General features: G+C 36.7%; 1 protein-coding gene and 1 long non-coding RNA gene across 2 annotated transcripts; one reads left to right on the forward strand and one right to left on the reverse strand.

Moving 5' to 3' along the window:
• Nucleotides 1-28,647: 28,647 nt before the first annotated feature.
• LOC131503725 (dead end protein homolog 1) lies at nucleotides 28,648-30,194 on the reverse strand. The gene has a single exon (XM_058715370.1). It carries the CDS (start codon nucleotides 30,192-30,194, stop codon nucleotides 29,133-29,135), a length of 1,062 nt encoding a protein of 353 aa, XP_058571353.1. The 3' UTR covers nucleotides 28,648-29,132.
• A 16,496-nt stretch (nucleotides 30,195-46,690) lies between these two features.
• On the forward strand, nucleotides 46,691-49,304 carry LOC131493042 (uncharacterized). The gene is made up of 2 exons (XR_009252424.1): nucleotides 46,691-46,751; nucleotides 49,072-49,304. It is a non-coding gene; the product is annotated as an uncharacterized LOC131493042 (long non-coding RNA).
• The last annotated feature ends 22,785 nt before the right edge of the window (nucleotides 49,305-72,089 follow it).

Raw genomic sequence — 72,089 nt, forward strand, 5'->3', positions numbered from 1 at the left:
TCATCTGAGGTTAAGTATTTCTGACTCTTTGAATGAGGTACGTAAAGGGATATGACTTTCTAATCATGCTCCTCTGAGCATGCTGTTATCATTCTCAGCTTATTCTCCAGTGTTGTTTTTCTGCTGTCTTGGCACCCACAGGAAAAGGACGGAATTTTTAAAATTTACTTAGCACAGCATCAAACATAGGGCTACTTTATTGTCTTTTGTCTTTCATGAAAAGATCAGAACCCTAATTCAGGAGAAGCTGAATTGATTCCTATACAGTCTTTTAAAAAATTTATTATTGAAGCACAGTTGACATACAATGTTATAATAGTTTTGGGTATACAACATAGTAATTCAACAATTCTATACATTGCTCATTCTCATCATGGCAATGTAGTCATCATCTGTCACCCTACAACATTATTGAAGTATTATTGACTATATTTCTTATTCTGCACTTTGTATCTTTGTGACTTATTTATTTTATAACTGGGAAGTTTGTACCTCTTAATGCCCTCTACCTATTTTCACCCATCCCTCTACCCATCTCCCCTCTGACAACTAACTCTTTGTTCTCTGTATTTAAGATTCTGAGCTTTTTGTTTGTTTGTTATAGAGAACTGGTGACAAAGTTGGAATTAGAATTTAGGGATGTTTTTAAAGCTCTAACCATGTTAAACCATGTCCTGAATAGTCTCAAAAAGAGTTCAAAACAAGTACATTATGAATATAAATGCTATGAACATAAATGCTTTAGAAAGCAATGTCCACAGCCAAACCAAAAAGACCGTATATGTATGTATGTATGTATATATATATATATATATATATATATATATATATATAATTTTATATATGTTTTATGAGTATGGAGAAAGTTGTAGATGATCATTCTATATTGTTTGCTTTGCAGAGAGAATGATGGGATTAGAATAAATTTAAATTAGAGATTACTGACTTTTTTATTCCAATTTCTGTATTTTCCCACAAAAATTAATTTAAAAATTCTGAATCTTCATGGAATGAATTTTATCTTTGAACACATTGTTTGCATTATGTGGGGCCATATATTCTGATCCTTTGTTATAAGGAACAGAAATGACTCAGTCTAGCACACGTAAAGGAGATTTGCTATATTAATAAGTGAGCCATGACTGCGTGGGACCCGGGGACAGGGGCACAAGTACAGCTTGGCTTCCCAGCAACTTAACCCAGAGGGTGAACTCTGTATTCAAGAAGACTTTCAGAACTTCAGAAGAACTGCATGAGCCTTACTCTTGTGCTCATTTTTAACACTAGAGCTACTCTCCCTGAAGTATCTTTGATAACTGTCTCACTATGAAGTGACAAATTCTTTCTAATTTTCTCAGTTAAAATTCCTGAAACAGAGAGAGAATTGGATTCACCGAAATAATCTCTTGGTGTGACACCTTATAAAACATTATTCTTTCTAGTGTATGTGGACTACAAAGATGTCTATCAGATGCCCACTCTCCTGATACAACCTGCTGCTTGGGAGGTAGATTTCTGTGTTAGAAAAGTAATGTGGATGTGGGAAGGATAGGGAAGCCGTTGTCTAGCTCTTGCTTTTGGTAAACCCATTCAGTATTTATTTTACTTGTCTGTTTTAGCCCCTGCAGAAGGAATATTTTTATGCATGTGCCTGACTTGTTATTTCTAGTCCTGTAGTTATTTCTTGGCTCTACTTCTTGCTTAACTATCATTACATTCTACTGAGACTGCTTCTGTAAAGAGTGTAACCATCATCAGACTGCAAGTTCTCTAAGGAATGGGATTATGATTGCTTAATGTGGTATCCCAGGCATCTATCTAGCCAGCTTATAGGAGATAAACAGCAAATATTATTTAAATGAAGAGATGGCCTCCAGGATAACCAGAGAATTCTTTGAATTTGTTAAAATGGTTTCCAGGAGCCTGAGTTTATTCCTCTGTTAATCTGTAACAGATAATTGTATTAGTGGTTCTGCAACACGACCTGTAGCCCAGCAGGTCTTCAGGGTGTTGACATGATTCTGAGTACCTTGGAAATGGTTACGAAAAAAATGGCAGTGACTAGCAAGGTGGGGCTGGGGAAGCATGAATGAGGTAGGATCCTGGGTAACTTGTTGGGATTGGTTGCGTAACATGAAAGGCAACCTACTCATCTGGAAATGTAATGCAAAAAGAAGTCTATGCAGATCATATCTGTTTCTGTCTCTGATCTGGAACGCTCAGAAACAGCTGTCAAACCCTGCTTAGGACTCATTCATATTCTGCTTGTGATATGAATCCTAAGGGGGCGATGCCTACACAATCACGGCATTGTTCCAAGCAACACAATAAGCTTGCCATAGCCTTGGGCTCTCACGCACATACTGATGGCTACATACAGAGACACCAGAGCTGTCTGAAGGGCCATTTTCTTTCTGTAATAGTTTTCAGGATACTTTTAAATGTCACCTATCAGAGTTTAGTTTCTTCCCACGGTACCTAGCCTGGGAAAGTATTATTCAGGGTTCATTTGGGTGGGAGGCATGACGTCAGTGTAAAGTCACAGACTGCCTAGGGGTCAAGACTCCCCTTTGTCCCTAAGCCCTGGTTATGCTAGATCAGTCAATCTTCCTGTTTTCTAGCCTATTAGGAAACATGTCAATGGCATGAAAGAACACAGAGGCTACATCTGTTTTAGCTAAAGTCATATAAAGGCAATTCATAGTAGCTTAAGTCAATGACATTTTAGGAAGTATTTCAGTTCTACAAATCCTTTTCAGGATGCATCTAACATACACAGCTTATACTACAGAGAGGAAAGTAAAGGGACTCGGGTAGAGGTAAAAAGATGTGTTTATTTGTAAAGAGTGTACACAATTATTGGTAAGTGGTAGTGAATGGTGACAACGATATGGATTTTTTTAATGTTTATTTTTATAGAGTCTGCACATGCACATGTGCATGCATGTGGGAGAGGAGCAGAGAGAGTCCCAAATAGGCTCCACACTGTTAGCACAGAGCCTGGTGCAGGGTTCAGTCTCACAAATGGTAAGATAATAAGACCTTAGCTGAAATCAAGAGTCAGACGCTTAACTAACTGAGCCACCCAGGTGCCACGATACAGATATTTTAAAGAGAAATTTTGACTCTTCTGTCTCAGCATTCTGGACAAATAAGGCAAAAGAATTATGCTTAATATCAACTTTTATTTCTCAATAGCTTTATGTTAAAGAGCATAAGTTTTGGTGTTGTAAAAAACTGTGTTTGAATCCAAACTTGCTTATCAGCTGTGAGATTGTGGCTTAAGGGTAAGAGCCTGAGTTTCCTCACATGTAACAGGGATAATCAAATCTCCCTTGGATGTTTCATGTGAGGATTGAGTACATTGAAGTGAAGTATCGAGGATAGCCCATGCTATGGTGATTGCTCAATAAATAGTAGTTGGTAATAAAATTCCATTTGGAGAATATTGTTCTACCTAGGTCCCACCTGCCTGCCTTCTTAGTCTTATCTAGGCTTTTATAGAGATTTTGATTGATGGGAATCTGCAAAGAAACATCGAACCAGGGCTTGCTTCCTAACAAATACTAGACACCAGCACTGACAAATGATCTGGGGAAACAAGGCCTTATTGAAGCATTGACTCTGAACCTCATCATGGCTGGTGCCAGTGCCTCATTGTAAAATGTGGAGTTAGTACCCACTCTCTTTGTCTCAATTTGGTTTGAATGACTTAACAGATACACCCACAGATGTCTGTCAGGCTTGGAAATACGTGTTACCACATGCCCTGTGTACCACTATAAAGAACCTTTTTCCTTGCCATCTGAATTTGTCTTAAGTTGCTTTAAGTGTTTACTGACATTGGTGTTATGACTTTATTCATCAGCTTTGTGAAGTTCTGGCTACTGTTTCTTAGTTTCCCAACTGTGAAACTTAATTGTTAAATTTTAAGCACTAACTTCAGTCATTTCCAACTGTGAATTAATTAATTGGCTCCCATTCTCTAAATTTCTTAATATATAAACCAAGGACTTTAATTGTGAGGTGATGTATTTTATATATCCTCTTATTCTTATGAGGATATATATGGCACAGTATAGTGGTGAAAAGCACAAACACAGGGGCAGATTGTTCAGGTTCTAATCCCAGAACTATCACTTACTATGAATGAAACCTAAGTCAAGTTACTTAACCCCTTTGAAATTCAAGCTCTTCACAGAATGCTTATATGGATCAAATGAGTTTCTATGAATACTAAAAACAGTTCCTGAAACATAGTAAGTGCTACAGAAGTGTTACTTATTATAGTTATTGTTGTGCATATAAAATAGGCTTCCTTTTCTAGGAAAGAGCACTAATCAAACTGTACTCACAATTACAATTCAGTTCTAAAACCTCAAAGGTAATTGACTGGATCTCCCTGATCTTGAGCAGAACTGGAGGTTAGGCTGTCATCTGTAGAGCTAAGGATGGTGGGATCTTCTTATATCAAGAGCTGTGGGTTTGCTGGATACAGGACAGCATGACACGTTGAAAATAATTGGAATGTTGAAGAATGGGATTCACACAAGTCACAAAAACAAGTTCGGCATGGGAACTGTTGTGAGAAAGGTTTTGGAGGAGAGAAAAGAGTCATATGCATCATAACAGAGAATTATGGAATGTCAGCAGGATCTAGTCCCATGAAATTTTAAATGTGGCATGTGGGTGGGTTAACTACATTAAAGGGAGAAGGGATAGAGCAGCCCTGATGAACCACCAGTTCTTTTCCCTATTTGCTTAATTCGACACTTCCCTTAGTTCACCTACTGGAAAAGTCTCGACACATTCCAATATATTTCTGAGACAGGAAACACTTCCCCTTGGCTATTCCTATGGCCCACTAAATCAAGTTCTAAGTTGGTCACGGTGTTTATAGGGGTCCAGGACTTCTTCAAACAGTAGTTTAGCAGTTGTAGATGAGGAGAATTTTGAATCATATTCTGCAATATTTGGAAAATAATAAATAATAATTTGTGAAGATAAAAGATTTCAGAAATTACATAAAAATTAATCTCCTCTGCTACTATAATTTGACACATACTATGTGCTGAGTATTATAGTAGTTTGTGCCTATCATCTTGATCCTTAGATCAACCCAATAAAAGGTAGATATTATTAGATTCTTTTTTTCATATGATCAGCGTACTACTCAGAGAGATTATATTATTTGCTACAAGACACCACGAACTGACTCAGTTGAAAAGGACCATTCTGAAATAGGTAGGGGACAATAATGAAGTCAGTGGGACCAGTTAAAAGGCTACAGCAGCTCTACATAAGACATTATTATAACTTAAAGTAAGGTGGGAGCAGTGGAGATGGTGAGAAATTGTCAGATCCTGGATACATTTTGAAGGTAGATACATTTTGAAGGAATTCCTGGCAGAATGGATGAGGATAAGGGAGAAGGTAAGGAATCAATAAGGAATCTAAGTATGTTGGCTTGAGTAAGTAGACAGTTGAAACGGCACATCTGAGATGGGAAAGGCTGCAGGGGACACGGGTTTGAGAGAAAGAACAGTTCTGTTTGGGACCTGTTAAGTTTGAGATGTATATTAAAAATCCAAATGGAGATGGCAAGTAAATCATCTGAAACTCAGAAGTGAAGTCTTTGGTGGAGATAGAAATTTAGGACTCTATCACATAGAAATTTTTAGAGACACAAGCCTTGAAGCAACTACCACAGGTGGCTGAACAGAGAATAGGACCAAAGATGGAGACTTGGGCCACACTTCTTAGAAATTGGGGGGAAGAGGAGGAGTCCACACCGTTGAATGAGAAATAATGGCCAATGGATGGGAGGGAGAAAAAAAGATTGTGGCAGCCTGGAAGCTAAGTGCAAAAAGTATGTTAAAGAGAAGGGAGGTATTTAAGTGTGTCAAAATACTGCTGTAGATCAAGATGAAGGGTGAAAGTTGACCATTTTGACATAATAGCATAGGGTTCATTGGTAATCTTGAAGGAAACTGTTTGATACGTGGGACTCTGGGAAACAAAGGTCTGATTGGATTAGATTTAAGAGAGAGTGGGTGGGAATATTTGGAGGCCCTGAGTTAAGGATGAAGAGATAAGCTATTGGAATTACAAGGTTGTACATTTCCACAGAGTTGGGGGAGGTGTGTGTGAAAGTGGGACTTTGACCTTGATCCCTTGATCAGTTCATTATGACACATCATCCTGACACTTGTACAGATTAGACTTGTATGTTCATTTTTTCCTCTCTTTTAACTACCATTGAAGAAGTCACAGTGTAGTTGTAAACTATGTCATTATTCCATCCTAAATCGAGATGTGTTCTGAGTTTATCATATTATGGTAGACTGTAGAACCCCCTCTGACAGAAAGACAGCAATCACTCCACTGTCAAGGTTCCTCTGATTGGGGAATGAAAATAATTTTTCCAGAAAATGGAGCCTAACTGATCATCTAAATAAGGTTGAGGACTGCCCTATAGCCTGTAGGGCTAATATCAGGATCTGGACTTCGCTATCAGGGCATTAAAGGATCAGGAGAATAGTGTTGAGTCTATTAGTGGAAGAGAAACATGAGGAAAAAATAAAGATCTAAGACTATTGCTTATGACTGTGCTCCCTAAAATAATGAATAAAGATCTAGAAGAGTGGGAAACAGCAATACATATAATCTAATAGATGAGTAGATGCTGTTTAGGAAGGCAGTTTTTAGGTGAGGATTTGATTATGTCTTCATCATTGTGGTCAGTGACTTTCATGGGCCAGTGATAGGCTACTTTACTAATGTCAGGATTAAAGCCACTCTTTTTTCTCATTAAGTGGATTTAAATTTAGATAAGTGTTGCCCTGTATAAGATCTCCACTAGATTACAAACTCTTTGGGAGAAAGAAAGTTTTTTTTTTTTTTTCTTTCTTTCATGAGTTCCCAATTTACCTATTCAGAAGTTCTGAAGTTCCTGTTCTTTCAGTCAGCATTTCTGATCAGTCCTCTCAACATGTGATGAGCAGTTAGAGGTGGCAACTGGGATGGTAATCTGATCACTGGGAATGGTTGGGCAGAAATTATCAGTTGTTTTCTCGTCAGTTATCAGGGAGTGCCACGGGTGATTTTTAAGATTTTATTTTTCTTGGGGATTTCTTCTTGGAATTAATTTCCTCTTGGGGATTAATCATTGCTTGTCATGTTTTCTACCAGAAGAGATTTATTTCTCACCAAGACTGAAAAAAAAAAAAAGAGCTCATACATTATGCCTTTTACTTTGTGGTCAAGATCATGTTTTTGGGTTGCTTGCATAGCAAGACAGACTACCATTGATGAGCCCACCAGGTTCATGATATTTACTTATTCTAATGGCTGTAACTATTATATGAAGTTATAAATTAATAGACTTCTATTTTATTTAGAAGCTACTATTTTCTACCTCCATCTCCAGGATTTCATTGATTCAATCAACAAATATTAAAATATTGAAAGAAAACCCCTAAATCCATAAGGGTTATCTACATTTTTAAAAAAAATTTTTTTAACGTTTATTTATTTTTGAGACAGGGAGAGACAACATGAACGTGGGGGGGGGTGGGGTGTCAGAGAGAGACGGAGACACAGAATCCGAAACAGGCTCCAGGCTCTGAGCTGTCAGCACAGAGCCTGACGCGGGGCTTGAACTCACGGACCGCAAGATCATGACCTGAGCTGAAGTCGGTTGCTTAACCGACTGAGCCACCCAGGCGTCCCTGGGGTTATCTACATTTTACGTAGTATGAATGTGCCATTCTTTGTGTTTCTTAAAACCTATTTTCTATTGATAAATATTTGGATTGTTTCCAGTTTTTACTACGATAAACAATGGTGTAATGAATAACATTGGAAATATATCGATTTGGGCTTTATTTTAGGAATTCTTTGTTTTACTTTTATTGATTCTTTGTTGTGTTCCTTTTAAATAGCTTCTTCCACAAATATTTTCCCTCTTGACTGCTTATCTTTATTAGATCTTATTGGTAGCATAGACTATTCTCTGGTACAAACAATATTAACACTATCAAAGCTGTGATTACCACTAAGACTTCCATAACAGCCAGCTAAATAATACACATTCAGAACAAATGATCTACTACTGCATAGCTCTCTTTGTCTCAATACCAGTTGCTGTGTCTAACATTCTTCATTGTGTTAGTGGCATAATTTGGGGTTGTCTTTCATTTGTCTAAAAGAACTTTAGGAAAAGCCCAGAGTCTATTAATCTTAGGAGGGCATGTCTATCTCTCAGAGATGGTGTGAAAAATTACTTCTAAAGTTTGAAGCTCTTAGAGAATGATGTGTTTTTAGAAAAAAAAAATGGTGTTACGCATTCAAACATTAATATGGGTATTCTTTTAATATGTTAATAATATAATATTTTAAGGTTCAATTTATAATTTCTCATGTTGCTACCCTATTTAGCCTTCTATTTATTTTTTAATATTATACACTCAAATATCTGGACTGAAAACTGGTAAGGGATGGGTATTACTAAGCTGAACCCTCATCTTCCCATCATTGTGCAACTGTTTCATTTCTTAATGAAGAAGTATATGGACTTTAACATGATCAAATATTTATCATATTCTATCAGAAGCCATTAAGTGTGTCACTAATTTGTTCTGCGCTTCTCAAACAGTGAATCCTAGGATTGGTGGAATGATGGGTTAGTAGTAGAAGCAGAACCCTTATAGGAATTATACCCAATACCCTATCTTCCCATTTTACTTAGTTCAGAGGCCATTAAAGCTAGGAGTAGTGTTTGTATTATTTGTTGTTGGTATGCTTTCTAACATGAAGGGAACTGGAGGCTGAAAAACCTCAGGGACAATGAGATGATGACTTTTCCTCCCCCTTGCTCTCATAAGGTTGTGATACCCAAGCACCGTAAGTTTGGTTCAACTACCAAAAGAATGGCATACCTATAATCCTTCTTAAATGGAAGCGTCCAGGGCATAGATTATATAAATTCTTTCTAAATAGTAATATAAGCCCCAGGTCTAAAGGGATTGTGGCAAAGCACAAAATTAAGTCTTGTCACACTCTGCATAGTCAGTCACATTGCTTACCATGTTCCTTCTGTTGGGTTAAGTGGGGTCCACCCAAGAATGCAGCACTGATACACTTTATCTCCTATTGGATTTGTGGCCTCCTCACTTGCACTGAATTTCAGAATATTTTCTAAACAAATCAAGAATCTACTATGTAAGCAGTCCTGTGTTTGTTTGTTTGTTTGTTTGTTTGTTGTTTGTTGTTGTTTTCCAAGCTCAAGTTCACCTGAAATGCTGAATTGATATTTGAGGAAGTTGTGTTGTTCCACTCAGGTCAATTTTGAGCCTGGTTTTAAGTTTTTGAATCAGATACTGTAGCAGTGACTTTCATCTCCTTTTCATCTTTAGTAACAAATCTGTGATATAATTTGGAGTGCCATTGAAGCCGTTTAAACTGTGATTTCCAGGGGCGCCTGGGTGGCTCGGTGGGTTAAGCGTCTGACTTCGGCTCAGGTCATGATCTCACGGTCCGTGAGTTCGAGCCCCGCATCGGGCTCTGTGCTGACAGCTCAGAGCCTGGAGCCTGTTTCAGATTCTGTGTCTCCCTCTCTCTCTGCTCCTCCCCTGTTCATGCTCTGTCTCTCTCTGTCTCAAAAAAAAAAATTAAACTGTGATTTCCAGTCTTACAGGAAATGGTAGCTATATAACAGTCTGACAATTGAAAATAGAAGTAAAATTATTGGGGCGCCTGGGTGGCTCAGTTGGTTAAGTGTCCGGCTTCAGCTCAGGTCATGATCTCACAGTCTGTGAGTTCGAGCCCTGCGTCGGGCTCTGTGCTGACAGCTCAGAGCCTGGAGCCTGCTGTGGATTCTGTGTCTCCCTCTCTCTCTGCCCCTCCCCTGCTCATGCTCTGTCTCTTTCTGTCTCAAAAATGAATAAAAAACATTAAAAAAAAAAAGAAAAGAAAATAGAAGTAAAATTATTAAGTGAGACTTCCAGGAAGGTTAAGGGGAAAAAAATGCAAGGTTTTACACACATAGCCTTTGTAATTCATTCCTATGGCCTGGAATGTAGATGCGATAGATGGAGCTCCAGCAACTATTTCAGAGTGTCAATGAGATGGAAAGTCACATACTGAGGATGGTTTGAATAAAACCCAAACCTATGTCTTTGAGAACCACAGAGCTGATAATTAACTCTGGACTGACTAGCTGTAGAGTTCTCTTATGTGAGGCAGAAAAAAGCCTATACCTTGTGTAAGCTATTTTTAGGTTTTCTTTTATATGTAACTTTCTCGTTTTTTATGTTTTTTGGTTTTTTTGTTTTTGTTTTTGTTTTTTGTTTTGTTTTGTTTTGCTTTTGAGAGAGATACGGCATGAGCAGGGGAGAGGGGCAGAGGGAGAGAGAGAGAATCTTAAGCAGGCTCCATGCTCAGCATGGAGCCCGACATGGGGCTCAGTGCCTCAACCCTATGATCATGACCTGAGCCAAAATCAAGTCAGACACTCAACCAACCGAGCCCACCAGGTACCTTGTAAGTTTCCTGGGGTTTTTTTGTTTGTTTTTTTGTTTGTTTGTTTGTTTTGTTTTTTTTTATGGCAAACCAGAAACACAGTAGCCAAAATAACAGAAATTTCTTTAGCTCAGGAGATGCTGGATTTTTACTGTTCATATATGACATAAATACTCCTGAATATATGTTGTATTGCCTAACCAAGAAAATGGATTTGATGTCCTGTCCTAGCACCAAATATGGAAGGAAGGTTGCTTTTGTAATTGAAATTTTAACTTGTGGCCGTACTTTCTGGGTACCTGGGTGTATTCTGATTATCATTGGAATATCTAGCACCATCAACAATAACATCTACTTTTTAAATTAATCTTTTCCCATTTTTCCTAATTTCCATGTGCAGTACTGTCAAAAAATATATCTGTAGCCAATAATTGATTTGTTATTCACATTTGACACTGGCCAAATAACCAGCCATTGATGAACATAGTAATCCCCTACCTCCTAGAAAGTATAAAAACTGAGCCATACAAAAACACTGGGGTTGTACATGTGTAGTGCTTAGAACAGTGACATATAACGTTTTGAGAACAGTGGAACATAGTTTTGCATAATTTTGTATAATCATTGGGTCTTAACATGTGGAATTTTAAAAATCAGCAGGGTTGGCACTGGGAGAGCCAGGAGAGCAAGAGGAAACTGAGTCCCACGTTTAAAGAGATAGTACAACAAACATCCTTATTGTATAGAAGCAATGGTTTGGAGGGGCACCTGGGTAGCTCAGTTGGCCAAGCATCCCACTCCTGATTTCAGCTCAGGTCATGATCTCACAGTTTATGGGATCAAGCCCCATGACAGGCTCTGTGCTAACGCAAGGACCTTGCTTGGGATTCTCTCTCTCCCTTTCTCTCTGCCCCTTCTTCATTTGTGTGCATGCTCCCTCTCTCAAAATGAATAAATAAATAAATAAAAATTTATAAAGAGCAGCAGTTTGGAAAATCACTTGGAGTATACAGGAGGGAGATTTGTTTACTAATCACAGAGCATGTGCTGGAGGGGAAAGGATCATTGGAAGACTTCTTCAGGAACAAAGGAGCTAGAAGGTACTTTTTCCCTCCCTTCCCCCAGACTAGACACGTGGACACCTTTGGGAACCAATACGGTACCAACACTCTCTACTTAAGTTGCTCCCAGTACACCCTGCCTCTAAGCTCTCTTGACCTTCCAACTCACCAACCTCACAGGAATTTGGGGTGGCTGCAGGTTCCCTATGGAAGCTACCAGTGCAAATCTTACTGGTATCATTATACTGCAGACCTGCCACCTGTAATACATCCTTGGCCCAGAGCCCATCCAAAGTGATGCCATAAGCCTGTCAGTCTGCAAGCAGCCCTGATGGGTCAGTACCATTCCAAAGTGACTCCTGTCCTGGGGAGAGTGGAAGATAACCATTCACACCAGTCCAGCTGTGACCCTGGCAGTGGACTGTGGACCAATAGCTGGACTGAATACAGGCCCTACACACCAATGAAAGCTTCTCATGAAACAATACAAGGAAAGTGCCCTAAAGGTTACTGTTACTGCTTCTTTGGCAAACACCTTGTCTGTTTGAACTCAAGCCCAAGAAAGTCCTGAGTGGCTCACTAACAAAAAAAGACCAAATCATGCCCATAACTGGCTAAGAGAGCCATTGCAGATTACTGGACCGAAGGCAAATATAGCTCAGCCACAATAGTAGGGTGCATAGAACACACATAGGATATACTGCTGAAGGGACAGATTCTGGTGAACAGGGGACCCTGTAGTGCAGGGCACTAAAGGACCTCTTCTTCATAAGGCAACCAATTTTCATAACAGAAGATAGAACATATAGAAACAGACACAGAGAGTTAGACAAAATGAAGAGACAGAGAAAAATGTCCCAAATAAAAAATAGGACAAAATCACAGAAAGAGACCCTAACAAAACAGAGATAAGTAATATGCCTAATAGAAAATTTAAACTAATGATCATTTAAAGTACTCTTAGAACTTGAGAAAAGAGTAGAGGACCTCAGTGGGAACCTCAAAAAATAAATAGAAAATATAAAAAAGAACCAATCAGAGATGAAGAACTCAGTAACTGAAATTTAAAATACACTGGAGTGAATAAACAGTAGACTAGAGGAAACAGAAGAATGCACCAGTGACCCTGGAAGACAGGGTAATGGAGAGCAATTAAGCAGAACAAGAAAGAGAGAAAAAAGAAAAAAAAAATGAAAATAGACTTAGAAAACTAGCACCATTAAGTGTAATAATATTCATGTTATAGGGATCCCAGAAGGCAAAGAGAGAGAAAAGTAGACAAAAATTAACTTGAAGAAATAATAGCTGAAAACTTCCATAATTCAGGGAAGGAAAAAGAAGTCCAGATTCGGGAGGTACACATAGCCCCCAACATCAACACAACGAGCTCCACACCAAAACACATAGTAATTACAATGGAAAAAAGTAGTGATAAAGAAAAAATTTTTATTTAAAAAATTAAAAAATTTTTTTTTTCATTTTTGAGAGACAGAGCATGAGTGGGGGAGGGGAAGAGAGAGAGAGGGAGACCCAGAATCTGAAGCAGGCTCTAGGCTCTGAGCTGTCAGCACAGAGCCTGACATGGGGCTCAAACCCATGAACTGTGAGATCCTGACTTGAGCCAAAGTCTGATGCTTAACTGACTGAGCCACCCAGGCACCCTAAGAAAAAAATTTTAATTGTCAAAAGAAAAGACAATTACATACAAGGGAAAGCCCATAATGCTATCAGCTCATTTTTCAGCAGAGACTACAGGCCACTAAGGGCATAGCATGATAAACTCAAAGTGCTGAAAGAAAAAAAAAAATTCAGCCAAGAATGCTCTTGGTAAGGCTTACTCTTTAGTAAGGCTATCATTCAGAATAGGAGAGAGAGATTTCCCAAACAAAAGTTAAAGGAATTCATGACCACTAAACCAGCCCTACAAAAAATATTAAAGGGGACTCTTTGAGTGGAAAGGAAAGACCACAAAGAGGAGTAAGAAAAGTAGGAAGTAAAAAAGCAGTAAGAGTAAGATTAAGTATACCTGTAAAATCAGTCAAGGGATTCACAAAATAAAAGGATGTAAAATATGAAACCATATAACTAAAACATGAGGGGAAGAAGAGTAAAGAATGAGTTAAACTTAAGCAACCACAAATTTAATATAAACTTCAATATGTATAAAATGTTATATGTAAATCTTTTGGTAACCACATACCAAAATCTTGTAATAGATAAGCAAAAAACAAAGGAAAAGGAATCCAAGTATATCACTACAGAAAGCCAACAAATCGCAGGAAGAAAGCAAAAGAAAGGAACAGAGAAGAACCATAATACAAGCAACCATAATACAAGTAAAAAAAAAATGATGTAAGTACATACTTATCAATAGTTACTTTGAATGCCAATGGACTAAATGCTCAAAAGACATAGGGTGGCAGAATGGATGAAAAAGCAAGACCCATCTATACTCTGCCTACAAGAAACCCACTTCAGTCCTAAAGACACATACAGATTGAAAGTGAGGGGATGGAAAACCATTTATCATGCAAATGGAAGTGAAAAGAAAGACAGGGTAGCAATACTTATATTGGACAAAATAGACTTTAAAACAAAGACTAGCAAGAGACAAAGAAGGACACTGTATAATAATTAAAGGGGACAACCCAACAAGAAGATATAACAATTGTAAATATCTTTGCATCCAACATGGGAGTACCCTACTATATAAAGCAGCTAATAACAAATATAAAGTCACTGGTGATAGGAATACAATAATAGTAGGAGACTTTAACAGACACTTGGATCGATGGAGAGATCATCCAAACAGAAAATCGACAAAAAAAGGCAGTGGCTTTGAATGACACCTTGGACCAGATAGACCTACCAGATATGTTCAGAACATTCCATCCTAAAACAGCAGAACACACATTCTTCACAAGTGTACATGGAGCTTTCTCCAGAATAGATCACATATTAGGCCACAAAACAAGTCTCAAAATGATCAAAGTCATGCTATGTCTCTTTTCTGACCATAATGCTATGTAACTAGAAATCAAACACAAGAAAAAATCTGGAAAGAGCACAAATATATGGAGGTCAAATAACATGCTATTAAACAATGAATGGGTAAACCAAGGAATGAAAGAAGCAATTAAAAAACCCATGTAACCAAATGAAAATGAAAACAGAATGGTCTAAAATCCTTGGAATGAAGCAAAAAACTGTTCTAAAAGGGAAGTTTATAGCATTACAGGCCTATCTCAAAAAGCAAGAAAAATCCTCAAACATCTTAACCTTACACCTAAATGATTTAGAAAAAGAAGAATGAACAACACACAAAACCAAAAAAGGAAGAGAATAATAATAAAAAAAAAAGATTAGAGCAGAAATAAATGAAATTTAAAAACAAAACAAATAAAAAGACAATAAAACACATCAGTGAAATGAGGAGCTGGTTGCTTAAAAACATCAAAAAAATTGATAAACCTATAGCCAGATTCTTTAAAAAAAAATCAGGACAGGACTCAAACAAATAAGAAATGAAGCAAGAGAAACAGCAACGAATACCACAGAAATACAAAGGCTCATAGGAGAATATTATGAAAAACTATATGCCAACAAGTTGGTAAACCTAGAAGGAATGGATAAATTCTAAGAAATATATAACCTTTCAAAACTGAGTAAGAAAGAAATAGAAATTTAAACCGTGTGATCTCACAGTTTGTAAGTTTAAGCCCTGTGTTGGGCTCCATGCTGAGAGTGCATATCCTGCTTGGGATTCTCTCTCTCCCTCTCTCTCTGCCCCTCCCCCACTCACACATGTGTGTGCACTCTCTCTCTCAAAATAAACATTTTTTAAAAATTAAAGATGTCTTTTTCAGTTTTCTTCTCTTTGTATGCCTTGCTTTTTTTCTGTTTTTCCTTCTAGTTATCTTTCTCCTTGTGAAGTTCGGATTATATTTATATTTCTGAATTACTTAAAGTCCTTTCCTCTAAATTTCTTTTTCTAAATTTCTCTTATATTAACAATAACTCTCTAATTTTGTACTCTCTTTGCCTATCTTCTTCATATCATCTTTTTGTTCTGTCTACTGACCACACAGTAGTTTATGAACAAGGTCATAAAACTGAAGTACAATATGACTTTTCTTTTTGCAAAAACAAACAAATGATGGTTTTTCAGTTCAAAATAGTTGTCTTAAAATATTGTACCTTTTGTCCCTCTCCAAGTTTTAAGAAAATAACATGCAGCAATATAAAAATAATATGTCATTGGTGTCACAGAAAAGCTAGATGAGCTATTATTCTCAGACCAAAACAATTAAGTGATCTCTGTAAGATAATAAGCAGATGTAATCAGTTCCAAAATTTGTTACTACAATTTTAAAATAGATCTCTAAAATTATCCAGGGTCAAGAAAGTGTAGGCTGGTAAAAGGAGATGGTTCTAAAGAGTGGGCCACTTAATGGCTTTCTCAGTACCTCTTGCTAAGATGAGCTGGTTCCATTATTTGTCAAGTATAAACTGGAGAACACCTCACTTGCCAAGTACATCTGGTAGTCCTAGACCGAGTGATTCCAAGAATGAGTACTTAAGGCTATCAAAACTGTCCAGTTCTCTATCCCACCCAGAGCTGCTAAGAGGAAAGAGAAACTGATAACCAGAAGAATAATTGCCAACACTTGTTAAAGAAACACCAGTAAATTTATGTGCTCCCTTTCACCTCCTGTAGAAGCACACCATGGCTCAAGTTCTTGCAGTCAGAATCTTCATTCTCTGCTATTGGAAGAACTATTTTCACTTGGAGTTAGGGCGTATATATGATTTCCTAATATATAAATAAGCCAGGAAAGCTAAGTGCATGAAGAAGGCCACACCACATGCAATAAAAGATATCAGAATAATAAGGGAAACATTTGGTGATGAGAAAAAAATGGTTAAATTAATACACATGTAATTATTACCCCCAAATAAATTTTGGAGACCTAAGAAAGTGCATTAAATCTACTGAAAAATATCAGATTGCTGTACAAAGGAAGTTCTCCAAAATCATGAAACTTCGACACAATCATTGATTTAAGAGAAGATGTAATAAATAAACCGAATACCAGAATATACACATCCAGTGTATGAATTAGTGAAAATAAAAAACACCAAGAAGTTATTTTAGGAAAAAAAAAGGTAAAAGAAAAGATATGAAAGAAACATAAGGAGACATAGAAAATATAGTAACTTTGGGGTGCCTGGGTGGCTCAGTCCATTAAGCATCTGACTTTGGCTTAGGTCATGATTTCACATCTTGTGAGTTTGAGCCCTGTGTCAAGCTCTGCCAGAGCCTGGAGCCTGCTTTGGATTCTGTGTCTCCCTCTCTCTCTGCTCCTCTTCTGCTTTCAATTTTTCTCTCTCTCTCTCAAAAATAAATAATAAAACATTTTTAAAAATTAAAAAAAAAAAAGAAAATACAGTAACTTCATTATGAGTGAAAGAAAGGGCTTAGAAGAGATAGAGGGAAAGCAATAGTTGAAAACATAGTAGGAGAAACCATTCCTGAACTGAAGACAGATTTGCCTTAAGATTTAAAGAATTTTTGGGATATCAATAAGAATAAAACAAAAAAGGAATATCCAAATTCTCCCTGGTGAAATTTCAGAATACCAAGATAGAAAATCCTATCCCTCCAAAAAACAAAATTTTACTTTACTATAAAGAACAATCCTCCATACTGACATCAGACTTTTCATCTATGGTATAGGTGGTAAAGGACAAGGAAGGAAATTATTCAAAGTATTGAAAGAATGTAATTTAGAACATAGCTTTCTTTTTATATTAAGTTAAACTAACTTTTGAGAGCAGAGGCCAAGGAAAACATGCTCATAATAAAAGGATTAAGAGAATTTATTACCAACAAAACAACTGGAAACAAATAACTGAGGTTATACTCCAGAAAATGTGGAAAATAAAGTTCTAAAATGCTTTCTAAAAAAGTGCATAGAAAAGATTGATGAAAATTAGAAATTAGTTATGTTGAAAATTTTGTTTGGAATGAAGATTAAGTATTGAACAATTTTTAACTTTAATGTGAAGTATATTAAAATATTTAACTAAATAATGATGGTACTTGATGAAAAGAATGAGTTCTATAACTCATGGATATCAAAGATAAAAATCATAAAAACCACCCAATTATGGTAAGGCATTCCAAAATCAAGTCAGTAATAAGACAGTAATACCTATCATTATTACTGTTCAAATTAATTGGTAGAACTTGACCAATATAAGTTTATACAACACAAATAGAAAAAGCAAAAACTGTTATATTTGTGAAGTTGACAATTGCCTACTTAGAAAATCCTGAAAAAATAATTGAAACACATTAAGACTCTAATTAGCATTCACACATTTTATATCCATTTATAAAATCAATAGCTTGAGTAATTACCAATTAGGAACTAATAGGAATATATAATTTATATTGTATTGATAAAATTATAAAATATATAAGAAGGAATTTTTGAATTAAAAAGTACAAAGGATAATAATAGATTACTATGAAGAAAATGTAACTTTATTTTTAGTTAACATACAATGTTATATTAGTTTCAAGTTTACTAATTAGTTATATTAGTTTTAAGTTTATTTAGTGATTCAACAATTCCAAGTATTACTTAGTGCTCTTCATGAAAAGTATACTCTTTAATCCCAATCAATTATTTCACACATCCACCCACTCACCTCCCCTCTGGTAGCCATCAGTTTGTTCTCTATATTTAAGTCTGTTTTTTGTTTGTCTCCTTTTTTCCTTGATTTTTTTTTGTTTGTTTCTTAAATTCCACATAAGAGTGCAATGCTAAGTGGAATAAATTTCACTATCTGGATCCACCCATGTTATTGAAAATGACGAGATTTCATTCTTTTTTATGACTGAATAATATTCCATCATGTATATATATACCACCTGTTCATTACCCGTTCATCTACCCATGGACACTTGGGCCTCTTCCACAGTTTGGCTATTGTAAATAGTGTTGTAGTAAACATAGGGTATTTATAAACACTGTCATAGGGTAGTTCTATTTTTAACTCTTAGAGTAACTTCCATAATGTTTTCCACAATGGCTGTACCAGTTTGCATTCCTACCAACAGTGCACAGAGTTCCTTTTACTCCACATTCTCACCAACCCTTGTTCCTTCTTGTGCTATTGATTTTGTCCATTCTGATAGGTGTGAGGTGCTATCTCCTTGTAGTTTTGATTTGCCTTTCTGTGATGAGTGATGTTGAGCATCTTTTCATGTGTTTCTTGGCCATCTGTAGGCCTTCTTTGGAGAAATGTCTATTCATGTCTTCTGCCCATTTTTTTATTGGATTACTTGTTTTTTGGGGGTATTGGGTTGTATCAGTTTTCTATATATTTTGGATACTAACCTTTTATTGTATATATTATTTGCAAATACCTTCTCCCATTCAGTAGGTTGCTTTTTAATTTTGTTGGTTGTTTCCTTTGCCGTGCAGAAGCTTTTTATTTTTATGTAGTTACAATAGTTTACTGTTTGCTTTGTTTCCCTTGCCTCAGGAGACATACCTAGAAAAATGTTTCTATAGCCAGTGTCAGAGAAATTACTGCCAGTGTTCTCTTCTATGATTGCTATGCTTTCAGGTCTCACATTTAGGTCTTAAGTCCATTTTGAGTTTATTTTTTTGTATGTTGCCAAAAAGTGGTCCAATTTCGTTCTTTTGTATGTAGCTGTCCAGTGTTTCCAACACCATTTGTTAAGGAGACTCTCTTATTCCAATGCATCTTCTCACCTCCTTGGTGGAATATAATTTACCACATAATCATGGATTTATTTCTGGGCTCTCTATTTTGTTCCATGATTTATATGTCCGTTTTTTGTGCAAATACTGTATGGTTTTGATTACTACAGCTCTGTAGTATGTTTTAAAATGTGGAATTGTGACACGTTCCATTGAATTTTTCTTTTTCAAGATTGTTTTTGCTATTCAGGTTATTCTGTGGTTTCATACAAATTTTAGAATTGTTTTCTCTTTTTCTGTGAAAATGCTGGGTGTTTTGAAAGGGATTGCACTAAATCTGGACTGCTTTGGTAATCTGGACTTTTTAACAATATTGGTTCTTCCAGTCCATAAACATAAAATGTCTTTCCATTTGTTTGGATTGTCTTCAATTTGTTTCATAAATATTTTATAGTTTTCAGTGTATGGGTCTTTCACCTCTTTAGTTTATTCCTACATGTTTTATTATTTTTGGTGCAATTGTAAATAGAATTGTTTTCTTAATTTCTCTTTCTGCTACTTCATTGTTAGTGTATAGGAAATGCTATACATTTCTGTACATTGACTTTGTATCCTGTGGCTTTACTGAATTTTTTTTTTATCAGTTCTAGTAGTTTTTTGGTGGAGTCTTAAGGGTTTTCTATATATAATATCATGTTATCTGAAAATAGTGAACATTTTATTTCTTCCTTCCTAATTTGGATGCTTTTTATTTCTTTGTTTTTGTTTTTGTTTTTGTTTTCTCATTGCTGTGGCTAGGACTTCCATGTTATGCTGAATAAAAGTAGTAAGAGAGGACATCCATGTGTTGTTCTTGGGGAAAAGCTGTCAGTTCCTCAGCATTGCGTATGATGTTAACTATGGGTTTGTCACATATGGTCTTTATTATGTTGAGGCATGTTCCCTGTACACTTTCTTGGGGTGTGTGTGTGTGTGTGTGTGTGTGTGTGTGTGTGTGTGTTATACTTAGTCCAATGTACTTTCTGCATCTATTGAAATGACCATATGGTTTTTATCCTTTCTCTTGATGATGTGATGTACCATGGTGATTGATTTGCAAATATTGAACCGCGCTTGCATTTGAGCAATCAATCCTACTTGATTGTGGCAAATGAATTTTTTAACATATTGTTGGATTTTGTTTGCTCACATTTAGTAGAGGGTTTTTGTATCTATGTTCATCAGAGATATTGGCCTGTAGTTTTTCTTTTTCTCTAGAGTATTTATCCGGTTTGGGCATCAGGATAACACTGGCCTCATAGAAAGCATTTGGAAGCTTTCCTTCTTCTTCTCCTAGTTTTTGGAATAGTTTGAGAAGAATAGATATTAACTCTTCTTTAAATGTTTGGTAGAATTTGGGTTGCCTGGGTGGCTCAGTCAGTTGGGCATCTGGCTTCAGCTCAGGACATGATCTCACAGTCCATGGGTTCGAGCCATGCATTGGGCTCTTGTGCTGACAGCTCAAGCCTGGAGCCTACTTTGGATTCTGTATCTCCCTCTCACTTTGCCCCTCCCTTGCTCACACTCTGTCTCTCTCTCTGTCTAAAAAATAAACATTAAAAAGAAAATTTAAATATTTGGTAGAATTCACCTGTGAAGCTCTCTGGTCCTTTGTTTGTTGGAATTTTTTTTTTCCTGATTCAATCTCATTGCTGGTAATCCATCTGTTCAAGTTTTCTCTTTGATCATGATTCAGTTTTGGTAGATTTCATGTTCCTTGAAATTTATCCATTTCTTCTAGGTCTTTGAATTTGTGGGCATATATTTTCTCATAATGCTCCCTTACAATACTTCATATTTCTGTGGGGTTAGTGGCTATTTTTCCTTTTTCATTTGTGATTTTTTAATTTGAATCCTCTTTTTTTAAATAGTCTGGCTAGAGATTTATCCATTTTGTTGATCTTTTCAATGAACCACCTTCTTGTTTCATTGATCTGTTCTATTGTTTTTTTTTTCGTTTCTGTATCATTTATTTCTGCTCTAATCCTTATTATTTCCTTTCTTCTACTAATTTTGTGTTTTGTTCTTCATTTTCTAACTCCTTTATTATAAGGTTTAGTTGTTTGAGATTTGTCTTGCTTCTTAAGATAGGCCTATATTGGTATAAACTTCCCTATTAGAACAGCTCTTCCTACACCCAAAAGATTTTGGATCAGTCTGTTCTCATTTTTATTTGTTCCCATGTAATTTTAGGCTTCTTCTTTGATTTCCTGATGGGACAACTCGTTGTTTAGTAGCATGTTATTTAACTTCCATGTTCATGCTCTTTTAGATTATTTTCTTGTGGTTGAGTTCTAGTTGTGTAGTGTTGTGGTCAGAAAAGAACACTATGACTATGATCTTTTAGAATTTATTGAGACTTGTTTTGTGACCTAATATGTGATCTCTTCTGGAGAATATTTCATGTTCACTTGAAAAGAATGTGTATTCTGGTGTTTTAGGATATAATGTTCTGAACGTATCTGTTAAGTCCATCTGGTCCAGTGTGTCATTCCCAGTCACTGTTCTCTTGTTGAGTTTCTGATTGGATGATCTGTCTGTTGATGTAAGTGGGGTGTTAAAGTCCCCTACTATAATTTTATTACTATCAATTAGTTCATATTTGCTATTAACTGTTTTATGTATTTGAGGACTTCATATCGGTTGCATAAGTATTTACAATTGTTATGTCTTCTTGTTGGGTTGTCACATTCATTATCGTATAGTGTTCTTGCCTCTTCTTACAGTCCTTGTTTTAAAGTCTATTTTGTCCAATATAAGTATTGCTACCTCAGCTATCTTTTGACATCAATCTGCATGATAAATGTTTTTCCATCCCCTCACTTACAGTCTGCAGGTGCCCTTAGGTCTGAAATCAGTCTCTTGTGGGTAGCATATATACGCATCTTGTTTTTATCTACTGTGTCACCCTATGTCTTTTGATGGGAGTGTTTAGACTATTTGCATTCAAAGTAATTATTGATTGATATGTAGGTATTACCATTTTGTTATTGGTTTTGTGGTTGTTTTGTATATTTTCTCTAATCCTTTTTTCTCTTGTTCTCATTCATGGTTCATTGGCTTTCCTTAGTGACATACTTAGATTCCTTTCTCTTTACTGTTTGCATATCTATTACTTGGTTTTGATTTACAGTTAACATTCAGTGTATATAAAACATCTTCTGCAAATAGCAATCTATATTTAAAGTTGATGTTCACTTCAGTTTGAAACATTCTTTACTGCTACCCCCCCTCCAACACATTTTAGTAAGTGGTGTCATATTTTACATCCTTTTATTTTGTGAATACCTTGACTTGAGTTTTACAGAGTTTTACTGCTTTTGTGCTTCCCAATTTTCATACTCTCACAAATGTTCTTTTGTTTCCATTCAAAGAGTCCCTTTTAATATTTATTTATGTATTTATTTATTTATTTTAATTTACATCCAAGTTATTTAGCATATAGTGCAACAATAATTTCAGGAGTAGATTCCTTAATGCCCCTTACCCATTTAGGCCATCCCCCTCCCACAACCCCTCCAGTAACCCTCTGTTTTTTCTCCATATTTAAGAGTCTCTTATATTTTGTCCCCACACTGTTTTTTTTATATGAAATTTATTGTCATATTGGTTTCCATACAACACCCAGTGCTCCTCCCAACTCCCCACCCTATTTTTATATTATCCCTTATGTTCATCTGTATCCCTTCCCTTATGTTCATCTGTTTTGTATCATAAAGTCTTCATATGAGTGATGTCATATGATATTCATCTTTATCTGAGTGACTAATTTCATTCAGCATAATACCCTCTAGTTCCATTCACGTAGTTGCAAATGGCAAGATTTCATTCATTTTGATTGCAGAGTAATACTCCATTGTATATATATACCACATCTTCTTTAGCCATTTATCCATCAATGGACATTTGGGCTCTTTCCATACTTTGGCTATTGTTGATAGTGCTGCTATAAACATTGGGGTGCATGTGTCCCTTCAAAACAGCATAACGGTATCCCTTGGATAAATACCTAGTAGTGCAATTGCTGGGTCATACGGTAGTCCTATTTTTAACTTTTTGAGGAATCTCCACACTGTTTTCCAGAGTGGCTGCACCAGTTTGCATTCCCACCAGCAGCACAAAAGAGATCCTTTTTCTCCACATCCTTGCCAACATCTGTTGTTGCCTGGGTTGTTAATGTTAGCCATTCTGACAGGTGTGAGGTAGTATCTCATTGTGGTTTTGATTTGTATTTCCCTGATGATGAGTGATGTTGAGCATTTTTTCATGTGTCGGATGGCCATCCAGGTGCCTTCTTTGGAGAAGTGTCTATTCATGTCTTTTGCCCATTTCTTCATGGGATTATTTGTTTTTTGGGTATTGAGTTTGATAAGTTCTTTATAGATTTTGGATACTAACCCTTTATCTGACAAGTCGTTTGCAAATATCTTCTCCCATTCCATCAGTTGCCTTTTTGTTTTACTGATTGTTTCCTTTACTGTGCAGAAGCTTTTTATTTTGATGAGGTCCCAATAGTTCATTTTTGCTTTTGTTTCCCTTGCCTCCAGAGACGTGTTCAGTAAGAAGCTGCTATGGCCATGGTAAAAGAGATTTTTGCCTGCTTTATTCTTGAGGATTTTGATGGCTTCCTGTTTTACATTTAAGTCTTCCATCCATTTTGAGTTTATTTTTGTGTATGGTGTAAGAAAGTGGTCCAGGTTCATTTTTCTGCATGTCGCTCTCCAGTTTTCCCAGCACCACTTGCTGAAGAAACTGTCTTTATTCCATTGGATATTCTTTCCTGCTTTGTCAAAGATTAGTTGGCCATACGTTTGTGGGTCCATTTCTGGGTTCTCTATTCTGTTCCATTGATCTGAGTGTCTGCTCCCTTTTAATATTTCTTGTAGGGCTCATTTGGTGGCCATGAACTTCTTTAGCTTTTGTTTATCTGTGAAACCTTTTATCTCTCCTTCTATTCTGAATGATAGCCTTCCTGGATGGTGTATTCTTTGATGCAATTTTTTTTTCTTTCAGCATGTTGAATATGTCATGCAACTCTTTTCTGAACTGCAAAGTTTGTGCTGAATAATCTGCTTATAGCCTTATGAGTTTCCCTTTATATGTGTCTCCTTTTCTCTTGATGCTTTCATTTTTTTTCTTTATCACTACTTTTTACCATTTTAATTAGTATGTGTCTTGGTGTGGACCTCCAAGGGTTGATTTTTGGGGGGAACTTCTGTGCCTCCTGGATCTGGATAGCTGTTTCCTTCCCAGATCAGGGAAATTTTCAGCTGTTATTTCTTCAGATAAATTTTCTGCCCCCGTTTCTCTCTCTTCTCTTTTTGGGTTACTTATAATGCAAATGTTGTTATTCTTAATTGGGCCACTGATTTCCCTAAGTGTATTCTCATTTTGCCTAATTCTTTTTCCTCTCATTTGGTCAGCTTGCTTACTTCCATTACTCCAATTTTCAGGCCATCACTTCATTCCTTTACTTTCTCTAGCCCACTATTCTATCAAGTGTATTTTTAATTTCATTTATTGTGTTTTTCATCTGTTTTTTTTTTCTTCTCTGTTTAGGGTCTCACTGAGATCCTCTATTCTTTTCTCAAGTTCAGTATCTTTATAATCATTACTTTCTCATGGCATATTACTCATGACAGTTTGCTTATATCATTTTCTGTGGCTTTTTCCAGTCCGTTCATTTTGGATATATTCCTCTGTCTCCTCTTTTTGTCTAACTCCTTGTGGCTGCTTCTGTGTGAGAAAGGTCAGCTACATCTCTTGTTCTTCAAAGTAATGGCTTTATGAACAAGAGTTCCTATAGTGCCCTGCAGTGCAGTGTCTCCTGTTCCCGAAGATCTAGAGCTTCAGAGTGGCCTCTATATGTGTGGTGTATGTCCTGCTGTTGAGTCCCGACCTCTGTTTCCCTCAGTACAGTTGTCTGCAGCTGGTATCTTTGCCTCTTGTGGCCAGCATTTGGTCCCTGGGCAGGAGGGTCTCATTTTAACAAGGTGTGCACTGATATGCTTGTGAAATGAGACTTCCCACTTCTGCCAGAACCGAGGTCCCGCAAAATACACAGGTTGTGAATGAGAATGGTGAGTTTTGGGTGAGTCTTCTGGGCAAGGGCACCTCCCGCATGGGAGATAAGGCAAGAGTGACTGGTAAGGGCAGATCCCCTGAAGCATGGGAAGGTGAGATTTGGTATACGCAGGTTAGGTAGTGAATGTTGGTGATGCAATGTTTATGCAGATGGTCATGTGTTTATGCTGAGGGGTGAGTGAGGGAAATGTTCTCTCAGCTCCTTTCTTCCTGGAGGGGTCTTTCCAGGACCCCTGCTTCTCCAGACCATGTTCTGAGATAAATAAATAACCCTCCCTCCACTATGGCCTTAGTGTTTTATAAACTGCTGCTTCTATGTTGTATCTCTGCTAGTTGTTTGTCATGCTGTCTCCTTAAGGGTGAGGACTCCATTTCCTAATGCCCTCTGGATTCTCCCAGAGCCAAACCTGCTGATTTTTATAATTCCAGGCTTTAAGTCACAGTAGTTGTAAGAACTCACAAAATTCGGCTTGCTTTCAAAGTGAAATGTTATGGGGATTCCTCTTCCCTGTGTGGGCTCCACAGTGTGACAATCTGTTTCTTGCCCTTCACTGCACCCCGGCCTTCCTTCCAACTATGGACAGCCACAGTCTGTTTCACTCCCAAACCACATCTTCACTCTTATGAACTTCTTCGATGTGGACTTTTCTCTGCCATTACTTGTGGAGTTTGTTTTGCAAGTCTTTGGGTCATTTCCTGGGTTATTTACACTGATGTGAGTGTTATCTAGTTGTATCTGTGTGACAAAGTGAGCTTAGGGTCCTCCTATTCTACCTTCCTCCTACTATGAAAAATTATGTGGCAAAAAATTGGACATCCTAGAAGAAATGCTTCAATTCCAAACATACAGTCTTCCAAAACTGAAACAAGAAAAAACAAAAAATCTAAGAAGACTAATTACTAGTAACAAAATTGAGCCAGTTAAAAAAGAAAAAAAAAAAAAAACAGAAAAAACTCCCAACAAACAAAAGTCCAGGACCAAATGGCTTCAGAAGTGAAGTCTACCAAACATTTAAAGAGTTAATACAGGGACGCCTGGGTGGCGCAGTCGGTTAAGCGTCCGACTTCAGCCAGGTCACGATCTCGCGGTCCGTGAGTTCGAGCCCCGCGTCAGGCTCTGGGCTGATGGCTCGGAGCCTGGAGCCTGTTTCCGATTCTGTGTCTCCCTCTCTCTCTGCCCCTCCCCCGTTCATGCTCTGTCTCTCTCTGTCCCAAAAATAAAATAAAAACGTTGAAAAAAAAATTTAAAAAAAAAATAAAAAAAAAAATAAAAAAAAAAGAGTTAATACATACTCTTCTAAAATTATTGCAGAAAAATAGAAGAGGAAAGAAAGCTTCCAAACACATTCTCTGAAGCCACCATTACCCTGATACCAAAAGCTGACATCGACACTACAAAAAAAGAAAACTGCAAGCCAGTATCTCTGATCAACACAGATTAGAAATATTCAACAAAATATTAGTAAACTTAAATCAACAATACATTAAAATTCACCACAATAAAGTGGTATTTATTTCCATGCAAGAATGGGTCAATATATGCAATATATCATGATCAATGTGAAATACCACATTAACAAAATGAAATGTGAAAACCATATGATCTTTCCAGCAAGTGCCGGGGAAGCACTTGACAGAATTCAACAACTGTTCATGATGAAAAATCTCAATAAAGTGACTTTAGAGGGAAAGTACAACATAATAAGGACCATATATGAAAAACCCCCAGATCACATCATACTCAATGGTGAAAAACTGAAAGCTTTTCCTCTAAGATTGGGAATAAGACAAAGATGTCCACTCTCATCATTTTTATTCAACATAATACTGTAAATACTAGCCACAGCAATCAGACAAGAAAAAGAAATAAAAGGCTACTGAATTGGTAAGGAAGAAATAAAACTTTCACTATTTGCAGAGGACATGATACTATACATTGAAAATCCTAAAGACTCCACAAAAAACTACTAGAAGGAAATGTTATATATTAAGTTCATTGATAGTACTTGATAAAAAGACAAAAGAGGAAACACTAAATAAATAGAAAGATATATGATATCTGGAGGTAGGATTTACTATTATAAAAATATCAATTCTCAACTTAATCTGTGATTTCAAGTTATCCTTAATTAACATCCCACTAACAATGCATTTTTTCCTTTATTTAGAATTAATGTTTTTATGTTGATATGATTTTAAACTTGTAGAAGAATTTACAAGTATTCCCATTTATTTTTCGGTCAGCTGCCTCTTAATATTTACATAGTTAGAATATTTATCGGAAGAAATTAACCTTGGTAAATACTATTAAATTAAATATAAAACTTCTTAGATTTCACTGATTTTTTTTTTCACAAATATTTTTTTCCCTCTTCCAGGGTTCAATATAGGATACTACACTGAATTTAATTATCATTTCTCTTAATCTCCTCTCGCCTATCAAAGACCTTCAGTCTTTCCTTTTATTTCATGGCCTTGACACTTTGAAGAGTCAGTTATTTTGTAGACTTTCTCCCCAGTTTGGGTCTAATTGAAATTTTTTTGTGGTTCTGCATTACTGGGAAGGATACCACAGAGGTTATATGCCTTTTTCAGTGCATATGTCAGGGGTACATGAGATTGATATCTATCACTGGTGACATTGACCTTGATCATTTTATTAATTGGTATCTACCAGGATTCTGCACTCTAATTATTTACCCCTTTGTAATTAAAAATTTATAGAGTGCCATGTTTGAGTATTGTTTCTTAAGCTTTACAGTATCCACCAAAAACATTGTTTTCCAAAATTAATCATGTCTTTAAAGTTACTTTATTATGATCATGTTATTCGTTTTTTCTTCCTCAAGACACTTAGTTTGTCTCTACTTAAACTTTCATCTATTAATTTGAAATCCTTTGGTGTATCTTGCCTACAGTAACTATTACCATGGTATTCTCACAGTGATTTTAGTTGCCTCCTTACATTTGTCAATTGGTATTCTTCCATAAGGAAGAGTTGTCATTTTATTTATTTATTTATTTATTTAATTTATATCAGTGTATTATGGGCTAATGAATATTGTATTATTTGAGCTATAATACAATATTATAATTATTTTTTTGATCAAGATGTTCCACCATTGACTACTACTAGAAGCTTTCAGGTTGGCTCTATGGACTTTTGATATGTTACTTTTTTTTTTTTTTTTTTTTTTTTTTTTTTTTACACCAACCAGGGGTTTAATATAAATACAACCAGCATAGAAAAACCCAACATCACACATACACCAGAATGTAAAGTACTGGGGACAGAAAGCAGATTTCTGAACCTTTGGCTCAGCCAGCCCCCAAATAAAATCAACAAAAATGACAAATCAACAAAATAAGAAGTGAGATTCATATTAAGCTGTGGCAGGAGGAGGAAGGTTTGTGTATGTATCACACAGAACGGCCAAGGAATACCAAAGGGCCAAGGTTAGTCCCTGGGCTGGGAGGGGCATGGCAAGGTCCCTCACCACAACTTAGCCAAACCAGAGCTGTCCCAGGTGTACTGGGGCCCTGCCCCAAAGGGGAGGCTGTGTCAGAGGTAGGGCAGAGCCCATGTTCCTCCCTCTTTAAAATCCGATGGTGGCTGCCCAGGCCTGCTGGGCTGGGGACTGACGCAGGCTCTGTCAACTCGTTTGGCCTGCCTGTGAAGAGGACATGGTCACTGCTTAACCACGGTACCTGCCTCAGCCCCACCAGTCGGTATAAGACTGGCTCTAGAGGCACTGAGTGCCTCTAGCAATCTTGCAGACACAGCATCCTTAGCCATCTCATGCCCATTCTGCACATCTGGGGCCAGCACAACCCAGATGAGGCCACTGAAGGGCACTGGATGCCCAGGGATCACCACCTGGTACCAGAAGCGGTGCCAGCCAGCAGGGCCCAGGCCCAAACACTTGGTGAGGAACACAGGGCTGCCCAGCTTCATCCGCTGGCACAACAGCTGCAGGGCACCCCGAGCCCCTTGGGACTCTAGCTTGTCCCTGGCCAGGGCCAACCGACTGCCCTCTGGCTGTAGGCACTGCAGGGAGGGGCCCACCAGCTGCTGGCGGAGTCGCTGCTTCAGATCTGGCTTGAGCCACTCCACGGCCACCTGCTCTCCAGAGAGGCGTGATTGCCCTTCCCCTAGGGCTTTTTTGGCCATGGCGGCGGCGCGGTGCGAGTTGAACTTCAGCAGCACAATTTGCGCGGGCGCGGGCCCAGGGCTGGGCATCAGCAGCGCCTCCTGCAGGCCGGAACCCAGGGGCTGCAGCGCGAGCAGCAACGCGCGGCGACTCAGCCCCGGAGGCAGCCCGTCCACACTCAGCTCGCACTTCTCAGTACTGTGGCACACGAGCAGCGGGCAGGAGGGCCGCAGCGGGTGGTTGTGCAGTGTGGCGATGGCGGCCTGGGCGCCGCGCCGCGAACTGTAGCGGGCGTAGGCGAACCCACGATTTAGGCCGCTGAAAGTCATCATCAGGCGGAACTCATAGAGCCGGCCCACGCGCTGGAACAGTGGGATCAGCTGGTGCTCGTACACGTCTTGGGGCAGCCGCCCGATAAACACCTCTGAGCCGGCCAGCGGCGGGCTGCCCACCCAGCCTGGGGGTGGCCCGCCATACTTCCTCTGCCCGTTCACCTGCACCAGGTGGATGCCCGTCTCCCTGACCCATGCCTCCAAAGCTGCCTTGTTTTCCGGATTCACCCTCTCACACCACAGCTCACATTCCCGCTTGGACTGCATGGCTATCTCGCCAGCTACTCTGTACTCGCTTTATCTCTTTTTTTTTTAACGCTTCCTTGCTTCCTGACACCACAAGATGCTTTGGGTTCATCTTGTCTTTTACCTGCCTTGGCTTTGGACTAAATCAGTTCTCCAAAGAGCTCTCTTACTAGAGAATGGTTTTTAGAAACCAAAATCTGAAGTCCAGGTATACTCATTGCTTCTGGGGTGTTGCTATTTCTAGTCCTGTCAGTAGATAGAGTTAGGACACACACACACACTTGTGTATACACACTTGTATCTATATTATGTGTACATTTTAACCACACGTCCATATTGACGCCTTTGCCTCTTACCTAGCACTACAGGGTTCATTATACTTTCTTTCTTTAACTGTAATTACTTACTTTGGCATTTGTTATCTATAATACATTTACTTGTTTGTTCAAGTATGAAAATGAAGTAGAATTAGAATTTCTAACCCATATCTGTGAGAAACAATGTACCAACTCCACTACAGTGTTTGAGTAAGAACTTTTCTTAATCTTTAGCATTGTAGTATCCAAAGTACTATTTTCTAAAATTTCTTAATCATCTTATTTCTTCCCATTCCTTTTAATATGGTCATGTGATTTATTTGCAATTCAGTTATATTCATTCGTCAGAGTTTTTATTCCATCTTTCTCTTCCCCCTAGCCCCACAAAAATTTTGGTTGACTTACTTTTTAAAAGTTTAGATGCAGTGATTTTTACACTTTGTGGTTTGTATTTATCTGACAAACATATACAGTCATGTATTCACACCCACAGTTTCCCCCAAATTTTCTTCTGTTGACAACACCTCTCATCAACCCCCAACCCAGCAACTATGTTTGCCTTCTCCAGAATATCACATAAATGGAATTAGGTACTATGTAGCTTTTTGGGTTTGACTTCTCTAAGTTAGCAAAATATATTTATGATTCATGCATCTCATGTGAAATAATAGTTTGCTATTTTTATTACTAAGTAATATTCTCTTATATGGATATTCTACACATTATTTATTCACCAGTTGAAAGAGATATGGGGTTTTTTCCTCAGTTTTTGGTGCTTATAAAGTTCCTGGAAGTATTTATATACACGTTTTTTGTGTGAACATGGTTTTTATTTCTCTGTGGTAGATAACTAGGAGTGGCATAGCATAGTTGCATATTAATTTCACAAGAAATTGATATATTATTACCAAATTGATTCTAGCATTTTGAATTTCCAGTAACAACTTATGTGCGTTCCAGTTGCTCCATGTTGTCAGCATGGTATGACAAGTTCTTTTTTTGTTTTTTTCTTTTTTTAGACATTGTAATAAGTATGTAGTATTATCACATTGTGGTATTAATTTGATTACCCTATTTCCTAATGTTGAACATCTCATGAACTTAGTTGTTGCCCACTTATCTTACTGAAATATGTGTTTAGATCTTTTACCCACTTTTCATTAGATTGTCCATTTAAAAAAATTTTTTTTAATGTTTATTTTTGAGAGAGAGAGAGAGACAGAGACAGAATGTTAGCAGGAGAGGGGCAGAGAGCAAGGAAAGCACAGAATCTGAAGCAGGCTCCAGGCTGAGCTGTCAGCACAGACCCGGACATGGGGCTTGAGCAATGAACTGTGAGATCATGACCTGAGTTGAAGGTGGATGCCTAACCGACTGAACCACCCAGTTGCCTGTAATGTCCTTTTTTTTTTTAACTATTAAGTTTTGAGGGTTTTTATATATTCTGGGGAAAAGTCCTTTTTTCAAAATTGTGTAATATGCTCCAAGCCTATGGTTTGTCATTTCATTTTCTTAACAGGATCTTTAATTTTAAAGAAAAAAATAATTTTAAACAAGTTCAATTTGTTTCTTTTGTGGATAATTTTGAAGTTATATACAAAACCTCTTTGCCTAACCTAATGTCATGCAGATTTTCCCTGGTGATAATTGTTGATTATTCTTGTTTCTTAGTGGAGATAGAGAAGAAGGGCAGACAATTTCTTGCCTTTTCACATAGCTGCTTTTTCCTATAATACACACTTCCTAGGGCTTGGTTCAAACTTTTCTGTGAGTACACCTCATGTGATTTATGAAGAGGCAACCTGCACAAGGACATAAGTAATTTCTATGGTCTTTATGGGTTTCTCACTGTTCTGCCAGCCAACACTCACCTTTACCAATTTTTCAAATGTACTAGTTTAACTTTTTTTTTTAACTGTATCTGGTTCCTGTCTATCTAAAGTGAGTGAATGCTTGTTCTCCTGTCTCCCTGTAGGCACCATCTCTCTTTAGATGTTTGGAACTATGCATTGGACCTCAGCTCTATGATGGGCTCAAAAAAGTTATAGTTTTGAAGTTAATCTGTCTCTTTTTTGTTGCAAGTGTAGGTGTGATCTTTTACTTTTGTGTCTCATATGGAAGATGTAATTACCCACAACCATTTTTAAGAAACCAGAATCCCTGATGTCCTATAAATGAAAAATACTAGCTTAAAAAGAATAAGGTAATAGTTTCCTTCAAACATATCAAAAGTTACCTTATTATGTTTTAAATAATATTTACTATATTACATAGCTACCTTAAATAAAACAGTGTGATTTTGGTAGAGAAATAAACACAAGATCAATGGAACAGAATTGATTTTTCAGAAACATTATAAATATGATAATTTAATACATAATGAAGAAGATATTTCAAATTACTGAAGACACATTGGTTACTAAAAGATTTAGGGACAATTGGATATCCATTAGAATAATAAATTACAGGGGCGCCTGGGTGGCTGAGTCGGTTGGGCGTCCGACTTCAGCTCAGGTCACGATCTCGCGGTCCGTGAGTTCCAGCCCCGCGTCGGGCTCTGGGCTGGCTGATGGCTCAGAGCCTGGAGCCTGCTTCCAATTCTGTTTCTCCCTCTCTCTTTGCCCCTCCCCCGTTCATGCTTTGTCTCTCTCTGTCTCAAAAATAAATAAACGTTAAAAAAATTAAAAAAAAAAAGAATAATAAATTACATTTTCTATATCACAACATTCACAATAGATTCCAAATCTACTAAGGATCTAAATATAAGGGAAACTAACAATAAAGGTATTACATGTATGAAATTATGGGAAAATGTTTTTGTAATCTTGGCATGGAAACACTATAAGGAAGACACTACAAAGAAAATGATTGACAATTCTAATCAACTAATATTTAGAAATGTCTGCATAACATAAAATACCATATATAGAGTTTTACAAACAGGTACAGGACAGGAGGAAATATTTTCTTTTTTTAACTTTTTCTAATTATTAAGAAAATTAGTATGAAAACTGCCAATTAGCCAAATAAAATAATTGGCAAAAGATGTAAAATGACAATTTGCAGAACTGAAATGGCCAATAAACAAAGGATAAGAAGTTCAACTTCCTAACAATCAGGGGGAAGGGGGAATTAAAACGATAAGATATCAGTTTTCACTGAAAAGAATGGTGATGAACAATTTTTGTTGATGACCATGAATGGACGTGGAACTTTTATGTACCCTCAATGAGAGAGTATGTTTATTTTATTTTTTTTTTCAACGTTTTTTATTTATTTTTGGGACAGAGAGAGACAGAGCATGAACGGGGGAGGGGCAGAGAGAGAGGGAGACACAGAATCGGAAACAGGCTCCAGGCTCCGAGCCATCAGCCCAGAGCCTGACGCGGGGCTCGAACTCACAGACCGCGAGATCGTGACCTGGCTGAAGTCGGACGCTTAACCGACTGCGCCACCCAGGCGCCCCGAGAGAGTATGTTTAAAATGCCTTTTAGGAGGTTAACTGAGCAGTATCTTTCAGACTGTAACATATTTTTCTAAAAGCCTGAGTTCTTCTGGTCACAAGAAACAAATCCTATTTAAACTTGCTTGTGCCATTCAAATTATTGACTCTTTCAACTGAAAATTTCAGTTGAAAGGAATTGGGCAAGGGAACATTGGCTTTATGCAAGCACCCATTTCCTTCTGATTCTCAGCTCGCCCTTCTGTATGATACTAAGATGGTGTTATAAGTTGAATTATGTCCTCAAAATGCATATGTTGAAGTCCTAACCCTAAATATCTCAGAATATAACTGTATTTGGAGATAGGGTTTTTAGAGAAGTAATTAACATGAGGTTTCCAGAGTGGGCCCTGATGCAGTATGATTGGTACCCTTACAAGAAGCGAAAATTTAGACACAACTCACACAGAAGGAAGACAATGTAAAGACCCAGGGAGAGGATAGCTATCTACAAACCACGAAGAAAGGCCTGAGGCAGATTCTTCCTATATAGTCTTCACAAGGAATCAATTTGCTGACACCTTGCTCTTGGACGCCTAGGCTTTGGACCACTGAGAAAATAAATTTCTGTTATTTGTGCCACCCAGTTTGTGGTATTTTGTTATAGCAGCGCTAGCAAACTATTACAGATGGCATGGACATCTTCCAGGTCTATGTAATTTCTGTACATGTACAGTAAGAAAGAATAAGCATCTCAGAATTGGTATCAAAATCCTTGAATTTTATTTTTATTAGAACCGTTATAAGACATGTGCCATCCTCTAGGTTAATCATTGTTGTGATCAGAGGTATTAAATGGGTTCATTGCCTTAGCCTGTCCTAAGATCCACTTCTACTGTAGTCTGATGCCCCAGTAGCAAAGAGCTTGAATGGAATATGAGAACTCCTGCAAATGGAGGAGCAAGGAATGGATGCCAGGTAAATGCCTTCTCTGTTTTCCATCCTTCAACTGCTCTTCTCACTAACAAAAGGAAATAGTGGTATATATGTCCAAAAGGCCTGTATGAGCTTTTTTATTAGGCCATTCATTCTTATAATGAAAAAGTCAGATCAACCTCAGTGTCAGCCAGTAGAATGACTGGCTCATCTGTGATGAAACCACAGAATGGATTAGCATACCTTCTATGCAAATGTTAAAAAGAATGGGCTGTATTTACATGGCTTGAAATGGAAAGCTCTGTATGACCAAAATAAAAGATGTGAGTTGTGCATAATATTTATAGAATGATGATAATTACAAAAACAAATTATATTTCTGAATAAACATATAGGTATGTATATAAATTTTTTAAATGTGTAGGATACCTACCTAACTGGCAACAGTGGTTATGTCAGAAGAAGGGTGTAGGGTTAGGAAGAGTAACTATGGGGACTTTGGCTTTGTGGAGGGTTTTCTGGCTATTTATGGGAATACATTCAGGTAATTAGTACTTGTAAGATTAAAAAATAAAGTGCCTAGCATCATATCTTGAATCTAGAGAGCACTTAGTAAATATTAACAGTTATTATTATTATCAAGGATAGGTGAGAACTTCCCAGTCACATTCCTACTGACAAGTATAAATTAGACCAGGGAAAACAGCTTGGCAAGAGGGCCAGATGACATATATATAATGTGTACATGTGTGTATATAAATGCACAGTATAAGTGTAGAAAGTCCTTCACCAAGCTGGTAACTATGATTACCATTGGGGGGTAATTAAATAGGGAGGAGATGAAGACAGATTTCATTTTTATTCTAACTTTTATATTTTTTAGCTGTTCATAAACATGCACCATTTTAGTATTATTTGTAGTAATCAAAATTATTCTTCTGTAATCCCTGGTTTGCTTCTATAATCTATATCTTCATCGATTTAAAAACTAATCCCAGCAAGGGAGAACAATTTGCAAAAGCATTTATTTGAGTCCTGTTTGTATTCCTATATTCTGGGCAATTGAATGAGAATGAGGATTGTTTGTCAAACCAGGACCAGCTGGGATTCTCTGGCTGACTCCCAGGCGCAACTGTGAAGAAACGGATATTGGGTGCTCTCCCACCTCGTCAGGAGCAGCATTTCTCCTGTCTGCTCTTGGCACCCCCTAGCATCCTGTGCCCTGCTAAGGTGTTAACTGACAACTGACAGATTTTACTAAGAGCCTACTCTTCTCAGTAGTATTTGCATTTTAAAAGTTGACTTAAAAGCTTGGAAAAAAAAAAAAGCAAAATTCAACAACAACAAAAAAACACACAAACTTCTGAGATTTGAGGCATGAAGTTCCTTCACAATAGCAAGTTCATACCACAAATCTCTCATCTTTAAAGCAGATAAACAAATGCTCTCCTGACATCTGAGTTCCCATTAGCTACCATCTTGTGGTGATACATTTTTATGCAAAATTTACTATAGAACAGTAGTTCATTGTGGTCATTCTATAACCACCCACTCAGTACAACTCCAAAATAACGTGGCTTTCACCTTCTTTCCTGAAACTGCTCTCTTTAAGGTGCCATCATTAAGATCTAATTGCCAGTTTGAGGGACTTTTTTTCAATTTAATTCAGTACTCTCTAGGAGAGAGGTGTTAGCATTTGTCACAGTTTTTAATTTGTCTGTTTATCTGTCCCCCCACCTTAATAGAGAGCTTCTTATGTCTGAATCTCTGATCCATTCATCTTTGTATCATTGTTTTCTTTACAACACTTAGCCCATGATAATGCTAAAAATAGATATACCACCTGATACCTGCTGGAAGATTGGATGATTTGGGAAGCCCAGTGCTGATCACAGAGGAGGCATGAATGAAGAAAGTGCAAAAAAAAAGGACAGGTGTGGGAGTTTTAGACTGAGGATATAATTTAAGCAGGTAAATTCTCCTCGCAGCTCTTCCACGATGCTACTGATCCATTCTTCAGGTGGGCTCTGATTATACAAATTAGGAAGACATGTAGGTTCAGCCAGTCCAGGAAGCAAACCTCATTGAGGTTTGACTGCAAGACAGGAGTTTCATTTCCATCATGACATTGGGTAAAATATAGGAATGAGAGAGGAGAAGAGCATTATTCCAAAACAACAGCAAAAAAGTAACTTCAGTGTCCAAGGTGTTATTCATACATTACTTTTATCCTATCCCTAACAAAACAGGCCAGGTCTCTTCAATACTGTAAATATACTTAAATATTAAAGCAATAGAATTGAAGATGGCTTTAAGTCACTTTTAATGACCTTCCAAGCAAGTCCTGAGCTCTGTGGAAGAGGTAGGTGCAGGGTTCAGCTTTGAATGTGAGTTTTCAAAATGCTGTAATAAAGACTACCACTTCTGAACATTATTCCACACCACCCCCCCCCCCCCCCTCCATCTCCTGTAGGTTCCTATTGTTTTAGTCTCTAAGGTGCAGATCATGTTTGGGTTTGTTCTGGGAAGGGATAATGGGTGGCAGGAGGGAGGACTTCTCTATGTCTGCACACAGGTGATAACTATGCTAAAATACACTGACTGTCTTTCTCTGAACACTTCTGAATTTAGAATAATTGTAACTTTAGCCTGCTTTGTGACAGAAATAAAACCATTGTAATAGAAATGTGTCATAAGATCAATGTCTTCTACTTCTAAAAACAAACATCTTTCCTATGCCTCTGTGTTTGTTTTGTCTTTAGAAGTTGAGTCCTTTATCAAACAGTAGGAGACTATTATCTGGTGATAATGTATTTTGATTCTATTGCTGTTCTCTCAAAACTGGTTTTCTCTGGGCCCATCTTTCTGGTATATTTGTTTAATGACATGTTTAAAAATCTTTGTAAGAGATGTATTAAAGTGACAGATATTTTATATTGCCAACATAAACCACAATCTTCAAGGTTGAAGATAAACTCCATCCTGGTCTCGACTACTATATGCTTTAAAGCTCTTACTGCTTTTCAAATGCTGGCATAGTTGTCAATCATTCTGTATCATGCTTATAGTTTGTGTGAGGAAGCCATTTGTTAAATTGCAGCCTTCTAGACTCAAAGAACATTCACCAAATGCTTTCAGATAAAATGCCACCTTATTCTGTAAATACTGGGAAACTTGCAAGGAGAAGAAATACCTGAGGGAAACAAAAATTATGGGAGAGAGAAGAATCAATACATTTCTCCATTCTCTGCTAAACTTTTGATAACTAAAAATATCACTTAATTCTGTTTTCTATGCATTTTTGTTATTCTAGATAGAACAGCTGCCACACTGGTGGACTCTGTTAGGATTTTCTTCGTATTCTACCGCCCTTTCCCCTCCTTTTGGTAGACCCTACTGTTCTCTCTAGACAGAGGGTTCAGGATGGCAGAGATACTGAATGGTAAGTGAATATTCCTTCCCCCCCCCCCACCCCCTTAACAATACTACCAGTCCCCTGCTCTACATTGCTGGTAGCTGGCCCCATCAGTTCCATAAATTTTCACAATTCTTCTTTGTACTAACACTTCTCATCCTGTTATTTTAGTCAAATATGCAGAAGACTGAGACTGAGCTTACCTCTGAAGTACCAGCTCAAATGTTTATCATTTATTTCCTTTCTTTAACCTACAGGATTGAAGTCCATGGTTGCCAACCAAGAGATAGCACATGTGCACTAAGTAGTGTGTGAAAACTTAGTAACTATTACATCTCAGAATGCATAGTATGTATATTTATATGTCATATGATATAAAACTATTATTTTCAGTGTATGTTTACAGTAGGTAAAGCAATATGTGACAAGTTAATAGCTTCTATGTTCAGAGGTGGGAATTGCAAATCATCTCAGAGGAGAGTTCTCATTATGGGAAGATTTACTTCACTGATTCTTTTTAGTTAAGCAGTTGTAAAGCAAGAAAGGCCTATTGTTCTGGAGGAATCTTGCAATAGAAGCATTTTTTGGCACCTATTTGTTTTCAGAGTTATCTTTTGAGAGAAAGATGACCAGAAGCCAGGATATAGTCTGGTAAGAAAGAATGTAATATCCTGGCTCTTATCCTTGAGATTAGAAATTAAGGAAACCTATACGGGTGGGCCAAAGTCACCCAGTCTGTCTTAGTCTAAGTGGGCTGCTATAACAGCATACTGTAAACTGGGCGGTTTATAAATGATAGAAATTTAGTTCTCACAGTTACAAAGGTGAGGAAATCTGAGATCAAGTCTCTACAGATTAGGTGTCTGGGAATAGGGTGCTTACTGGTTCACAGACTGTCATCTTTTCATTATATCCTCATAGGGGTTGAAGGAGCTCTCTGGGTCTCTTTTTATGAGGAAAATAATCTCTTTTATTTTACTTTTTTAAGTATAGTTGACAGACAATTTTATATTTTCAGGTATACAAAATATAAAATAGTGATTTGACAACTCTGCAGGTTATGCTATGCTTACCAAATGTGTACCAACCTTCTGTCACCACACAACAGTATTACAATACCATTGACTATATTCCCCATGCTGAACTTTTTACCCCCATGACTTATCCATTCCCTAACTGGAAGCCTCTATCTACTACTCTTTTACTGCTTTTTAACCATCCCTCCCACTACCTTCCTATAGCAACTACCAGTTGTCTGTATTTGAGTTTGTTTCTACTTTTTGTTTGTTTTTTAGACTCCACATGTAAGTGCAATCATGGTATTTTTCTCTGACCTATTTATTTTTTTAAGTATAGATATATATGTTACCTTTGTTTCAGAGGTATAATATAGTGATTCCATAACTGTATACATTACACTGTTTTCACCGCAAGTTATTTCACTTACCTTAATGCCTTCCAGGTCCATCCATGTTGTCACAAATGGCAAGATTTCATTCTCTTTTATAGCTAAATAATAATACATTTTATATATAGTCCACATCTTCTTTATCCACTTATATATCAGTAGATACCTAGGTTGCTTCCATATTTTGGTTAATGTAGATAATGCTTCAATAAACATAGTGGTGCATATATCTTTTTTTTAATGTTTATTTACTTTTGAGAGAGACAGAGACAGTGACAGAATCCAAAGCAGGTTCCAGGCTCTGAGCTGTCAGCACAGAGCCCAATATGGGGCTTGAAGCCATGAGCCACAAGATCATTACCTGAGCTGAAGTCAGAAGCTTAACCAACTGAGCCATCCAGGTGCCCCACATATATCTTTTTGAATTAGTTTTTGTTTTCTTTGAGTAAATACCCAGTACTGAACTTATTGGATCATATGGTATTTCTATTTTTATTTATTTTTTTATGAAATTCTACTGTTTTCCACAGCAGTTGCACCAATTTACATTCCCATCAACAATGCACAAGGGTTCCTTTATTTTCACATCTTCGCCAGCAGTTATTTCTTCTCTTTTTGATACTAACCATTCTGACATGTGTGAGGTAAATCTCATTGTAGTTCTGACTTGCATTTCCCTGATTATTAGTGATGTTGAACATATTTTTATGTTTGTTGGCCACCTGTAAGTCTTGGGAAAAATGTCTATTCAGGTCCTCTGCCCATTTTGTAACAGATTGTTTTTTTGGTGTTAAATAAGTTGTATAAGTTCTTTATATATTTTGGATATTTAACCCCTTATCAGATATATCATTTGTAAATATCTTTTTGCTTTCAGTAGGTTGCCTTTTGATTTGTTGATGGTTTCCTTCACTGTGCAAAAGCTTTTTATTTTTGTGTAATCCCTATCATTTAATTTTGCTTCTGTTTCTCTTGCCTTGGGAGACAGGTCTAGAAAAATGTTTCCATAGCCAATATCAAAGAAATTACTACCTATGTCTTCTTCTAGGAGTTTTATGGCTTCAGGTCTCACATTTAGGTCTTTAATCCATTTCGAGTTTATTTTTGTATGTGGTGTAAGAAAGTAGTCCAGTTATATTCTTTTGCATGTAGCTGCCCAGTTTTCCCAACATCCTTTTTTGAAGAAGACTGCGTTTCCCCCAATATTTTCTTACCTCCTTCCTCATAGATTAGTTGGCCACATAACTGTGGGTTTATTTCTGCATTCTCTATTTTGTTCTATTGATCTATGTGCCTATGTTTTTGCCACTACCATACAGTTTAGATTACTATAGCTTTCTAGTGTATCTTGCAATCTAGAATTGTGGTAACTCAAGTTTTGTTCCTCTTTTTCAAAACTGATTTTGCTATTCGTGGTCTTTTGTAGTGCCAAACAAATTTTAGGATTATTCTAGTTCTGTGAAAAATACTATTGGTATTTTGATAGGGATTGCATTAAATCCCAGATTGCTTTGGGAGAAACAAACATTTAAACAATAGTCATTCTTCCAATTCATGAGCATGATGTATGTTTTTGTGTCATCTTCAATTTTTTTTTTTTTTTTATCAGCGTCTTATAGTATTCAGAGTACAGGTCTTTTACCTCCTTGGTTAAATTTATTTCTAGGTGAATGGAATTATTTTCTTAATATCTCTTTCTGGTATTTTGTTATTACTATAGAGAAATGCAACAGATTTCTGTATATTAATTTATTATCCTACAACTTTACTGAACTTATTTATTATTTCTAATAGTTTTTTGGTAAAGTCTTTAGGAATTTCTATGTATAGTATCACATCAAGTGCAAATAGCAAAAATTCTACTTTTCCCCTCCCAGTTTGGTTGTCCTTTATTTCTTTTCCTTTTCTGACTGCTGTGACTAGGACTTCCAGTACTGTGTTGAATAAAAGTGGCAAGAGTGGACATCTTTGTCTTCTTTATGATCTTATGAAAAAAGCTTTTGGTTTCTCAACATTATGATATTAGCTGTGGGTTTGTCATAGCCTTCATTATGTTGAGGTATATTTCCTCTAAACCCACATTATTAAGAGTTTTCCTCACGAATGGATGTTGTATTTCATTAAATGTTTTTTTCTGCATCTATTGAAATACAATTTTTATCCTTCTGTTAATGTAGTATGTAATGTTGACTGATTTATGAATATTGAGCCGTCCTTGTATACCCAGAATAAATCCCACTTGATCATGTTAAATGATCCTTACAATGTATTGTTAAATTCAGTTTGCTAATATTTTGTTGAGGATTTTTGCATCCTTGTTGGTCAGGGATATCGGCCTATAGTTTTTTTTTGTGGTGTCTATGTCTGGTTTTGTTATCAGGGTAATTCTGGTTTCATAGAAAGTGTTTGGAAGCTTCCCTTTATCTTTTTTTTTAATATTCTGAAAAGAATAAATGTTAAATCTTCTTAAACATTTAGTAAAATTCACTTGTGAATCTATTTGGTTGTGGACTTTTGTTTTTTGGGAGTTTTTTACCAACTTAATTTCATTTCTATTTAATCTTTTCAGTTATTTTGGAAAACTATGTTTTCTAGAAAATTATCCATTTCATCTAAAATTTCCAAATTTGGCACATAATTTTTGATAGTAGTCTCTTAAAATCCTTTGTATTTCAGTGGTGTCGGTTGCTTCTATTTCATTTCAAATTTTATTTATTTGGGTCTTCTCTCTTTTTTAAATGTTTATTTATTTTTGAGAGAGAAAGACATAACATAGAGAGAGAGAATGAATCTGAAGCATGCTCCAGGCTCTGAGCTATCAGCACAGAGCTTGATGCAGAGCTCAAACCCATGAGATCATGACCTGAGCCTAAGTTGGACGCTTAACCCACTGAGCCACCAGATGCCCCTCTCTTTTTTCTTGATGAGTCAGTTAAAGGTTTATCAGTATTATTTACCTTTTAAAAGAACCAGGCTTTTGGTTTTGTTATTCTTTTCTATTTTGTTTGTTTGTCAATTTGGTTTTTGTTCTCAATTTCATTTATTTCTGATCTGATCTTTATTATTTTCTTCAATTAACTTTGGGCTTTGTCCTTTTTTTTTTTGTTCTTTTAGTTATAAGGTTACATTGTTTGAGTTTTTTGTTTCTTGAAATAGGCTTGTATTTCCATATGCAATATTTCCCTTTTAGAACTCTTTTAGGTGCATCCCAAAGATTTGGATGGTCATGTTTTAATTTTCATATGATTCTATGCATTTTTTTATTTCTTCATTGACTTTCAGTTGTTCGGCTGCATGTTGTTTAATCCCCATATGTTTCTTTTTTCCAGTTTTTCCTGTGAACAATTCCTAGTTTCATACCCTTGTGGTTGGAAAAAAAAAGCTTGATTTGGTATCACTTCTCTTAAATTTATTGATTGGTTTTGTGGCTTAACAAGTCATCTATCTATTCTAGAGAATGTTTCATGTGCTCTTAAAGAGAATGTGTTTTCTATAATTTTTAGATGGAATGTTCTACATGTATCTATTAAGACTATCTGGTCTAATGTGTCATTGAAAGCCTCTGTTTCCTTATTGATATTCTGCCTGGATGATCTACCCATTGATATCAGTAAGATGTTAAAGTCCCTTATTATTTTATTACTGTCAATATTATTGTATTATATGCTGTTAATAGTTGCTTTACATCTTTGGGTGCTCTAGTGTTGGCTAGATAGATATTTACAATTGTAAAACCCCTTGTTGATTTCATCCCTTTATCATTGTTGTAAAGTCTTTTGTCTGATAGAAGTATTGCTATCCTGCTTTTTTTGTTTCCATTTGTATGGAATATCTTTCTCCATCCCTTCAGTCTGTATGTATCTTTAGGTCTGTAGTGAGCATATGCCTGGGTCTTGTTCTTTTTTAAAAAATATCCATTCTGTCACCCTATGTCTTTGGAGTTTGATTATATATATATATTTTTTTTTTTGATTATATAAATATATACATATATATGTATATGCTATTTTAAAAATTGTTCTTAGGTTTTTTTTTTTTTTGTATTTCTTCTTCCTTTTTCTCTTGCTCTCTTTCCTTGTGATTAACTTTCTTCAGTGTTACACTTAGCTTCCTTTCTATTTTTTGTGTATCTAGTATAGTTTTGGTTTGTATTTACCATGAGATACGTATATAACATTCTAGGAATATAGTATTCTTTATTAGGTTTTTGGTCCTTTAAGTTTGAACACACACTAAAGGTACTTCATTTTTATTCCCTTGTCCACATTTTATGTATTTTATGTTATATTTTACATATTTTCTTTTATATGTTATCTTAACATTTTAGATACAATTGCTTTCACTACTTTTGTCTTTTAACCTTCTTACTAGTTTTTAAAGTATTGATCTACTACCTTTATGTTGCTGATGAACTCTGTTACTTTTGTTAGTCTGGGACCTCTATTGCTTCTCAGTCTTTTGGTGAAGATCAAGTGTAGTCTAGAGAACTCTATCTCTCCTTCAATTTGAAGTGATAACCTTGCCTGGTAGAGTAATCTTGGTTGTAGGTTCTTTTCCTTTCAGCACTTTAAATATATCATGTCACTCCCTTCTACTCTGCAAAGTTTCTGCTCAAAATCAGCTGATAACCTTAAGGGGTTTCCCTTGTTCATAACTAGTTATTTCTCTCCTGTGCTTTTAAGAGTCTCTCCTTATCTTTAATCTTTGTTATTTTATTTTTTTTATTAAAAGTTTATTTAGGGACACTTGGGTGGCTTAATCAGTTAAATGACCAACTTTGGCTCAGGCTATGTATAATCTTGCGTTTCTGGAGTTTGAGCTCTGCGTCGGGCTCTGTGCTGACGGCCCAAAGCCTAGAGCCTGCTTCAGATTCTGTCTCCCTCTCTCTCTGCCCCTCCACTGCTCATGTTGTCTCTCTCAAAAATAAGAAAAAAATTTTTTTTAATAATTTGGGATGCCTGGGTGGCTCAGTCAGTTAAGCATCCAACTTCGGCTCAGGTCATGATCTCACCATTTGTGGGTTTGAGCCCCGCGTCAGGCTCTGTGCTGACAACTCAGAGCCTGGAGCCTGCTTCAGATTTTGTGTCTCCCTCTCTCTCTGCCCTCCCCCACTCACAGTCTGGCTCTGTCTCTCAAAAATGAATATTTTTTAATTAAAAAATTTTAATTTAAAAAATCAAAAAATTTTTTTTGAGAGAGACAGAGAATACCAAGCAGGCTCTGCACTATCAGGTTAGAGCCTGACATGGGAGGCTCTCACAAACTGTGAGATCATGACCTGAGCTGAAATCCAGTCAGATGGTTCACTGACTGAGCCACCCAGACACTCCAAGCTTTGTGATTTTAATTATTAAGTATCTTGGTATGGTGCTCCTTGGGTTCCTCTTGTTTGGGATTCCTTGTGCTTCCTGAACCTGGATGTCCATTTCCTTCACCAGGTTAGGAAAGTTTTAAAATTTATTTCTTCAAGTAAGTTTTCTGCCTCTTTACTTGAGGTAGTGCAAAAGATCCCTTAATATATCCTCATTTTTAAAATCCTTTTTTTTTCCTTTTTGTTGTTCAGCTTGGGCATTTCCCATTACTTTCTTCCAGATCACTTATCCATTCTTCTGCATACTCAAATTCACTATTTATTCCTTCTGTTTTTCCTATTCACTATTAATTCCTTCTATTTTTAGAATATTTAGAATATTTAGAATATTTAGAATATTATTTTAGAATAATAAATTCACTATTTAGTCCTTCTATTTTTTATTTCAGTGTCTGAAATTTTCAACTCTGGTTCTTTTTATATTTTCTGTATTATTATTGAAGTTCTGAGTTCATCTACTCTACATTCTGGGGAATATCTTTATTACCATTAATTTTAACATGTTATCATGTAGATTATATCCATTTCATTTTCTTCTTTTTCTGAGATTTGTCTTGTTCATTCTTTTGGAGTGTGTTCCTCTCATTTTAACTTTCTTCTTTTGTTTCTATGAATTAAGTGCAACAGCTACTTCTCTTAAATTCTCAATACTGTGAAGTAATGATCTTGTTCATGGTCTTCCCTTGTGTAGACTGTGTGTGCCTCGTGACTTTGGCTGACTGGAGCTCTGCCTGTCATGGGCTTGAGGTCCAAGGGAATTACAACTGGGGCCACCACTGTTAGATGGACAGAGATGAAGTGAGCATGGCCCAAGGAAGTCCCAGGGCTCTTGGCACAGAAGGCTTCTTGACATGACAACTGAAACTTTAGTGGACAGGGGCTGGGGTAGTGCTACTACTCTCTGTATAAAGGGAGCCCTGGGAGGACAGCTGAAACTAAACTAGGTACAAGGGGGAATCCAGGGACTCTCCACCCAGAGGGTGCCCTAACAGAACTGCTGATGCTTGTGTAAGTATAAGTTGGATGGTTCTGGAACACTCTTTGCAGGGGGTGCTCCTGTGGGACAGTTGGAGCCAAGACAGGCATGGGTTGGAGGTTTTCGAGGGCACTTTGCTCAGGGGATGCCCTATGGAGTGGCTGGAGCCATGCTGGGTGCAGGCCAGGAGTTCCTGGGATGTTCTGCACAGGGCTACCCTGGTACATAATCTGGAGCTGAAATTTTCCTGGGGTGCTGTATACTGAGGGTTCCCTGGAAAGTTGTCTGGAACCAAAGGGTATGGGCCTGGAGCATTCTGGAGTACTTTAGATTTGTATTACCTTAGCAAGATATCTGGAGCCGCAGTGAGGACTGCCCAAAGGTGTCCAGGTGTGTGCCACCCTGTGGCAGCCTTGGAGGGATGGCTGGGGCTATTGTAGGCTAGTAATTTTTTGGTAGGCCAGCTCTAGGGTAATCCAGATACTGCTCTTGACCCTGGTATCAAAGTGGAAGAGAGATATAAACTGTAGTCACTCCAACCCAGTGAAAGTTTCAGCAGTCTCCAAGCCATTTGAAAGAATTAAAGCTGGGATTTCTATGTTCTAGTTGCTGTTTTAAACCTTGTTTGTTTGTTTGTTTGTTTAATATTCCAGGACATCCAAGATTGGTGTGGCCTAGAGGCTTGGGCTCGCTGAGGCAGCAGGCCAGCTATGGTATGAGGACCCTACTTCTATCTGTACTATCAAGATGGAGGGGGAACATAAACAGTGGGGCCCACCAGGCCCTCCGACCCAAAGAGAGTTCCAACATCTCCTTAGCCACTTGGGAGGACTTAGGGCTAGTTCTTTTATATTCTAGTTGCCCTTTAATACCATGGCTTTTGTCTGTCCTGGGACACTGGAAAAATCTGCTCATAGTCCCTTGTACTATCCCCACCAACTACAGTTACCAGTGCTAGGTGTAGGGATCCCTTTGTTATCTTGTCTCTATCTCTCTTGCTCTTCTTTAGGTGGTCTTTTGATTTGCAGAATCTCTTCAGCCCTTAATTTTAATTCCAGAATAATTTTTGTATAAATAGGTAGATTTGGTGTGTCCATGGAGGTGGTAAGTTCAGGGTCTTCCTATGTCACTATCTTGGGCCCCTCTCTCAGCATTGATCTTTTTTAATGATAGCCCTCATGCACTAATGACCTCCCAAATCCCAAAGGCTTCACCTTCAAATACTGTCGCTTTGGGGATTAGCCTTTAACATAGGAATTTTGGAGGACATTAACATTCAGCTGATAGCAGAATCCAAGGCTAGTTTATGATAAAGGATACCAAAAGCCCTAGAAGGGTTCTCACTATGAGATAAATGGCTGGTAACCTGATCATAATATGGATCCAGGTGTTTTGTTTTTTTTTTTTTTAGATTAGAGCTAGCAAAACATGTTTCTGAGCCAGGATGTACCTGCAGGTATTGGACCCTTTGAGAGAAGAAACAGGCCAGCAAGGCCATCACTACATAATGTATTAGTGTTCCTTGTATCAGGGTATCATTTATAGTAACAACCATTTGATACAAATATGGCAGTAGCCCTGAACTGATAGGATTTTACAGTTCTCTACCTTGTGTTTAGAATATGGAAAGTGAGCCCCAACATTATTTTATAGGGTTCAGAAGAATTTTCCAAATGGAAGCCTACAGTAATCTGAAGATTAATTGGAAAAATAAGAATTGACTGTACTTGTATACCTAACTTATAAAGTGGGTAATACTACTTATATGTGGATATTACCATGATACCCAATATTCAGATGCATTAACATTAGTGAATATATAGTCTTTTGACATTTTGTATCTTATTAATTAGCAGATGCCATGTGGGAGTTTGGAAAATTACCGAATTATCTTGGAAATTATATAAGCTTTTCCCATTACTCCTCAAAACTCTTAGATATTAAACAAAATATCTTTGCTTCATCTGGGTACAGTGATAAGGAAAAGGTCTAGATGCATTCATGCCCAGGGAATGGAGAAATCATATATGAAACAATCAGTGGGAATTTGCTAGTCTTTAAAACCCTTAGAGGAATAGAGGTGACAGGTAACCAGGTATATTTGCTAGAGCTGCCATAGCAAAATATCCCAGACTGGGTTGCTTAAACAACAAATGTATTTTCTTCCAGTTCTGGAGGTGACATCTTTCCTTGGCATTCAGATGGCTATCTTCTCACTGTATCCTCATATGGTCATTCCTTGGTCTGTGTATATGTCTTAATATTTTTTTCTATGGATAGCAGTCATATTGGAATGGGACCTACCCCACATGACCTTGGTGGCAGGCCACAATTCTGCACACAACACAATAGCTTCAGGAAGATCCAGAGGTTCCTAGCTTTTTCTCCTCTGGACTTGGTGCTCTGTTCTTAGCCCTCAAATCTCTGAAATTTGATCCTGCAGTGTTGGGGCAGGGGTAGTTCAGCTCCTGTTGAATGGTGGAGGAAGACAGGATGGGAGATGAGAGAGAGTCATTAATACATAGAGCTGGTTCAGCCATCCTCAGATCAAAATGGAAATGACTTTCAACATAGCAACATTTTGCTAGGTCATTGTTAGTTTCTTTTAGATGATCTATTTTCTATTTCAGATATGAAATTGGTTAAAATGGCTTTTGTGGGGAGGCTGAGTGTTTTCCACAATAACACGGCATATTCGCTAACAACCAAAAGAGACAAGTAAATATTAATTATAAACTAGTCACACAGGGAGTCTGCTTGTACACACTTTTTATTTTCCCTCGGGGCCTATCATAGTGCTTCTTAAATATGTTTTGATGAATTACATTTTGGTTCACCTAGTTTTACAAAATACCTTCAGGCTTCCTCAGGCTGTGCCCAAATGTCTCTTGTAGATGGTCAAGTTTTACAAACCACGGGAGTGATTCATTTTGTTTTGTTTTTTAATTCTGATGGCCATGATTGATCAACTAGATTGAACAGATTTTTTTTTCATGAATTCATGAAAAAAAATTATACTCTTTTTCTTAACAGAAACAGCTGGTGTCAATGATGCGGATGGCTGAAGTTTCATTTGGAGAACAGCAGTTGGTATAAAAACTCTTCTGCTGCTTGCATTTAAAATACCCCATACAGACACATACCATGGAGAGGATGGCAAGGCTGAAATTTTCCAACATGGTACTTAAACCTAAGTTTAAGGACCAGATGAGCTTGGATTGCACCTGACCATTTTTTTTCAATTAAATTTTTCTCTGTTACATGTACCCAAGATCGATCCATTTGTATGTGGACCTTCTGACTTTTAAATGAATAAAATCATTGTATTTCATTTTTAATGAAGGAAGAGAAGAAAACAGGCACAAAAGTCTGAAATAAAAGTTGGGTTAGGCTTCTTCCTAAATTTCATGGGAAATTTTAATCTTATAAGAGATTGAGAAATTCCCAGGGTGGAATAAGATATTAAAAAATAAGGCATATCATAGGCCTCTTTAAGGAGGAGAATTAATAATGGTAATAAAATAGCTACAATTGTATACTTGCAATCTGCTACGTATTTTACAAACTTTATTTAGAAAAATCAAGATCAGAGAGGTTAAGTGACTTCCCCATGTTCACAGAGGTAATGTGTTAAATCAAGAATTTGAACGCAGTCTCTGGCTCCAAAGCTCCTGCCTTTAAGCATCCCCTTAACTATTTCACTATGACATAGGTTGCCTCTAAAATGTCCCTTCTCTAAATTAAGACCCTTAACCTCCTTTGCCTACTTTTTCCCATACTGTTTGGCTCTATAGTCTATATAACTAACCAGTTCTTGCTTTGAACCTTAGTAAGTTTGAAGAAGAAACTAAGCAAAATATAAGGCTCAGAACCATGGGTTAGAAGCCTGATATGGGAGAGGGAAGATGATGGAGTATCAGGATGCTGAGTTCTGCTCATCCCATAGACACAGTGAAGGAATGTGTACTCCAACTAAAAGACTGGTACCACAGGTATTCCACAGCTAGTGACAGGCCACATTGATAAGGGAAGATGGAAGAAAATGCACTTGGGAAACAAATCCTCAGCATGAATAACCACAAACAGGAGACACATCACAAGCACACAGATGAAAGGGGATCAGACCTCACCATCGGCATGCCCCCCAGCCCTGGGAATGCCCACAGGGAATAGGAGCCCCCATAATATCTGGCTTTAAAAATCAATGCAACTTAACTTTGGGAGAGCCAGAAACTATAGGAAACTGATACTGCACCCTTAAAGAGCCACATCACTAAATAATTCAGCCTGAGACAGCACAGAAGCAGCTCTTTGAAATGTGCCTGGGTTATACATGAAGGAGATGATTAATTACTAACTTTATCATGTGTGCTAGAGGGGCAGGGACCTTCAGGAAATTTCTTCAGAAGTAAAAGTGCTGGTAGGTACTATTTCTCCTCTCCTCCCCTAGCCTATATAGTTAGGTGCTTGCAGAGCTATCACTAACCCTCTCCACCTGTCTTGCTAGCACCAAGTGCCCCACCTCAACGTCTTTCTGAAGATATCCTCCACAAACCTACCCACTCCCATAGGTGCCCCTCCAAAGTGACTCTCATCATGGAAATCAAGAAAGATAACCCCACACATCACACCTGCAGTTCCTATGCAAGGACTGTCAGCTGGCTGCACAAATTCTGCATCTTGTTACACCCACAGCTATCACACTGGCTCATTGTAGCCAGCAAGGCTAAAGGCCAGCCTTAACTACCTGCATTCCCCAGCAATAGTGGCTTAACCACCGAAGGCAGTTATGGATAGCCCCTAATGGAAATACACTTGGTTCTGGTGACCAAAGGGGATTATACCAGAGGACAATTTCTACAAGACCACTACCTTCTAGATCAAGAGATGTAACTGACCCACCTGATACATAGAATACATGCAAAGACAAAAACAAGATATAGGAATATCACCTAAATAAAACAAAATCATACAAAAAAGAGCTTAAAGGACATAAGCAATACATCTGATAGAGTTCAAACTAATGGCCATAAAGATTCTCAGCAGACTTGAGAGAAAAGTGGGTGAACTCAGAAGGAACTTCAAAAAAGAGATATAAAATGTGTAAAAAAAAAAAAGAACCAAAGAATTCAAGAATAAATAAAATGAAAAATACACTAGAGGGACTCAATAGCCAATTAGAATATGCAGAAGGATGGATCAGTAATCTGGGGAATGGAAAATAACCAAGATGAACAGCAAAAAGAGAAAAAAATAACAAATGAGAATAAGTTCAGGGACCACTACAATATCATCAAGCATAATAACATTCACATTATAGAGATCCCAAAAGGAGAAGAGACAGGAGGAGGCAGAAAATTTAGTTGAAGGTATAACAGCTGGAAACTTCCCTAATGTGGGGAAGGATATAGACATCCATGTCCAGTATTCACAGAGAGTCCCAAACAAGATGAACCCAAGGAGATCCACATCAATACACATAAAAATTAAAATTGCACAAAGTACCAATAAAGAGAATTTTTAAAGCACCAAGAGAAAAACTAGTTACATACAAGGGAAACTCCATAGTATATCACCTGATATTCCAGCAGAAATATAACAGGCTAAAAGGAAGTAGCATGATGTAAAGTGCTGAAAGAAAAAACCTACAACCAAGGTTAGCTACAACCAAGTAAAACTAATAAAAGAAAATTATTATGAAAGAAAAAATTACTTTTACTATGTTTTTATGTGTAAATAAAATATAAAGCTAGTATGGAGGTTAAAACACAAAAGTAGTAAAGTTAACTACATCTACAATAATTAAGGAATACATAAAATATAAAGATATAAAATAGGACATATACATAAAATATTGCCCAGTAAAAATTCAGTGCTTTTACAATATGTTCAAACTTAAGTGACTATCAGCTAAATGTAGGCTGCTATACACAAGAGGATGTTATACGTGAACCCAATGGTAACCACAGATCAAAAAACTTTGATACACAAAAAATAAATAGAAAGGAATCAAAGCATAATACTAAAAGCCACCAAACTGCAAAGGGAAAAAGTGAAGAAGAGAAGAAAAGAACTACAAAAACTGGAAAACAAATAACAAAATGGCAGTAAGTACATACATTTCAATAATTACTTTAAATGTAAATGGACTAAATGTTCCAATCAAAAGACATAGGCTAACTAAATGGATTTTTAAAAGATCCAGCTATATGCTACTATAAGAGACTCACTTCAGAGCTAAAGACACATACAGACTGCATGGTATGTTTTTTCCTCCTTTTACTCTCAAACATAAAAACCAACCAGGGTAGCCATATTTATATCAGACAAAATAGACCAGAACAAAAATGGTAGCAAAATACAAAGAAGGAAACAACAATGCCCTTCAAGGATCAGTCCAACTAGAGGTTATACCAGTTGTAAATATCTATGTACCCAACATAGGACCTAAATGTATAAAGCAAGTATTAACAGAAAAACTGACAAACTGATAGTAATAGTAGGGGGTTGTAACACCCTACTTACTTCCATGGATAGATCATCCAGGCATCAAATCAACAAGAAAACTGGCTTTGAATGACACATTGGACCAGGTGGGCCTAATAGATTCATATAGAACATACTATCAGATATAGAATATACATTCTTTTCAAGTGCCCATGGATATTATCCAGGATACATCATACATTAAGACACAATTCTAGCTATAAGAAGATTAAAAGCCTAGCATCCTACTTTTCTGAGAACAGTATGAAACTAGAAATCACAGGAAGAAATATGGAAGCAAAAACATTATATTGAGACTAAATAACTTACTATTAAGCAGTAAATGGATCTACCATGATAAAAGGAAATTAAAAAAAAAAACAACATGGAGACAAACTAAAATGAAATCACAATAGTCCAAAATGTCAGACAGCAAAAGCAGTTCTAAGAGGGAAGTTTATAGCATTATAGGCCTACCTCAAAAATAAGAAAAAAATCTCAAATATTCTAACACCCCCCCAATTTTCTTTTGTTTAACAACATTAACATGAGCAAAACCCAAAACTAGTAGAAGGAAATAATAAAGATCAGAGCAAAAATAAATATGAGACTACAAAGATACATACCTAAAAGATCAATTCAACCATGAGCTGGTTCTTTGAAAAGATAAAAAATTTAAAAGAAATTTAGACTCATCATGAAAGAAGACTAAAATGAATAAAATCAGAAGTGAAGGAAGAGAAACAACCAGCACCACAGAAGTTACTATGAAAATTTATATGCCAATAAATTGAATAACCTAGAATAAGTGGATAAGTTCCTAGAAACATACAATCTTCCTAAATTGAATTAGGAATAGAAAATTTGAATAGACTGACTACTAATAGTGAAATTAAATCAGTAATCAAAAACACCCAACAAACAAAAGTCCAGGCCAGATGGGTTCACAGGTGAATTTTATCAAACATTTAGAGTTATTATCTATTGTTCTCAAACTATTCCAAAAAGTAGAAGAGGAAGAAAAACTTCCAAATTCATTCTGTGAGGCCAGCAGTACCCAGATACCCAAACCAGACAAAGACACTACAGAGAAAATGGAAGACCCATATCTCTGATTAACACAGATGCAAAATCCTCAACAAAGTATGAGAAAACTGATTTTAACAGTACATTAAAAGCAATTTTTCACCACTATCAAGTGGAATTTATTCCAGGATGCAAGGGTGATTCAATATTCACAAATCAATCAATGTACTATATCACATTAATAAGAAAAAGGATAAACCCCATATGATCATCTCAATAGATCCAGAAAAAGCATTTGACAAACTAAAACCTCTATTCATGATAAAAACTCCACAAAGAAAGTTTAGAAGGAACAATTTATTCTCTCCAAACCTCCATTTCTCAAAAATCAAATGGTGATAATGATGGCTATCACAGAAGTGCAACTCAGAACAATGCATGCTTGCATCTAAGTACTCTTATCTTAAGACATCGGGTTATGCATTCACTCAGGAACAAGCCAGTCAATATGCAACAGTGCAGAGTTTGGTGTATGAGGCTTGGAAGCCAGATTGTTTTTGACATAGGGTGAGTGAATCTCTCTTTCTGAGCCATAGTTTCATTAACCAAAACCCATGTGTTTTGTAAATAAGCAATGTTGATGTATTGATTCATAGAGAAAAACTGTCACTAAAGCAGGAGGAATCCCTGTAGTCCATTCCTTCCCGTGAAGTTCAAGACCTATAAAGGGAACAAAGTCTATGTGAAAATTGCTTAAAGAGCTTAAGATTGAGATAAGAATAATTGAAAGATGTGAAAATTTAATGGCATAACTATAAGATGACCTGATATATCCACCTCAAAATAGTGACTGTTTTGTCACTGGGACAGGAATGTTGCAGATACACTGGCCACAATCCATTGCTGGTTATTTCTATATTAAGGATGGCTTCATACGTAGGACAGGGCTAGGGCTAAAGTTTTTGGTTATGCTCTCTCAGAAATAAATAAGTCTGATATGCCCTGTGAATCTTCAGTTTCCAAATTCAATGGCTTCCCATCCTCTCTACACTTGTTTTTTTTTAGCTATGATAAAGGAAGAATATTGTTAAAATGTCCACTACTACCCAAAGCAATCTACATTGATAGATTAAGATATCTCAGTAGATAGAGATTCAATGTCATCTCTATTAAATTACCTATAGTATTTCTCATAGAACTAGAACAAATAATCCTAAAATGTGTATGGAATCAGAAAGGAGTCTCAATAGACAAAGGAATCTTGAGGAAGAACAAAGCTTGAAGTATTACAATCCATGATATCAAGATACACTACAAAGCTATAGTTTTCAAAATAGTGTGGTGCTGGTATAAAAATAGACACATAGATCAATGGAAAGGATAGAGAGACCAGAATGAGGCCCTACTTACATGGTCAATTAAACTACAAAAAGGAAGCAAGGATATACACTAGGGAAAAACAGTCTCTTCAACAAATGGCGCTGGGAAAACTGGACAGCTACATGCAAAAGAATGAAACTGGACCACTTTCTTACACCATACACAAAAGTAAACTCAAATGGATTAAAGACTTAAGTGTGAGATTTGAAACCATACAACTCCTAAAAGAAAACATAGGCCGTAATCACTTGAACACTGGCCTTAGCAACATATTTATTATACATATGTCTCTTCAGCCAAGGGAAACTAAAGCAAAAATAAACTATTGGGGCTACACCAAAACAAAAAGCTTTTGCACAGCAAATGAAACAATCAACAAAATGAAAATGCAACCTACTGAATGGGAGAAGATATTTGCAAATGATATTCAATAAATGGTTGATATCTAAAATATGTTTTAAAAAAAACTTCTATAACTGAACACAAAAAAAAAACTCCCAAGTAATCCAATTTAACATGGAGAACATGAATAGACATTATTCCAAAGAGTTTATAAAGATAGCCAACAGACACATGAAAAGATGCTCAACATCACTAATCAAGGAAATGCAAATAAAAACTGCAATGAGTTATCACCTTGCAGTGGTCAGAATGACTAGTATTCAAAAGACAAGAAATAACAAGTGTTAGTGTGGATGTGGAGAAAAGGGAACAATTTTGTACTGTCAGTGGAAATATAAATTGTTGCAACCACTGTGGAAAAAAGCTTGGAGTTTCCTTAAATAAGTAAAAATAGAAATAGCATATGATCCAATTATTCCACCCCTGATATTTACCCAAAGAAAATAAAAGCACTGACTTGAAAAGATATATGCACCTCTATATTTATTGAAGGGTTATAACAATAGCCAAATTATGGAAGTAACCCAAGTGTCCATGGATAGATGAATGGATAAAGAAGATATGGTACATACATACAATGGAATCTAACACAGTCATAAATAAAGATGAGATCCTGCCTTTTGTGACAACATGGATGGACCTAGAGGGGATTATGTTAAATGAAAGAACTTCAGATGGAGAATGGCAAATACCATGTGATTTCCCTCATGTGTGCAATCTTAAAACAAATGAATAAACAAACAAAAAGAATCAGAATTATAAATACAGAGAACAAACTGATGATTGCCAGAGAAAAAGGGAATGGGGGATAGGCAAAATGCAAAATGCGGGAAGGGTAGTGGGAGATCCAGGCTTCTAACTATAGAATGAATAAGTCACAGGAATAAAAGGTACAGCAGAGGGAACATAGTCAATGGTATTGTAGTAGTGTTTTACAGTGACAGCTACCCTTATGGTGAGTCTCACATAATATATGGAGAGATTGAATCACTGTGCTGTACACCTAAAAATAATGTAACATTGTGTGTCAAAAAATCGTATACTCAAAAAAAATTTTAAAGAAGAAAAGATGTGGTCCACACACACATAATGCAGTATTACTCAGCTATAAAGAAGAATATCTTGCCATTTTCAATAACATGGATGGACATAGAGGGTATTAGACTAAGCGAAAGAAATCAGAGAAAGACAAATACCATATGATTTCATTTATATCTGAAATCTAAAAAACAAATGAGCAAATTAAAAAAAAAAACAAAACAGAAACAATACCACTAATACAGAGAATGCGTGGTTTCTAGAGAGGAGGGAGTTGGGGAGATGGGCCAAGTAAGCAAAGACTATGAAGAGGTGCAGACTTCCTGTTATAAAATAAGTCACCAGGAATGAAAAGTACAGCATAGGGAATATAGTCAATACTACTGTAATAACTTTGTATGGTGACAGAGAGTAACTATATTTATCACGGTAAGCATAGAATAATGTATAAAATTGTTGAATCACTATGTTGTAAACCTGAAATTAATCAAACATTGTATATCAATATACCTCAATAAAAATAAATGATACAGGGGCGCCTGGGTGGCTCAGTCGGTTGAGCGTCCGACTTCAGCTCAGGTCACGATCTCTCGGACCGTGAGTTCGAGCCCCGCGTTGGGCTCTGGGCTGATGGCTCAGAGCCTGGAGCCTGCTTCCAGTTCTGTGTCTTCCTCTCTCTCTGCCCCTCCCCCATTCATGCTCTGTCTCTCTCTGTCTCAAAAATGAATAAACGTTAAAAAAAATTAAAAAAAAATAAATGATACAAATGCTAATTCCTTTTATCCCTTTTTCCCTATATAACCTTATTATGGAAGCTCACAATTACAAATAAAGTTTCCCTAATGAATGAACCTCTCCTGATAGCTTTCTTTAAATTTGGAACACTTTAAATGATGGAAAAGTTATTTTAACATAAATCAGCTTTTTGGAGCCCAAATTGGTCTATTATCCCCATACCTTGGTTTCCTCTCTCAAGTCATGCAAATGTAGCATACATTTTATTTCTTCTAAAAATTTCTTAAGAATAATACGTAACTTGCTACAGTAAGCATGGCAGAGAGACAGGAGACAACCCTCTTCCTGGTCTCTGAAATTTAATAAAATGTCATCACCCTGTTTGGATCTTTTTCACATACAATGATATAAAATGACATTTTCTTGTGTTTTCACATTTTTAGGTCAGTGACATCCTATCTCCTAATTAGTGCTCTGTTGCAGTTGTATAAATGTAGACACATTCCCTTGGTATTTTACTGATACTTTATTGAAAAGATTATTCTAAGATATTTAAAAGAAAATGTTCTTTATCCACTTTTTCAGTTTTATTAATTTAAAAAATTAAATGTCACATTAAGAATATGATACAACTACATATCCATTAAAGAGGACTGTGGAGGTTTTTTTCAAATTTTTTAAAATGTTTATTTATTTTTGACAGAGAAACACACAGAACATGAGCCGGGGGGGTGGGGTGCATAGAGACACACACACACACACACACACACAGAATCCAAAGCAGGCTCCAGGCTCCCAGCTGTCAGCACAGAGCTTGACGCAAGACTCGAACTCACAGACCGCAGGATCATGACTTGAGCTGAAGTCGGATGCTCAACCGACTGAGCCACCCAGGCACCCTGAGGACTGTGGAGGTTTTAAAGCGTTTCTGCAAAGTCTTTAATACCATTCCCATTAAGATATAGCGTCTAATTTCCTTTTCTTCGAATTGAAGTAGAATGCAGTGGAAGTGATGCTCCACAAATTCTGAGACCAGGTCCTAAAAGGCAACGCTACTTTAACCTGGCTCTGTCTCGGGACATTAGCTCTTGCACCCCTGACACCATACACTGAGGTGTCATGTAAGTGTTTTGAGACATAACTGCAAGTTGAGGTCCTAGGCCGGAACCGCCTAGGACCTCAATCCTCAGAACTCAGAGATAGCATCATAGAAAAGCAATCATTTACTAGTATTAAGTCTAAGATGGTTTGTTTTGATACATGGATAACCAGAAAATATTTTAATGCCACACAGAGAACTAGAGAATATTAGATGCCATAGCTAAACATAAAATGTAGGGTCTTCGCTTTGGAACTAAGACATGAGAAGTGGCTGGAGGAGGCTCAATCTGTTAGCAAAAATGTTTGTTGCCTGTTATAATGTCTTGATGAGTTTGTCAGTGAGAACTTCAATAAAAGTGAGTAAACACTTATCAGAAGTTGGAGGAGGGGCACCTGGGTGGCTCAGTTGGTTAAGCTTCTGACTTTGGCTCAGGCCATGATCTCATGGTCCATGGGTTCAAGCCCCCTGTGGGGCTCTGTGCTGACAGTTCAGGGCCTGGAGCCTGCTTCGGATTCTGGGTCTCCCTCTTTCTCTAATCATGCTTGTGCTTGCTCTCTCTCTCAAAAGTAAATAAACATTACAAAAAATTGGAGGAAAAGAAACCCTGGTTATGTAGTTGTGTGAAATTTACCAACAGCCTTTTGAAATTTGGAAAATAAATATACCTAATGAACTGGATAATCTGACTAAGGAAATTTCCAGGCATACTTTTGAATATTCTACCTGATTTCTTCAGCTGGTTATCATAATACGAGAAAAGAGCTAAAGAAATAAGAGCTTTTAAAAAGTAATTAAGTATAAAGAATCCAGGACTTTGGTTTAAAATAAAACAGTTTCTCATTTCCAGTCCCTGTAGATGGTAAACTATTCTCAAGTTAAGAAATAGCTTTCAGGCAAAGATGAGATCCAGGGCACTGCCAGGAAAACATGGTCTAAAAATGACTTTAAAGTAGTTTGTAAGACTTCAGAAGGATTTAAAGTGGTGCCTCATATACCTTTTCAAGCAGACAAGAAAGCCACCTAAGAGCACATAAGAGCATACTTCACATTTTCTCTCAATTAAAAAAAAAAATAGGGCTTCTAATAATGTTTAGGGCATTATCCCACAGAAACTTTAGTGGGAGTTGGAGGTAGAGAAGACTTTGCCTCAAACCTTCTTATGTGAACAGCTTTTATTTAATAGCATGAACCCTAAAAATATTGCTTGAAAAATCCATAAAAATTTTAAGAAAATCATACTGACAGAAACACTGCCAGCTTGGACCAAAAGGGAAAGCAATGGTGTGAAATGAAAAGTACTCTTGGTGTACCCAAACTTCTATGGGAAGGAAGCAAGCAGAGAAGAGCATTCAGTTATAGTCACAGGTTACATTTTAGGCAAAAGGAAATACAATTCAAAGGGAAAAACCAAGAGCCATGGAGAATTGTCAGCAGAACTATTCCCTAATCAAAGAAATGGTAACATATGCTTTTAAGGATTTCAGAATTATAACAGACTAGTTACTGTTGTATATCTCCGTTTTTCTTTTCCCTTCTTTCTCTCTCTATATGAGAATATCTAACTTATGTTTCTCACATCACTGTATTTTGGGTGAGAGGTAGATCATTCATTTCTTTAAATCACATGTATTCAGATCTACAGTATACTCAAGATGCTATTCCTGAAAAACATACCCAAGGTCAACTGGATCTCATTTAGATGATAGCATCATAGAAATTCAGCCTGAGACTGAAGGTATAATAAATGAGATTTTAGGAGGTACTGCAGAAGTGAGCATGTATATTTCTCATGTGAAAAGAGAGGAAATAATTTGGGCTCAAAGAATGGACTGACAATTCTTCTATCAAAAGGTGTAATCTAATTCCCCTGTCTTTAAGTATGTATAGCCTTGATGACTCACCTTTAGCAAAGAGAATCTGACAGAAGAAAGCTGCATAATTTCCAAGCATAAGTCACTCCTTTGTACCACGTCTCTCTTAAGATACTCGCTTTTGTAATCCAGTTGCCATACTGTGAGATGATCCAAGGAAGAAGTCAGTTGTAGGTGTTTAAGCTGACCACCACAGCTGAGATCTCAGCTAACAATCAGTATCAATCACTAGACATGTGAGGAGGAAGCATTCAAGGTAACTATGGTACCTTGAACTATGGCTCATGGTTATTATCTGACAGCAACATAAGAATACCCAAGAACTAATCTCTGTCAACTTCCAGAACTGAAAGAGATAAAATAAAATTATTGCTGTTTTATGCCATTAAGTTTGATGTAACTGTTTTATACCTTTAAGTAACTGAACAGGGATACACACACACACACACACACACACACGCAGAGGGAAGCAGCCTGGAATAGTCTCCAATGCATGGTAAAAATAAAAAGGAGCAGGGTGCATAGTATGCAATTATTGTTGTTTTATTTTTCAAGTGTGTTGGTTGCGACTTTTTTCTCAGAATTGGTAACTAGGATGTAAAGCTAAGGAAAAAGGGGGGATTTAATTATTTCATATTAAGAATAGAGCTGAAAAACAACTTGGGTCATACCCTTCTCAGGACTTATCTAGCAACAGCTGAATGGCTCTGCTATGCTAGTCACCTCTTCCTTATATGTCAATAATTGGGAGTGTTTGGGCAGGTATCCAAAAAAGTTATCTGAGTCCTGGATCATTAAGTTAGAAATGGAATATCAGACTTTTTTCCTCCCTGCTCAGAGTGGAAACGAAAGGGTATCTTCTCAAATCCTTTTCCCAATCCAAGTGAGAAGGGCTCAAAAAGATTTACTTGTAAATGTTGAGTGGTCACAAGAAGGGATGATTGGCATGTTTTCTTAAACTGGGCAACCTGCTTTTGCAAGGGAATTTCTGATCTTCCTTCTATATCTATTTTTGCAAGACTGTAAGAGTTTTGGAGAGGAGCAGAAGGCAGGGGAAAAGGAATGACAGTGTGTTAGTCTTTATACTGGCAAGGATTGTAAATAACCCATGGGCTATATGGACATGTGGAGGGTTTAACCACCTTGATGGTGCCTGATCACTGAAAGCAGGAACTCCAGTAGCAAACAAAGGAGATATAATGAGATATATTGTGAAATGGGAAGTAAAAGGAGATCTGGAAAAATTCCTATCTACAGTGTGAAAGCAGAGGTGAAATATTGCCACTCCTATTTGTAGAACATGCAGCCTGTGCCCCTCAACAAATGCATTTCCCATACAGAGGACTTAGCCAATGAAACCAAAGCATCAGTAATAGCTCCAAATATTTATTATTGACCCTCAACAGAAAAAGGTTATTGAGCCTTAGTCTAAAAAAATTGATATACCCCTGCTAACAGCAGCAAAGAGAAAACTGCAGTAGCTATATTAATATCAAAGTATGCTTCAGAGCAAAGAATACTGCCAGGGCTAAGAGGGATCATTTAATAATGATAAGTGGGTCAATTTATCAAGAGTACATAAAAATCCTCATAGGTTATGTATATAACAGTTTCAAAATACATGAAGAAAATCTGGTAGAACTACAAAGTACAATAGGCAAATCTGCAATTACAGTTGGAGATTTCAAATCTTTCTCTCAATATCTGACAGAATATATAGATAGAAAATTAGTAAAGATATTGAAAATGTGAACAACACTATCAATCAACCTGATATAATTGACATTTATAGAACACTTCACCCAGCAGCAGAATACACATTTTTTTTTTTCAAATGCAGACAAAATTGTTTTAAAGATGTCATGTTAGGCCATAAAACAATTCTTAGTAAAGGTTAAAAAAAACTCTTTAAAATAGTCCAGAGTGTGTTCTCTGATTACAATAGAATTATAAATCTGTAAGACAAGGACATCTAAAAACTTCCTAAGTGGGAACTAAACAACACACTTTTTAAAAAATGTTTATTTACTTTTGAGACAGAGAGAGAGGGAGACAGCATGAGTAGGGGACGGGCAGAGAGAGAGGGAGACACAGAATCTGAAGCATGCCCCAGGCTTTGAGCTGTCAGCACAGAGTCTGACACAGGGTTCAAACTCATGAACTACGAGATCATGACCTGAGCCAAAGTCAGACGTTTAACTGACTGAGCTACCCAGGTTCCCCAAAACAACACACTCCTAAATAACCCACCAGAATAGAGAAAAACATAAGAGGAAAATTAGAAATGATTTAAAACAGATTAAAAATGAAAAATCAAAATATGCAGGTTATATATAAAACAGTCCCTAGAGGAAATTTTTATGGCATTATATGTCTATATTAGAAAAGAAGAAAGGTGTTAACTCAAAAACCTAAGCTTGTACTGAAAGAAACCAGAAAAAAAAATTTAGACCCAAAGTAAACATAATAAAGGGAATTTTTATGAGAAGAAATAAAATTGAAAACAAAAAATAAATAATTAAAAATAATATCACAAGCTAATTTTTTTAATGCTTATTTATTTTTGAGACAGAGACAGAGAGAGACAGAGCATGAGTAGGGGAGGGGTCGAGACAGAGGGAGACACAGAATCTGAGCCAGGCTCCAGGCTCCAGCCTCTGAGATGTCAGCACACAGCCCGACACGGGGCTCAAACCCACGAACCGTGAGATCATGACCTGAGCCGAAGTCAGACACCCAACCGACTGAACCACCCAGGTGCCCCACAAGCTAATTTTTTGAAAGAATCTAAAAATTAATAAACCCCCCTAGCCAGACTGACAGGAAATAAAAAGAATTGTGAAGATCATAAATCAGACACTGATAGTCTTTATACATCTTACAGAAGTTTAAAAAATAAAAAATTATCATAAACAACTCTATGCTTATAAGTTCAGTAACTTAGATGAATAGCATGTATCTTAACATACACATATTACCAAAGCTTACTCAAAATGAAATAGGAAATCTGAATAGTCCTATACCTGTTAAAATAATTAAATCTTTAGGTAAAATTATTTCCATTTTGCTAGTGAATAGCACTGAACAAATAAAGACATAATACCAATTCTATACAAACACTTTCAGAAAACTGAAGAGAAAGAAATTCTTCCTAGCTATGAGTCTAGGAACAAAACACAAAAAGACATAACAAGAAAACAACAGAACAATATCCTTTAGACACGAATAAATTTTTAAAAAATTATTTAATGATCATTTATTTTTTGAGAGAGAGACAGACAGACAGAGTCGAGCAAGGGAGGGGCATAGAGAGGATGACACAGAATCCGAAGCAGCTCCAGCTCCGAGCTGTCAGCACAGATCCCTATGCAGGGCTTGAACCCACGAACCATGAGATCATGACCTGAGCCTAAGTGGGACACTCAACAGACTGTATCACCCAGGCACCTGACATGAATAAATTCTTAACAAAATTGTAGCAAAGAAATCCAACACTATATAAAAATGATACTACATCATGACCAAATGAGATTTATTCCATGAATGCAAGTTTGGTTTGATGTTTGAAGAATCTGTGAAATGCATATTAACAGGCCATATAATCATCTAATTTTGCAGAAAAGCAATTCAGAAAATGCAGCATACACTCATAAAAAAAATCCTAAAAGGGGGCGCCTGGGTGGCTCAGTTGGTTAAGCGTCCGACTTCGGCTCAGGTCATGATCTCGCGGTCTGTGGGTTTGAGCCCTGCGTCGGGCTCTGTGCTGACAGCTCAAAGCCTGGAGCCTGTTTCAGATTCTGTGTCTCCCTCTTTCTCTGCCCCTCCCCTGTTCACGCTCTGTCTCTCTCTGTCTCAAAAATAAATAAATGTTAAAAAAAAAAATCCTAAAAGTAGAAATAGTGAGGAACTCCCTTAATCTGACAAAGATTATTGATGAAAATGCCACAGCTAACATCATTTTGTTGAAATATAAATGTTTTTCACCTAAGACCAGGAACAAAGCAAGGATGCCCACCCTCAACACTTCTATTCAGTACTGTGATGGAGGGTTTATTCAATGTAATAAGAGGCAAGAAAAATCCAGATTGAAAAAGAAGTAAAGCCATCTTTATTCTCAGATTATGTAATAGTCTACAAAGAAAATCTGAAGTAATATACCAAAATACTAATAGAATAAAGTTAGAATTACAGAATATTAGGCCATTATAGAAAAATCAATTATTTTTCTATATACTAGTGACAAGCAATCATAAATTAACATTAAAAATACCACTGATAGTAATGTTAAGAATAGGAAATACTTAGGTATAAATCTGGCAAAAAGGTGTGAACAATTTCTACCCTAAGAATTATTCAAAATTTCTGAGAGATTAAAGATGACCTAAATTAGTTAAGACGATTACCTTGTTCATTGATCAGAAGATTCAATATTATTAACATGACAAGTTTACCCAAATTCTTCTGCAGATTCAATACAAACCCAATAAAAATAAAATCAGGCTCTTTTTTGTAGAAATCAGAAAACCGATTATCAAATATTTATAGAAATACAAAAGACTTAGAATATTCAAGAAAAACCCTTTTAAGATAATTTATCTAATTTCAAGACTTGTAAAACTATAGTAACTAAATATGGATTATTAGAACTGTATAGGATGCCCAAAATAGACACACATATACAGGCATTTTTTTTTACAAAGATGCCAAAACAATTTAATTGGGGAAATTATCATTTTCAACAAACTGGAACAATTTGGTAACAATAACATAGTTACATAAATAAAACTTTGACCTTTACTTACATCAAAGGACATACCATATCATAATTATGGATCTAAGAGCTAAGTTTATAAAATTTCTAGTAGAAAATATTGGATAATATCTTAGAAACTTTGGATTTGGCAAAGGTTTCTTAAATAAGACATAAAAAGCAAGAACTATTAACTAATAAAATCAAGAAATTGCTCTTCAGCAGGAGAAAACTTAATGCTCTTCTAATGCTATGATCGTGGAGAGCTAAGCGGCTGGGAAGATGGCAGAGTTGGAGGACTCTAAGCCCATACTGTCCCCCTGATACAACTAGTATCAGCATAAATAATGTAGAAAGTGACCCAAAGACTGGTAGAACAAACTCCACAACTAAAGGTAGAGAAGAGGTGACAATGAAGAAGGCAAAAGGGCAAAGATGCTGTTTGGGAGCAAAACAGACCTTAGCCATCTGCATTAAGGCAGGAACTGGTGGTGCTGTGGAAAAGGGCAAAAGACAGGCTACCACACCAGGGAACCTGCACAGTAGAAATAAAACGCCATAACATTTGACATTGAAAGTAAAAGGGACCAAATCTCATGATTTCTGACAACCAGTGGAACTGAAAGCTTAGAGTTTTAAAAACTGGTGGACTCAGCTCTGGGAGAGGCCAGAGGGAATTAGGAAATAGAATCCTTACCCTTAAAGAGATAGCATGACAAACAGCAGCAGAGATACAACAGGGAAGAGTCAGTTTGAAAAACTCTGGAAGTAGATAGTAGGGAGAGTGATTTACTCATCTCAGAGAGTGGTCAAAAGAGGTAGGGATCACAGGGGACTGCTCCAGGAACAAAGGAGCTGGCAGGCACATGTCTAACTTGCTTACACAAAGCCCTGAATCCCTGTGTTTTAGTAGAACCACCCTTCCAAATCATGTTTTCCTCAGTTCTACTAATGTGGCTTCTTCCCCCAGAAGACCAGCACAAACCTCACCAACACTGCATCTACACCCACAACTTTTGCGGCGGTTGGGGGGGGGGGGGTCAGGTCTGATGGCAGTGGTGGCAGGGCACATTATGAAGCAGACCAGCACATACCTTGTTACAACATGCTCCACATGGTAGGGAGCTGCCCACCACAGGTAAAGAGAACCTCTGCAGACAACTGGACTGAAGGAAAAAGCAGCCAGGACTAAACAGTAGGGCACATGCAACACACATAGGAAATACTCCCCGAAGTGCCAGCTCCTAGAAAACAGGGGACACTAGGGGCGCCTGGGTGGCGCAGTCGGTTAAGCGTCCGACTTCAGCCAGGTCACGATCTCGCGGTCCGTGAGTTCGAGCCCCGCGTCAGGCTCTGGGCTGATGGCTCGGAGCCTGGAGCCTGTTTCCGATTCTGCGTCTCCCTCTCTCTCTGCCCCTCCCCCGTTCATGCTCTGTCTCTCTCTGTCCCAAAAATAAATTAAAAACGTTGAAAAAAAAAAAATTAAAAAAAAAAAAAAAAAAAAAAAAAACGGGACACTGGACTGCAGGGCACTAATGAACCTCTCCTTCATAAAGCTATCATCTTCAAGGGCAAGAGACATGGCTGACTTTCCTATCACAGAGAATCAAAGCATTAGACAGAATGAGAAGACAGAGGAATATGTCCCAAATGAAAGAACAGAACAAAACCAGAGCAAGAGACCCAAGTGAAGTGATATATGCAATATGCCAGATAGAGAATTTAAAGTAATGATCATAAAGTTACTCACTGGACTTGAGAAAATCATAGAAGACATCAATGAGGTTTTTTTAAAAAGATTTTTTAAAAACAATCAGATGAAGAGCATAATAAATGAAATTAAAAATACATGTAATAGAATAAATAGCAGGCTAGATGAAGCAAAGGAATGAATTAATGGCCTGAAAGATGGAGTAATGAAAGTAATCAAGTTGACCAAATGAGAGAATAAAGAATTATACAAAATAAGAAAAGACTTAGGGAAATCAGTAACTCCAACAAGTATAATATGTATATTATACAGATCACAGAAGAAGAGAGAAAGGAGGAAGAGAATTTATTTGAAGAAAAATAATAGCTTAAAACTTCCCTAATCTGGGGAGGGAAACAGATATGTAGATACAAGAGGCACAGAGATGCCCCAACAAAATCACCCCAAGGAGGTCCACACGAAGACACATAGTAATTAAAATGGCAAACAGTGATAAAGAAAAAAAATTGAAAGCAGCAACAAGAAAGATGACACTTACATACAAGGGAAAGTCCACAAGTTTATTCAGCAGAAACTTTGCAGGCCAGAAGGGAGTGGCATAACATATTCAAAATGCTGAAATGGAAAAATCTGCAGCCAAGAATATACAGTAGGGTTCTCAGTCAGAAAAGGAGAGAAAGACAAACAAAAACTAAAGGAGTTTATGACCACTAAACCAGCCTACCCTACAAGAAATATCAAAGGGTACTCTGAGTACAAAGGAAAACCATGAGAGAATAAAAATTTAGAAGCATAAACACAGTAAAAATAAGTATATCTATAAAAATCAGTCAAGAGATTCACAAAATAAAATGATGTAAAATAGGACACCATATACCTAAAACCGAGGGGGAAGGGAGTAAAGAACTGGAGCAGGACACCTGGGTGGCTCAGTCAGTTGAGCATCTGCCTCTTGATTTCAGCTTAGGTCATGGTCCCAGGGTCATAGGATAGAGCCCCATGTCGGGCTCTGCCCTTAGTGTGGAGCCTGCTTAAGAGTCTCTTCTCTTTCTTTTCTCTTCTCTCCCACCCACCTCCATTTCTCTCCCTCACTCACGCATTCTCTCCTCAACACACACACACACACACACACACAAAAAAAAAAAAAAAAAAAAAAAGAAAGAAAATCAAAACCAAAAAAATCTTAAGTGATCATCAACTTAACATACATGTTAAATACAAATTGAATAGTCACCGCAAATCAAAACCCAGTAATTGATATGCAAAGAATAAAGAAAATGAAATCCTAGTATGTTACTAAAAAAAAAAAAGCCAATAAATCATGAAAGAGAGCAAGAGAATGGTCAGAGAAAGTTACAAAAACACCACAAAAGGTAACAAAATGGCAATGAACACATGTATCATACATATCAATAATTACTTTTAATATAAATAGACTAAACACTATAATCAAAAGACATAATGAGACAGAGTAGAAAAAAACCCAGGAGTCATCCATATGCTGCTTAAGAGACTCATTTCAGACCTAAAGACAACCTGCAGATTGAGAGTGAGGGGATGGATGAATATTTGTCATGCAAATGAAGGTCAAAACAAAGCTGAGGTAGCAGTACTTATATCAGACAAAATAAATTTTGAAACTAAGAATGTAACAAGAGACAAAGGAGGCCACTATATAATAATAAAGGATAAATCTAAGAAGAGGATACAGTTGTGAATATTTATGCACCCAACCTGAAAGCACCCAAATACATAAAACAGCTAATAACAAACATAAAGGAACTAATAGATAATAATACAATAATAGGAGATCTTAACACCCTACTTACATCAATGAACATATCACCAAAACAGAAAATCAACAAAGCAACAGTGGCTTTGAATGACACACTGGACCACACGGTCTTAAATATATTCAGAACATTCCATCCTAAAACAGCAGAAGACACATTCTTTTCAAGTGCATATGGAACATTTTCCATAATAGACCACAGATTAGGCTGCAAGTCTCAACAAATTCAAAAAGATTGAAGTCATCCCATGCATCTTTTCTGACCACAATGCTATGAAACTAGAAATCAACCACAAGTAAATATCTGGGAAGAGCACAAATACATGGACGTTAAGTAACATGCTACTAAACAATGAATGTATCAACCAAGGAATCAAAGAAGAAATAAAAAAATACATGGAGATAAATGAAAACACAACATAAAATATTTAGGATGCAGCAAAAGGTGTTCAAAGAAGCAGGTTTATAGCAGTAGAAGCTGCCTTCAAATGCAAGAAAAATTTCAAATGAACAACCTAACCTCACACCTAAAGGAGCTAAAAAAAAAAGAACAAATGAAACCCAAAACCAGCAGAATGAAGGAAACAAAGATTGAGTAGAAATAAATGACATAGAAACTAAAAAACAACAGAACAGATCAATGAAACCAGGAGTTGCTTTTTTGAAAAGATAACAAAATTGATAAATCTCTAGCCAGACTCACAAAAAAAAAAGAAAAAGAAAAGAAAAAAAGGAGAACTCAAAATCACAAATGAAATACAAACAACTGTAAGATAGTATTATGAAAAATTATATGCCAACAAATTAGACAATGTAGAACAAATGGGTGAATTCCTAGAAACATATAACTTACCATAACTGAACCAGGAAGAAAAAGAAAATTTGAACAGACTGATTACCAGACATGAAATTGAATCAGTAATCAAACAACTCCCAACAGGACCAGACGGCTTTGCAGGCAAATTCTACCAAACTTTTAAAGAAGACTTAACACCTATTATTTGCAAACTATTCCTAAAATTAGAAGAGGAAAGAAAACTTCCAAATTCATTATATGAGGCCAGTATCACCCTGATACCAAAGACAGATAAAGACACCACAAAAAAAGAGAACTACAGGCCAGTATCTCTGACGAACACAGATATACAAATCCTCAACAAAATAATAGCAAACCAAATCCAATAATACACTAAGAAAATCAGTTACCATGATCAAGTGGGATTTTTTCCTGGGATGTAAGTGTGGTTCAATCAATAAATCAACATCATACATCACATCAAGAAGAGAAAGGATAAAAACCATATGATCACTTCAATACTTGGAGAAAAAAATTATTTGACAAAATACAAAATCCATTCGTGATAAACAACTTCAACAATGTCAGTCTAGAGGTTATATGCCTCAACATAATAAAGGCCTTATATGAAAAACCCACATAAAACATCATACTCAATGGGGGAAAACTCAGAGCTTTTCCCCTAAGATCAGGATCAAGACAAGGATGTCTACTCTTAACCACTTTTATCCAACACAGTACTGGAAGTTCCAGCCAGAATAATCAGACACAGAAAGAAAAAAAAATCCAGATTGTTAAGGAAGAAATTAAAACTTTCACTATTTGCAGATGACAGATTATACATAGAAAACCCTGAAGACTCCACCAAAAAAATACTAAAACTGATAAATGAATTCAGTAAAGTCACAGGATATAAAGGCAATATACAGAAATATGTTGCATTTCTATGCACTAATAATGAAGCAGCAAAAAAAGAAAAAAAATTAAGACAACACTCCCATTTACAATTGCATGAAAAATAATAAATATCTATGAAAAAACTTAACCAAAGAGATGGAAGACCTGTACTCTGAAAACTATAAAACTCTGATGAAATAAAGTGAAAGCAACAACAACAATAACACAAAAATGAAAATACATTCTATACAATGGGTTGGAAGAAAAAAAATTATTGTTAAAATGTTTATACTACCAAAGGCAATCTACACATTTAATGCAATTCCTATTAAAATATCAACAGCATTTTTCAAAGAACTATAATAAATAATCCTATAATTTGTATGGAACCACAAAAGACCCTGAATGCCCAAAGCAATCTTGAAAAAGAAGAAAAATGGAGGTATCACAATTCCAGGCATCAAGTTATATTACAAAGCTGTGGTAATCAAAACAGTATGGGACTGGCATAAATGTAGACACGTGGACCAATTAAACACAATAGAAAACTTACAAATAAACTCACAATAATATGGTCAGTTAATCTTTGACAAAAGAGTAAAGAAGATTCTATGGGGAAAAGATGGATTCTCTTCAACAAATAGTGTTGGGAAAACTGGTCGACCACATGCAAAAGAATGAAATTGAGCCACTTTCTTACACCATACACAAAAACGAGCTCAAAATGGATTAAAGACCTATATGTGAAGCATGAAACCATAAAAATCTTAGAAGAGAGCACAGGCAGTGATGTCTCTGAAAACAGCCATAGCAACATTTTTGTAGAAACATCACATGAGACAAGGGAAATAAAGCAAAAATAAACTATTGGGACTACACCAAAACAAAAAAAAAAAACAAAAAAAAAAACTTTTGCACAGTGAAGGATATAATAAAAACTGAAAGACAACCTACTGAATGGGAGAGGATATTTGCAAATGATATATCCAGTAAAAGGTTAGTCCCAAAATATAGAAAAAACTAATGCAACTCAACACTCCAAAACCAAATAATCCAATTTAAAAATGGGCAGAAGACATGAAGAGATATTTCTCCAAGAAGACATACAGATGGCTAACAGACACATGAAAAGATGCTCAACATCAGTCATTATTAGGGAAATGTAAATCATAACTACAATGAGATATCACCTCACAGCTGTCAGAATGACTAGAATCAAAACACAGGAAAAAAGTCTTAGTGAAGATGTGGAGAAAAAAGAACCCTCGTGCACTGTTGGTGGGAATGCAAACTGGTATAGCCACTGTGGAAAACAGTATGGAGGTTTCTCAAAGTTAAAAATAGAACTACCCTATGATCCAGTAATTGTGTTACTGGGTATTTACCTTAAAAGTACAAAAACACTAATTCAAAGGGATACATGCACCCCTATGTTAATTGCAGCACCATTTACAATAGTCACATTTTGGAAGCAGCCTAAGTGTCCATTGATAGATTAATGGATAAAGAAGTGTTATATATACACAATGGAATATTATTCAGCCCTAAAAACAAATGAAATCTTGCCATTTGCAATGACAGAGATGGAACTAGAAAGTATAATGTTAAGTGAAATAAATCAGAAAAAGATAAATACCATATGATTTCACCCATATGTAGAATTTAAGAAATCAAACAAATGAGCCAAGGCAAAAAGAGAGAGAAGGAGAGAGAACCAAGAAAAAGACTCCTAACTATAGAGAACAAACCGATGGTTAACAGAGAGGAGGAGGGTCAAATAAGTGATGGGGATTAAGGAGTACACTTATTACAATGAGCACTTCTCATTGTACACCTGAAACAAAAATGACACTATGTTAATTATACTGGAATTAAAATATAATTAAAAAATAATTTAAAAATAAAAATAAAAAGCAAAGCTACCGTTGTGAAAATGATACAGCAGGCAACCAACTAGGATAAAATACTTGCAAATCATATCTCTGACAAAGGACTTATATGTGGAATTTGCAAAGAATTAAGACAAGACTACCCACAAGCCAATTCAAAATGGACAGAAGATTTG

This window comes from Neofelis nebulosa, chromosome 2 (assembly GCF_028018385.1).
Source record: "Neofelis nebulosa isolate mNeoNeb1 chromosome 2, mNeoNeb1.pri, whole genome shotgun sequence".
Classification (NCBI taxonomy): Eukaryota; Metazoa; Chordata; class Mammalia; order Carnivora; family Felidae; genus Neofelis; species Neofelis nebulosa.

Coding starts and splice junctions, on each gene's coding strand:
- LOC131503725 (XM_058715370.1), bottom strand. CDS start 30,194: ATGCAGTCCAAGCGGGAATGTGAGCTGTGGTGTGAGAGGGTGAATCCG.